This window comes from Lissotriton helveticus, chromosome 1_1, assembly GCF_964261635.1.
Source record: "Lissotriton helveticus chromosome 1_1, aLisHel1.1, whole genome shotgun sequence".
Taxonomy (NCBI): Eukaryota; Metazoa; Chordata; class Amphibia; order Caudata; family Salamandridae; genus Lissotriton; species Lissotriton helveticus.
Window position 1 is genome coordinate 2,133,367,413 of NC_136057.1, and position 72,089 is coordinate 2,133,439,501.

Here is a 72,089-nt window from a genome sequence, read left to right on the forward strand (position 1 = left end):
TTGCTCAGAAGCCTGCTGCCAGCACATCTTTATTCCATGTCATTCCTCTTTCATCTTCCACCAGACACTCCCTGCCCAATTATCTCACTCTTGCAGGGTCTTTTCCTTTCCTGCTTTCACCCATTATTACTGTTTTTCAGTTTTTCTCTTCCTCTTACCCCATTTGTGGTTTTCTCCCTTTTGCTTTAGGTGAAAGTCTGATGAGGAAACAGGAGTGCCGGCCACCAACAATGAATGCTGTTGGACCTCACCTGCAACCACCGGCTCAAATTAAGCACTGGGTGGAATTATGTTGTTGACTGTGCTCCTGAGCATGAAAGGCACGGTTTAACTCATTCTTCCTCATGAGAACTGAAGCAAATGCAATATCCAGCCGAGGTTCACTAGAAAAAAAGGCTAATGCATCATTTAGCAGTGTCTCTTTCTTATGCATTGCATTGTGTTTTGCACGATTCTCAAAGGAAAAATATTTCAGAACACACACTCAATAAACAAATTTCCAATTTAGGACGTCATGTCTCTGTTCACACAACACTTTGGCGCATTTCTCTTTCAATTCACCTGCATCACCAAGCCTGCCTCACAGGACTTGTAAGAGTAACAGGAGTATAACCCATGAACCAGGTCAGGACTGGGTAGGTAAGATGCAATTAGAACACAATGTCTTGAAAGGTACAATTTAGCTAGACAATTATAAATAGCATGCACATAGCATTACTAGGATGGACAAGAAGGAGAATACACATTTTTTTAGTACAAAAGATAGTCACTCATCTTTATATAGCTATAGTTGTTGCAAGGTCGGATATATACAGTTAAACACAGCACTGCATAATTTGTAATAATGACAACCACATAAGACTTGGTGCAAAAAATGTGTACAAGGTGAGCGTGGCGACGCAAGTGAAAGGTGTACAGCGTTGACGGCGCACTGTGCATAAAGTGCAAGCTATTTACAGTGAGTGGCTGAACGGCGCATGTGACATAGTGATATCACAGTGGGCGCGATTGATTAAGTTTAAACATTAGGGCCACAAGAAAGAGGTGCGCCTATAGATCAGGCTGCTGGGTCGACGGCGTTTCAATCCAGATTATTTAGGATCATCATCAGGACTGGTTGTCTGAATTAAGGAGTGCTGTGGAAAAGGAGAGGAAAATTAGGAGGGGGTCAAGTGTACGAGCAAAACGTGAGGAAAAAAGGGTTGTTTTTTTTCGAGTACCTTAAAGGATCCCGATTGGGTGGAATCCGTATAACCAGCAATGGGTGGTTTTTTTCTTTTCTTTATGTATCTTTTAGGCCATGACGTGAAATAGGTCTCAGCTGCGGGCAGGAACTGTGGAGAAAGAAGGGGGGCATAGCTAAGTGGACGGAGAGAGAGTGGAATCCGTCTTGTGTGGCATAGGGGAATAGGGCCAAGGCAGGTTGAGGGTATCGGGCACATACCTTAGTCACGTTGCGGGCAGGGACTTGATGCTCTCATAGGCTGTCGAAGTCGGCCGTGTTCCAGAGTACACTGGAAAGGGAGGGGAGGGTGACCATTAGTGTTCCGCTTGCCAAGGAGTGGTCGGGTAAGGGAAATGGTCAAACTCGCCGCTTACCTGAGTGAATCGGTGTGCTGCGGCATGGATAAGTCACGGCGTGGTTATGATTCGGGCCGCTGCAGGGTCGTTGTTAAACTTCCGTGTTTGGGCGGAGTCAAGCACTAAGGGGTGTGCCAGGGAGAAGTCGTCAGGCATGGACTGCTGACGTGGGACCACGGGGATTGGATGGTGGGTGTGTTGGGGCGGCGGGAATGGTGGTGGTTGCTAGGGAGACGCGTCCAGGGAGTGTAGCTGTACCGCGGCTGCGCAGTCCTATGTGGAGGAAAGCGTCATGATCAAGGTATCTTGATCAAGTAGAGAAGGGAACGGAGTGGAAGGGAGGAAGGGGGGAGATGGACCTCAGCGCAGCCTTCGACACGGTGAACCACCGTGTCCTACTCCATCGGCTGGCCGTGGCAGGGCTCGCAGGTTCGGCGCTCACATGGATAGAATCCTTCCTTTCAGGGCGCTCGTTCCAGGTATGGGATGGCAACTCCCACTCTGCCTCCCTCCCCCTTGCGAGCGGAGTCCCCCAGGGGTCATCCCTAAGCCCCACTTTATTCAACGCCTACATGGCCCCCCTCGAGGATGTCGTCGCCCCCTTCGGGATTAAGATAGTGAGCTATGCGGACGACACGCAATTGGTCGTCTCACTCTCACATCTGGACAATCACCCAGACAATCTGCCGAACTGCCTCCAACAAATTCACCACTGGATGTGCGAGTCATCGCTCAAGCTAAACGGATCAAAGACAGAAGTCATGCTTTTGGGCAAGCAATGGACCACCATCCCCTCTTCGGTCTGGCCAGACGTCTTCGGGGAAGTACCCACCCCGAAACAAGTAATTAAGACCCTAGGAGTCTGGCTGGAACCCGAGCTGTCTCTGAAAACCCAAGCAACCAAAACAGCAGGCACCTGTTTTGGTCTCATGCGCTCCATCCGCAGGATCCTCCCACTACTTCCGCCCCTATCTAGGAAACTCTTGGTCCAAGGCCTGATCCTTGCGCGGCTAGACTACAGTAACACGGTCTATCTAGCTCCTGAAGCCACTATGGCTAGACTTCAGCGTACGCAAAACGCAGCTGCCCGGCTCCTTATGAATCTCCCTTCCAGAGTCTCAGCCAGACCAGCGATCAAGGCCCTCCACTGGCTTCCAATACGACAAAGGGTAGAATTCAAGGCCCTGTGCACCGCACACAAACTTATCAACGGTCTCGGCCCTGCTATCCTGAGAGACCTGGTTACCCCCTACAAGGCCCCCAGATCCCTACGCTCGAACAATGAGCGTCTGGCCAACGTCCCCAGATACAGGAAGGCACGCACCGGCGGTAGACGCTTTTCTGTAAAAGCATCCTCAGGATGGAACTCACTTCCTCGCCCCCTGAGGCAGGAACCCAGCCATCTCCTTTTCCGGAAAAAATTGAAAACGCTGCTGTTCCCAAAATAAAGTCCCCTCTCCCCTCTGGCCTCCACAAATGCTACAGCGCGGGGATGCCTCCGGGTCACCAGGCGCTCTATAAATCGCTATAAATCGCTAAATAAATATTCAATCACCCATGGATGGAAACATTCAGCGCTCAGTGGACAATCAAGTGGCAATGCAGAACAGTAGTTCGTGAGAAGATCGTGGCAATTTGATCAATTTGGCGAACTTATAAATTGAAGCATTTCACAACATTTTCATAATCAGCATGTTTGTAGTAATTCATAACAGTAGACATAGTACCTTTTGGCTCTATTTCAGAGTACACCGCTGGGAAAGGGAGCTGGGGGAGAGGCCGGGGGGGGGGGGGGGTTAGGGGTGGGTTGACAGGGAATTAAAGGTACAGTTCAGCAGTCACTGGCTAGATAGTGCAGTTCAGCAGTAACTGGCTAGATAGTATCAAGTTCAATGGGACAAGGGTAGTATGAGAAATCAAGTATGGTCTGAAAACGATTAAGGGTGCAGGGTGACTGTGGTAAGTTCAAGTAGTGACAGTCCCATTCCATTCATCGATCGTGTTTAATCCCTTGTTGATGGAGTCACACATCGTCATCCATTTGCACTCAGCCTTGTTGATAAGAGTTCTGATATCCCCCCTCGAATAGGCAAAGTGGGTTTTTCTATCACTTGCCATTGGATGTCCGTGTCATGGTGGTCGTGCTGTAGGTAGTGTGTTACCAGGGGGGCTGTCGTCACTTTACAATTAATCCGGCTTTTATGTTGGATAATGCGTTGTTTGATCATTTGTGTTGTCTGTCCAATATAGATCAAGTCGCACGGGCATCTGATAGCATAGATTACATTTTGTGATCTACAGTTTGTGTGTTTTGTAAGTTTATGTGAGCGGCCATTGGCAACAAACTCTTTGGTATTGATGGTCAACTCGCAGACACTACAATTCTGGCATTTGTAGTGACCTACAATCGGGTCAAGAGCCCAGGCAGCTGTGATAGTATTTTTATCCCGTTTGGTTTGGGGCCATGGGATAGCATGTACTAGATGGTTGGCTAAGTTACTGCACGTTGATATGAGAACAGGGGTTCATCTTTGAATTGTTCATGAGAACGTAACAAGGGCCAATTTTTCCGGATGATTTTGTTTGTCTGGTTGCTGTGGGGGCTAAATTTTGAAACAAAAGGAATCCTGGACGTCGGTTTCTTGGGTTGGGTAGTAAGGAGGTGTTCTCTGTGGCTTTGCCCTGGTGACCAGTCGTCTGGGGTATCCACGATGCATGAGTTTTTTTGTAAGGATATCTGCTTCCCTGAAATAGTCTCTTCTCCATTTACAATTTCTGTGGATTCAGAGGAATTGTCCGTATGGTAGTCCATCACGTAATCCACGAGGATGGTAACTGGAGTACAGCAAAAGGGTATTCTTTTCAGTTGGTTTCCGATATAGTTTAGTACCCAGGAGACCTTCTTCCGCATGGATGGTCACATCCAGGAAGGGCAAATCATTCTGTTTGCAGTCATTGGTGAACTTGAGATGTTCCTGGCACTGGTTGAGCCAGTCAACGAAGGGCTGTAAGGTCTCAGCCGTGCCGGTCCACAGTAATAGAACGTCGTCTATATACCTGCGCCACAGGTTGATGTTTCCAAAGAATGGATTCATAGGGGTCAGAATCAGTGTCTTTTCCAGATAATGGACAAACAGAATCGCAAAGTTTGGGGTGAAACACGCGCCCATAGAGACTCCTTTTATTTGTAGGAAAAATGTGTCCTGGTAGAGAAAATAGTTGTTTTTTAATGCAATCCGAAGAAGATTCATTATGAACTCTGTGGGGATACGTGCAGGTTGTGGTCTTGCGATAAGTAAAGCCTGGATCACTTGTAGTCCTTCGTCATGTGGGATGTTGGTATAAAGGGATTCGATGTCTAATCCTGCCATGACTTGTGAGTTGGTATCAAAGGGTAGATCTTCAATAGTGTTGATGAGATCAGTCGTGTCTCGGATGTAGGTATCAGTTTCAGGGACAAACGCTTTGATAATGGAGTCTATATATTTGCCAAGTGGTTCCAGGATGGAACCGCACCCTGAAACAATGGGTCTGCCCGGAGGATTTTGACTGTCTTTATGTATCTTAGGCAGAACATAAAGTACTGGGGTACGGGGGCTCGTGCTATTAAGGAAATCAAACTCCTTTTTGGTGATGATGTCTTTGTCTTTGGCATCTGTAGTGACGGATAGTATTTTGCTTCGGATTTCTTCCAGAGGATCTTTTGGAAGGGGTCGATAGTGTTCCTGATTTGCAAGCTGTCTTTTGATCTCTTGGTCGTATTTAGTGGTGCTCATAATGACTATCCTTCCACCCTTGTCCGCCGGTTTTATGATGATCTCGTTGTTTTCCTTCAATGTCTTTAAGGCTTCTTTTTCTGCCAATGGAAGGTTATAAGGAATAAATTGTGAATGGTTTTTAAGGTCCATTATATCTTTAAGTACAAGTCGTTCAAATGCCAGGATTTCTGGTGGCATGGCATGTGAAGGAGGGTTGAAGGTGGAAGGCGGTCTGAAGGGTGATGGATTCAGAGGAGCAGATTCCATTTTGTCTGCAAAGTAATGTCTTAGTCTTATTCGTCTAAAGAACTTCAGGAGACTTGATTGAAGATCTAAGAAGTTAGTACGTTCAGTTGGTACAAATGTTAGTCCTCGAGATAGAAGATTGATCTCATCACTACTGAAGGAGTAATCCGAGAGATTGAAAATGGGTATTTGTAGATCAGTGGCATCTAAGCGATCTCCATCATCTATTGTGGCTGACCCCATTGGTAAAACCGGTTGCGGGTTTGTCATTCTCCCGGTAGTTGTGGTTGGTATTGGCGATTTCTGTTGGGGCGATTCTGAGGAGGTTGTCCGCGTCCGCGGGCTCTCCCTAAAAAACCGTCCGGGATTAATGGTGGAGGTCTGTTGGTGGATGTGGAGGTCCTGCCCGCAACGTGACTAAGGTATGTGCCCGATACCCTCAACCTGCCTTGGCCCTATTCCCCTATGCCACACAAGACGGATTCCACTCTCTCTCCGTCCACTTAGCTATGCCCCCCTTCTTTCTCCACAGTTCCTGCCCGCAGCTGAGACCTATTTCACGTTGTGGCCTAAAAGATACATAAAGAAAAGAAAAAACCCACCCATTGCTGGTTATACGGATTCCACCCAATCGGGATCCTTTAAGGTACTCGAAAAAAAAAAACTTTTTTCCTCACGCTTTGCTCGTACACTTGGCCCCCCTCCTAATTTTCCTCCCCTTTTCCACAGCACTCCTTCATTCAGACAACCAGTCCTGATGATGATCCTAAATAATCCGGATCGAAACGCCGTCGACCCAGCAGCCTGATCTATAGGCGCACCTCTTTCTTGTGGCCCTAATGTTTAAACTTAATCAATCGCGCCCACTGTGATATCACTATGTCACATGCGCCGTTCAGCCACTCACTGTAAATAGCTTGCACTTTATGCACAGTGCGCCGTCAACGCTGTACACCTTTCACTTGCGTCGCCACCCTCACCTTGTACACATTTTTTGCACCAAGTCTTATGTGGTTGTCATTATTACAAATTATGCAGTGCTGTGTTTAACTGTATATATCCGACCTTGCAACTACTATAGCTATATAAAGATGAGTAACTATCTTTTGTACTAAAAAAATGTGTATTCTCCTTCTTGTCCATCCTAGTAATGCTATGTGCATGCTATTTATAATTGTCTAGCTAAATTTTACCTTTCAGGACATTGTGTTCTAATTGCCTCACAGAACAGCACACAGATTCTCCTTGTTTGCCCACAGGCCAACGACCCTACCACGTAGGTTAGCCCCCCCCCTCCGCACAGCACCGCCTGTGTCTCCCTGCCCCAGCTGCCGCAGCTGAGGAAGTTCGAGGCCCTCCACCACCCGCATTCTACCACCTGCGCCTCATCCCTGGTGGCCAGTGGTAGGCCGTAGGTAGGTTTATTCATCCTCTGCTTTATTGCTTTTATTGTATTGCCTGTATTTTCATTGTTGTGTCTGTGACTGCTGTTGTCTGTCTTCCCCTCTGCCTGTACGTGGTCCGTGCCCCTTTTTCTTCCCTCTGTTCCCCTCGCTGTCCCCGTGCTCTCTTTACCTGGTCTTTCCTTCTGTACCCCTCGCTGCTCCCGTGTCCCTGCCCGGTTTTACCTTCTGTTCCCCTCGCTACCCATGTGCCTCTCTGCCCGTTCTGCCTTCTGCTCACAGCTGCCCCTGTATTTCTGTATTCTGTAATCTGCCTCTGTGCCACTAATTTTCCGGTATTTCTGTGCCCTTTTTGCCTTCTGTGCCACTCGTTTTTCCCTCGTTTTTGTGCCCCTTTTGCCTTCTGTTCCACTCATTTTTTGTGCCCATCTGCCTTCTGTGCCACTGGTTTTTCCCTCGTTTTTGTGCCTCTGTTGCCTTCTGTTCCACTCGTTTTTGTGCCCTTCTGCCCTCTGTTCCACTCGTTTTTGTGCCCTTCTGCCCTCTGTTCCACTCATTTTTTGTGCCCTTCTGCCCTCTGTGCCACTCGTTTTCCCCTCATTTTTTGTGCCCTTCTGTCTTCTGTTCCACTCGTTTTTTGTGTCCTTCTGCCCTCTGTTCCACTCCTTTTTTGTGCCCTTTTGCCCTCTGTGCCATTCGTTTCCCCTCCTTTTTTGTGCTCTTCCGCCTTCTGTTCCACTCGTTTTTGTGCCCTTCTGCCCTCTGTTCCACTTGTTTTTTGTGCCCTTCTGCCCTCTGTGCCACTCATTTTCCCCTCGTTTCTGTGTCCCTTTTTCCTTCTGCTACCTTTGTTTTCCCTCACCGCCCTCGCCGCTGCGTCCCCTGCGGCCCCGCCCCCCTGACTGCCCCCGCCTCCCGCCTCCCAGCTGCTCCTCATCCCACCTCCCCATATATGCCGGTCGCTGTGCGGCCACTGTGCAGCCGTGCTGAAGGAGCGCCTAAGGCAAGCCCGTCTGCGTCCGTCTGCACCTGGACCGCGCCCAGCGCCAGAACCCCTGGCCCCCGCACCCACCACGACGACCGCCGCCACTACGACGCCAGCACTCTGCACGCTCTCTACGCCGACGACACTCAGCTGATCCTCTCCCTCACCAAGGACCCCATCACCGCCAAAGCCAACCTCCACAAAGGAATGAAGGCCGTCGCCGACTGGATGAACACCAGCCTTCTGAATCTGAACTCAGACACGACGGAGGTCCTCATCCTCAGCTCCAACCCTTCAGCCTGGGATGACTCCTGGCGGCCGATGGCACTGGGGGCAGCCCCGACACCCTCCCACCACGCAGGCAACCTGGGAATCATCCTCGATTCAACTCTCTCAATGACCAAGCAAGTCAACGCTGTCTCCTCCTCCTGCTTCAACACCCTCCCCACGCTCCGCCAGATCTACAGATGGATCCCGACAGATACAAGAAAGACAGTCACCCAGGCCTTCGACAGCAGCAGACTCGACTACGGAAATGCCCTCACGCGGGAGCCCCGACCAAGCTCATCAAATGACAATAACTCATCCAAAATGCCTCGGCACGACTGATCCTCGACGTACCACGCCACAGCCACATCACCCCCCACCTGAGAAACCTGCACTGGCTCCCCGTCAACAAGAGGATATCCTTCAAGCTCCTCACCCACGCACACAAGGCACTCCACAAGACCGGCCCAGCCTACCTCAACAGATGGCCCTCCTTATACATCCCCAACCGCCATTTAAGCTCCGCCGACCTCTCACTCGCCACCATCCCACACATCTGAAAAACAAGCACCGGTGGAAGTACCTTCTCCCACCTTGCCGCTAAAGCATGGAACACCCTCCCACTGAGCCTACGACAGACCCAAGACCTGCTAACCTTCAGGAGGATACTCAAGACCTGGCTGATCGATCAGTAGCCCCCCCCCCTGCGCCTTGAGACCCTCGTGGGTATGTAGTGCGCTTTACAAATGATTGATTGATTGATTGAGACATAGACCAGCTTCTCTTCATGCAAAGCCCTTAACAGATATAATTTTATTTTGAGACACATTAACAGACTCTTCATGTTCTGATATTAATGGCCACATTATCAGCAAAGACTCAATGGCATTCTTTCTGATTATTGAAAACACATCACAACTCCACAACTTCCTCCTTGGCCACGAAATAAAACTTCCTAACAATTATTGCATATAAATTGCAATGAACCCTTATGGAGTCGAAGGTTCAGTACATATAGTAGGTGCCAGGGAGGACGGGGTCATCTGCTTGAGAGAGGTGGGTGTCGAGGGCAGATCTGAAGTCTTACTAGAGTTGCTGCCCCTGAAACAATGGAGGGGGCATTCCTGAGGAGTGAGCCAGGGAGTGAGAACTGCCATTGCTTCGGAAGCAGACGCTCTCTTCTTGCTCAGTGTAAGTTTTTGTTCCAGTGACTTCCCCCTTTGTTTGCTGAAATATGCCCAGTTTAACCTTAAATCCACCTTAAGAGATATTCGTATTTCTCTTCATAGACGTGTTCTATGGCATCCATGCCCACCCTCGGGCCAGTTCGTGTCTAACAGGTACACTAATGGCGACCCCTCCTTGAAACACAGCTTTCTAGCTGGCCTGGTTGGTGGCCCCCTAGTGCTTCTCTTCCACATGGTACATCAACTATCATTTATTTGGTGTGATTAAAGCCCCATTGATATTCTGCTGTAAATGTTGTCAGAGATACTTAAGCGCTTAAATGCTCACAAAGGCGGTTCGTCGTGTGTAATAAGAAACTCTAACAGGAGCGTACTGTCATTTTATTGGTGAAATGGCACATTGTGACACACCTGCAATAAATGCAAAGCTGTGTGTATGCATTTTATGAATGCCTGAAAGACATGAATACTTACACTGGCACCTCATATACCGACTATACTTTATGTACAAGCTTTAACACCAAACTTATGTTTGTGCCATTATTGACTGCCAAAAACCCATATGTAAGCATTGAGACTACAAATAATCGGTTGTATGACACACCCACGCATGCCTAAACCACGCGTTCCTTAACAACGCAGTCGGAACAATGAACACGTCTTAACTGCGCTTTCCTTTACCACGCAAGTCATTATAATGACAAAAGCCCTGGAATTTGGAACAGTATAATTTACTATTCCAACTCCATTCAGCACAACAGTAGGGACAGCGTTGGACTCTAAGTCCAATGCCGCTTTACCCAAGGCATGTCGTTGTAATGACATGCATGGTAAAGGAATGAATGGTTAAGACTCATTCATTGTTCCGACTACGTGGTTCAGCCGTCATTCTAACGGCTGTTTCCCCAAATAATGTACCACCACTTTCCCCATTATTTCCCCAATGTAAATTCCAAGTGGATCTTGCATTCAAAATGTTGCCTTGACAAAGTAACTTGCTGAGGATCATCATTCCCTTGTTGAGGTCCCCCTCTCTATGAGTAGACCATTTATAGGCTGGCAGTCAAGATGGAAGTGTCCCAGTGTGATGTTAAGTGTTTGCTTTGGTTACTGTTCCATATATACACGATCATGTGGACCACAGCTTTACTCCTCCAAATTTATTTGTGCGTTTATCCCAAAGCAATTTGGTTACACAGGCGGTGTTCATTCTTGTGTCAAAAGGAACAGTAACTTTGGGTTTCCCAAAAACTATCAGTGTTTGTGACCAGGTCCATAAAACCTTGCATTTACAAAGGGGTTCACTGTCAGCGAGTTTGGCACTTTAGTCAGATATGCTCAGTCACGTTGCCGGGTATTTCAATGACTGGTTTAAAATTACTAAACTGGGACATTAATCACCCATGGCTTGGAAACCTGTAGTACCGTTTTTGGTGATGGAAGCAGGAGCCCCTGCTATATCATGAAGATGTTCTTCTTGCCCAGATCTTGCAGGTGTGATGATATGGACTAGAGTCGCGATGCCGCTCAGGGGCAGATTCTTATGGCAGAACTGCTACGTTTGCATTTCCATACCACCTCCAGGATATGTGCCAGGAGTGACGAGGCAGCAGAGCTTTCAACAGTGCACATGTCTTTTAATCAGCTCAAGATGCAACAGGCCTTCGTACCTTATCCGCTTAAACAAAGGTCACACGTTCGACTCACTTGGGCCAATGACCAGTACAAGGAAGATTATATCACTTTTCATTCAAGTGCAGATGTTTCAATAGAGCGCAATTCTTTTTTTTGTGCAGCTTTATATAGCCCGAACTCGACCCGAAGGTATCTTAGCTGCTTTACATGAGCGCCAGTTACTTTACGTTACACAAGGACACATTCATTTTTGGTAGGCTCGGGGAGAATAATTGTGATTTGCTCAGAATCACAGAATGTTGAGCCGACGCCGAGGCTTGAACTCGGTTCCCAGCTCCCAAGTCGACAGCTCTGGACGTTAGGCCACACCCTGTGTAGGTGGGCGAGATTCTGGAAGCGGTGTTGACGCAGGCGGTTTTACTGCTCAATTATAGACACATGAACACGGTGTTGTTGCAGTGTCGTAATCTGAGCTCCTGGTTCTCTTTTAGTTGCTGTCATTGATCTTGCCAGATTTACTCCAAGGAGGCTCTCTGTCCATGTTTAGTTGGTCATTGAGTTGGTGCATGATGCATATATCAACAATGCCAATGGTTTAATCAATGAGTTCTGTGTGCAGCCCCTCAGAATTCCTACCACAACCCATGAAACTGGGCATGGAGAATGATGACAGCGCAGTTCAGGATGCAATTGACGATTCTGAGGCAGTATCTCAGGCACAGTCGACTTGAGCCATATGTCCATACAATGTTTCCAAAAGTGTCAGAATATCTGGTATCTTGTGCCACCTCCCTCAAAGGACTGAGCTGCATCGCTACACACAGCAATAATGGATACCTAGTAGCCACCGGCCCGAGTGACGTCTTAACGCATGGGCACGCTGAGCAAATGCCCCAGGGGCCCCTCGAGCAAAGGGGCCCCATGCAGACTAGAATTGAACACTAATTTTCCGTTAAACGTTTTTATTCCTCTTAGTGGTTGCGTAGGCAGGGCCCAGTGCTCTGCTTTGCTTGGGGGCCTATCATGCTGTTATGAAGGCCCTGACAGGCCCTAGTGATGCCTCAATAAAAAAAAATAGACACTGCTTATGCTGGCAAAATATTGCATGCACTTAAATGTTATTCTGAGACTGTATGATCATGTGGATAAAATCACAGTCTTGGCTTTTCTATCCATGAAAGCAAATCCTGGAATCAGGTTCTAAGGAATTTAGTGTACATGTTTCATTGCTCAGCAAAATGAACATTCACGTATATCCAGGATGGTGAAATCCTTCACTTCTTCTTACCTATCTTGGAATTTTATTTTGACTGGTACCCAGAATTCACTTTTTAGAATTTGTTACGACACATGAACACCATCCCTGGACCACCAATGTAACAAACCACAGTCCAACATTCACCATGAATTCATTGGGAGTAAGGACAGCAGCTTTAGGCTGTGGTATAGGGTAGTTTCAAAATACTGCAGGCTTCATTCCCAAAGGTAAACTTAAACTTTGTAGTAAGTTGACTACTGTATTAGTATTCACAAACTACGAGTGTAATTTTACTACTAGTAATTTTGCAACTGCGGAGACTCGCCCAGGAGTGGAGAGTCTCAGCAGTCGTAAAATTATTAGTAGTAAATTTACACTCGTAGTTTGAGAATACAAAATAGTAGTCAACGTACAACAAAGTGTAAGTTTACCTGTGGGAATCAGGCCCTGCATTACTGCATAGGGCAAAGCACACAATGGTGTCTTAGTATGTTCTACAATTGTTTGATAGAAATCAAAGTCCACTATCAATTGGAAAAGACGCAGGGAGGAATCTCAACTGGACAGATAATGGTGATGTAAAAATATTCTGGTTCCTGTTGGATTCCTGAACTGCCAGCCACAGGAATCTGTTCAATGGGACATAATCGTATTGTCTGCTGCATCATTTGCTCTTCTTACATCCCTTGATCTAGGAATTGCAAAATGGAATTTAGAGGTAATTTGATACTAAAGATCCGGCAGTGACTAGAGACTACAAAACCATGTTTTATCAGCGTGGGTCAGATTTGTTATTAGGCATCTCAGATAGGGCTAATTCATAGTGCAAGACCCAGCAACACACTTGGCTTCTTAATCATCTTTTCCAGATTATCTTGTTTCAAAGGGACTTAAAGGTACTGAAAAAGTAAAGTCATTGGAAAAATTCTTCTCTTCTATGCCATGGCCGTGCTGGAACCCCCAGGCCACCTCCTCCTTGCAGGTCCCTTCTGATGAGCCAGGACCTGTCTGGAAGTAAAATATGTATGCACATTTATGCCGCACAAATTTGTGTTGCATATTTTTGGAATTTGCCCTCTGGGTTCCAACCAGAGAAGAGCTCATCAATTAACCAGCGGTCTTCTTACCTAGTAGTTCCCAGAGTGTTCTTGTTTCTGTAAGGAACAGAACTGTATTCCAGCACGTTAACATGATGGATACTAGTGTTAATAGACTTAAATAAATAGGAATGTTGGGGGCTTCAATGAGTGACAGAGGGACAGCAGAGGCTGATGTAGCATGATGGATAGCAGTGTTCTAACATTCCAGAGTTTTTATTTAATTTAGAACATTCTACCCTCACTAGATAGAATATTTTAATAGCACTGTATCTCTTCTGCCACATATTTTACTAGCGATGGCCTATAACGTGGGCCACTGGAATTATGCATCGTGGAGCAACAAACTGTGTAGAATGGTCGACTAAATTATGTTGCAAGAAAAGAAAAATTATGCAGCATAATGTAGTACATTTCTTGACAGCATTACTTCATAATTTTGTAATTTTTTCACACGGTATTACTGTCTGGGCAAATATTTCACCTCATTAGTACCAGTTTAACAGCCAAATACAGAAATAAGCAACTGAAAGATGATCAGTTAACCTTTGCGAAGGGTCTTTCACATCACGCGAACACACGTTGCCAGGTTTTTAGTAACTTCAGATCTGTATAAATTAGAAACAACTTTTTTTTGTTAAACTCTGCAGATTATGCAGCAGATGATGGACTATGTGGCAAATGTGGCAAATCCATAATTGTGCGAAAAAGCTGTGGCTGCAGAATCACATATCTCCAGTTGCCCTGTCTATAACTTGGGTTGAGGGCCTTAAAGGCCTGTATAGTTCTTGGCAATAGGTTATAACAGAAAATGTTAACAGATGAGCAAAGGATAATACTATGTGTTGGGATATGACTATGTGTAGAAACGCAAATCACATATGGAGCCATCAGGTACCATTACATAAACTGAGCAAAGGAAGTACTAATTGAAGACAAGCCTCTTCCACTATTTTAAGGTGACCAGTGTCTAATGAGTTAAAGAGCTCAATCAGCTCTGTTTTACCCATCTCACACAGTCATAAATAATTGCTTGTCATCGGAAATTTGAAGGAATGTACTGCTTTCGGCAGGATATGTAGCAGCACCTGTTGACCTATCTAAAGCAAACAACAGGGCATAATACAATAACACACACAAACCCACACACCATCACAAATAAAACATAGCAGGACATAACACAACAAAATGGTCAAAACAGAATGCAACACAGGCACCCCAGTACCATACAGCAACATCACATAGGACTAATGCAGCCCAAAAATATAGCAGAGCAAAAAATAACAGATCACAACACCATCAAAAACTAAATGCAACACAACAAATATGCGCAAACATTCTTGTCATTACCACCTTCAGAAATTTGCTGTAATAGCACGGTGGTTAAAAAGTGTGTGCAGCGGGCACTGCCTTGCTCACTACCAAGGACATGAAATAGCAGCAGTCAATAATGTTTTGTGATCTGCCCCATAGGGACAGAGGTGTTTTAAAGCATTGGCAAAGTGGGCTTTGGCCCTGGGCCCCAGCCTTCCGGGTGACCCTGGTAGAGCCAGCACTGTTCTGCAGTGAGTCTTGGCCTGATGACCTCGAATAGTTCTTAAACAGATTGTTCCAAATGCCATTTCCCATTATTTTATTTTTTAATGTTGGTGATGTGTGAGAGTCTATTACAGACATTTTGCAGAGAAATGTGTTTATGTTTCATGCAACATCCTTAGTCTTAAATCAACTTTATTTCAACTCATTTGAACCATCAAAGTACACAGTGCAAAACAGTATGTACAATTAAAAACATTATAAATATTAGTCTCAGTTCATGGCAATAAATAAATAATAATACAGCATCAGTTGCCACGTGCACCATCCATATTTTTTTAAAATTTTAGATCAAAATAGGACCTGACATGAGAAATGGGAGGGTCACAGATATTATTTGCAGTAATATTAGTGAGCTGCTGCTGTGTTACAATATTCGAAACACATCACTATCCCTGAATATTAGATGTAATCAATATTAGAATTTAGACCAGTGTGCCTGTACATTGTCAGTGACCCGGCCAAAGAGGGCATGAAAGAGCTGATACTGGATCTTAAATCCAAAGCTGTGTTGAGCAGGGTCCCCCAAAATACGTTTGGCCCAAGGCCCCCGAAATCCAAAAGATGTCCCTGCATAGGGATGATGACAGACTGCGACGCTTCTTGGCTTTGCAGCCCTAATATGATAGTCCAGACGTGCACTTACAGTTCACGCTCTAGCGGTACACAGTGGATTTGGAAGACAGAAAGTGAAGCACCTTTGCAAATATTATTCAAAACTCTGAAGGGAAGCTGGAGACGATCTGTTTGAAAGCCTCCCTAGATTCTGCCCAGCTTTCGAATAGCCCTGGGGTAGCTAAAGAAAAGGTTAAAATCTTTACATATCTTTCACACAGTTTTCAATATTACTAAATAAACATATTTTAATCGCCTGGTTGCAAGCGAATAGAAACCATACTATATGGAGGCGATAGTATTGATTGTAAACCCAATCCTGGCGAGTCTGGTCATGTGTTCTGCATCATTCATGTTTCCTGTTCACATAACTCAATTTATAAAAGAATAGCCTCCCAGGGGGGCCAAGGGAGACTGATTCAGCAGGGATGTTTCCCTGGAAGCAGATGTGCTCACTGCCAGTTTCCTATAGAATGGGGGGAGGGCGGGAAAAACATGAAGTCAAGTTCACGGCAGAGGTGCTCCAAGTTGTTCCGTGCTTTAAGAGACTTAGCAATAATGCGATGAAAGCAGAACACCCAGCATTAAAGTTAAATATTTAAATAATATTAGGCAAAGAGACGGCTATTTCCTGATTGTTGAAATGCTCCTTGGTGCAAGACCTTCGCCGCAGATGGAACTGCCTGAGCACGAATGGACAGCAAATGGCAGACAATTACAGTCTGTTAACAAGTTGCATAAATAGAAGTTACCTTTCAATGTGACCTCCTATTATTGGCTAAATCGCCTGGTTACGCTAAATGTTGTAAGTGCACACATTCGCAGTCCTTAAGCTGCAATATTTGATCAACCTCTCATTTCCCCTTACATTCAGCTAGGTCTTAAAACTGATCGATTTCAAGTAAAACCTACTGCTGTACAGGATGTCTGAGTTCTCTAAATTTGCATATGACTACTTCTCGAAGGAAGAAATACAAGTGTGCCCTTCTATTGCTTAGCAGAAGTAGGTTCTCGTGTAAACCAAGCAGAGAATGTACACCAAAGGAAGGAATGTTGCAGCAGGTTCAGGCAATCTGTTTTGCCTTGATAGACACAGGGCCTGATTCACAAACAAAGTGTAGATTCATAAATAAAGGTCAGATTTTACATATAAACGCATAGATATTCTCATACCCTGGGCAAGGCATATAATAAGAATATGGAGTTTTAAATATCGTCCTCTAGAAATCTCGACCATCATATTATTGAGAGGTTTGCATATATATATTTTTATTTTTTCAAAGAAAAAATAAAGGTTTAACGTTTGTTATAGTTGGGAAAACGTTATTATTCTTTTTGTACAAGCCGAACTAAAACTACACAAACACTACACATTTTACACTTATAGTTATCTATTAAATTTCTTTATTGAGATAGAGATCACGAGCACATGATATATCATACAGCTTTTTCATCAAGCAATTGTGGCATTGCCAGAACAGCATACTACACCTTAAAGATACACATTATATATAAACATAGAACCAAGTCCAAACTTGTATATTGAACTGAGAACAAAAATTACTCCGCAATTGGGTCCATTATGTGTTACTAGAGAACATCATAGCGGTACTATGAAAGAATACCTATAGAAGAAAAACATGGTACATAGAAAATCAGGATTAATCAATCTTCTGCATCCATATATGTTCTAACCGGACCCCAGATTTGCTGCCCCAATGCCCTTTTCCGTCTTCCCTTCATTGCATACAGATTATATTCCATATTATATGTATATAGGAACCGGGTTCGCCACTCTTCAAATGTAGGAGGATCACTTTTTAACCAACATGAAGCTATACAAAGCCTTAATACCGCTGTAGCAACAAATATCAAATACTCAGTTTTGTCAGTAGAGACAACTCCAGGACCCCCATATCTGTACCGATCAAAATCTGCATTAACGAGAGCTGACAAGGAGATCCCACAATCTCTGATAGAAACTTATTTACATGCCGAAGGAATTCCCTCAGTTTTGAACAAGTTCCAAAAATACGCATTACATCTGCCTGTTGAGCATTACATCTGAAACATTTTCCGTCGGGATCTTCACCCACTTTGAAATTTTATCTGGAGTGCGATACAAATAAAAAAGAGTTTTATAGTGTTGTGTAACAAGGTTAGCAGATATAAGCACCCGTCCAGCCAGTTCAATTGACTTTTCCAGCGGAATTCCTTGACATCCTAACCTACTCTCCCATTTACTCGCTTGTGCTTCCAAATCATTAGGTTTTGCCTCTAACATTAAATTATAAAGTGCTCCAATCCGGACACCTTTCTTATTGGCCTCGATAAGAGGGTTGGTTAGCATGCTTATATTAGATTTAATCAAATACTCACGGATTTGCAGATACTTGAAAAAATATGTGGTAGGCAAATGATACTGCTCCTTTAACTGACTGAAAGATTTTAAACCCTCTCCTATATATAAATCCCCAACACTGATTAATCCTCTCGTTCGCCAATTCACCACTACACAATCCCAACAAATATTGGGATGAAGAGTCGGGGCAGTCAATGGAGTATATATGGAGATTTTTTCAATTTTATAAAGATTTCTTAATGCCTTCCAGACTTTATAAGCAGCGGCTACCACCTTAAATCTAGTACGTTTGTAGTAGTTCCAGTCGAAAATGAGAAATAGACGGTTCCTAGCTTCCACACCCAGAAGTAACCCATATATTGAGGGTTGTAATGCTGGCTCCAAATGGCCTACCCCTGTAAGCAGAATATTCATACGCTGAAGCATACAGGCGTAGTAATATAGGAGAAAGTCGGGGACCGACCACCCACCGACAGCCCTTGGCAACATCATATACTTTTTTGCGCGCCGCTCCTTTCCTTGAGACCATAGAAATTTCATACAAATAGTTTGCAATTGTGTAATATATGCAAGGGGGATCTCTAATGGTACACACCGATAAAAATATAAAATCTTAGGTAATACCATCATTTTTAGAGTGTTGCACCTACCTACTAACGTTAAATGGAGACATTCAACCTGACCCAGCTGTTTGCGGATCCCACTGAGTAACTTCTGCCAATTAGATTGTACCGTAATAATAGCAGAGGCACAAATCTGCACCCCTAAATATGTAACCTCTGATTGGATCCGGGTGTCTGTAAAAGATTTGATATTAACACATAATATCTGGGTCTTGGCAGTGTTTAATTTGTACCCGGATACAGAGCCATATACCGCTGCTAAATGTTCAATCTCAACCATTGCCAAAGCCGGTTTTGGGGAAAGCACAGCGACATCATCGGCATACGCTAGTACCCGATATTGTTGCTGTTGTATCCTAACTGGAGGAATCCGAGGGCTATTCTCCATCATCTTTAAAATATAACAACGGGGAGCACGGGCATCCTTGCCTTGTCCCCCTTCGTATTGGAACCGATGCTGATTGTAGCCCCATTACATAGATCCGCGCACTGGGTTGTTGGTACAATGTCTGTATCGATTTTAAATATTTCGCCATGATGCTCCTTCCGGAGCGACCGTCGCGCTCTATAAATACCACCACAAATACAAATACAAATACAAACCTTCGACAACGCATCACATCCCATAAAAAGGCCCACGAGACTTGGTCAAAAGCCTTCTCAGCATCTAATAAAATGAGGCTCAATGGGATTTCTAGACCGTTTGCATAATCTATTAAAGCAATCACCCGGTTGACATGATCAGTTGTGCCCCGTTTAGGGATAAACCCATGCTGGTGAATAGAGACCAGTGAAGATATCACACCTGAAAGCCTTGTCGCCAATATTTTCGAATAGATTTTCCCATCAGTGTTCAACAGTGAGATAGGCCGGTATGAAGTCGGTTAATCTGCAGGTTTTCCCTTTTTTCTGAAAAAACACTATACGGGCCTCATCCCACGTTTTAGGGTATGTTCCAGTCTGCGCCAATTTGAATGTGGCTAACATGTCGTGCTTTAATACTTGGAAAAAAGATTTATAAATTTCTAGTGGTAGCCTGTCAGGGCCCGCTGCCTTGCCTGCTGGGAGTGCATTGATTGCTGCTTCGAGTTCAGACATCGTTATTGGAGCCTCTAACTTGGCCATGGTTTCACTATCCAAGTTTTGCTCGCAAAATTGTCCTAATAAACAGGGCACAAGTCCTAAAAAAAGAAGTGGGGGGACTCTCCAAGTTAGGCGTGGTCACAGGAAGTGACATCACGACAGGAAGTGACATCACAACAGGAAGTGACATCACGACAGGAAGTGACATCACGACAGGAAGTGACATCACGACAGGAAGTGACATCATGACAGGTGTGAGCAGGACAAATGCAAGGCAGGGAGATCTGTTGAATAGGATGGCTCCCATCTCTCCCTCCGCCTGCACCATCTCTCCCTCCGCCTGCACCATCTCTCCCTCCGCCTGCACCATCTCTCCCTCTGCCTGCACCATCTCTCCCTCCGCCTGCACCATCTCCCCTCTGCCTGCACCATCTCCCCTCTGCCTGCACCATCTCCCCTCTGCCTGCAACATCTGCCCTCTGCCTACTCTGTCTCCCCTCTGCCTGCACCATCTCACCCCCTGCCTGCACCATCTCACCCCCTGCCTGCACCATCTCATCCCCTGCCTGCACCATCTCATCCCCTGCCTGCACCATCTCATCCCCTTGCACCATCTCTCCCTCTGGCTGCACCGTCTCCCTCTCAGCCTGCATCATCTCCTTCTCTGCTTGCACCATCCACCCCCTCCGCCTGCACCTCCCTCCCCTGCCTGCTGCTCTTTTAACCCTTTCCTCGTCGCCTTCTCCCCCCCCATGGTTTCTCCCACAGTTTTTGGCTCTTCTCAAAGTGACTGAAATAAACTCATGAAATGCGCTTTGAATTTGTGCACGCAAATTTGCGCCTACACCGCTCCTACCCCTCTTCGATGTGCTGAGTATCGGAGCCTTTTTTTAATACTTTTGTATGATTCAACTGAACATCCATTGTCTAGGGCAGGCGTGGCAAACAGGGTGAGGCCTTTTTTCGTTCCTCCTGCCATCCTGCACACTCTGTGACCTACCTGCGTTTGGCCCATCATAGCGCTGTCCAAAGAAATCAAATGGTCTTTTCAGTGCTTCTCATATTAACATCTGCAGTAATGCAGGACAAGCCTCGCAACATATATACACGGATGATTCAAAAGGTTCCAAAAATTAACTGCAAAAGTGACTTTTTACGAAACTCTGAAAGTTCTTACCATTAGAGATTGGGCCAATCTTGACTTTGTGTTCACTGAATGTGGTGTTCCCCAAACGCCCACATGCACTCGGAACATGAACACGACCAAGATCGCATCTCCGAGCAAAAAGAATAGCGAGCAGAAGGTCAAGGGCGGAGCTCATTTTATACTCAAGCCCCTCCTGACAAAGCCGCTGCGCTCGCAGAACTGGGAAAAGGAAGATTCTGGCATCCGTCCATTTCCCTGCACTATAAACAGCATGGGACAATACGGACGGTGTTACATGAACAGTAAATAAATAGCGAGGAGTTCATTTTGGTGTCAGCCCTCTGCTGGTGACACCCGGTGCGGCCCGCACCTCCCGCACCCCCCTTGTGACGCCACTGATCACAACCATCCCCAGAAGAGCTCTCTTGTCCAATGATCTAACCATTCATCCTTCCATCAAACCCCTGATATCCACCATTCCAAATGTACATTGTCATCTATTAATTCTTTTATCCATCATGCAGTCTTTCACCATTCATTCTGTCCTTCCAACTGTGTGCCCATCCATATCCAAACCTTTTCAACTATTTGAAAACCTATCCATCGTCTATCTTTCCATCCATCCTTTCAGTCATCCATCCCTTCATCCATCCATTCACTCACTCATCCATCCAACCGTGTACCATTTCACCCAAGCATCCTTTCACTCATCCATCCACTCTTCCACCCACCCATCCATTCACTCATCCATCCAACCATTTACCCTTTCACCCATCCAGCCTGTAAGACAATAAGAAATGTACATTTGTCAGGTGTCATACCTGATATGTATTGTTAGACAAATTAATTATCATAATGTTATCGATCTAGTGAAGATGGAAGGCTGATACAGCAGCATGAGATTAGGGTACCCAACACTTTTACACTTGTTCACTGAAAAACGATTGCATCATATTATGGTGAATATTGTGTTGAATATACCGAAGTGCACAAACATGTTTAAAAAAGCAGTCACAAAAGAAACATTTCCGGGGTGTCTGTGGATTCTTGTACAGTGGAGTGGTGCATGCTTCCTCACCTTTCCAGTAATTAAGTGGGTGGTTCTTGCCTTTTATGCACAGCCAGTTGCGGGGTGTTCGCCTCTGATTTGAGCAAGCAGGCTGGAGAGAAGGGACTAACATACCTCTTGGGAACTCGACTCACCGATTAACAGCCCTGCAAGAGCCTTCACTGCTCAGATTTTTTTTTTATTTTAGACAAAAATGTGTGAAAAAACAGTCTTAAAATAATCGAACTTTTATTTGAAACACATTACACCCTCCGTTCATTTTCAAATGTTGCACATCGTGTTAGCTTTCAACATATGCCAAAAGAAGAGAGAGAGAGACTCCTGACCCTGTGGCAAGCAGCATATTTCTGGTGAGATTTTTGGGAATGCCCTTGACCAGCTGTTAATGTTGCCGGCGGCGCTACCCGCAGGAAGCGGCTCACCACGTGCTGTAACACCCCAAACTGGCCCATTGACATTCTGTATGTGGCAATCAGCCCCATACAAAGTGACAATGGGCGGGGTGGGGCTGCTCTTGCGCTTCTAGCAGCCTGTGATTGCAGGAATGGGGGCGGGCAGGTGGAGAGAGGGCGCTCTGTGCCAATGTTTTGAAGCATGTGCGATGCAACAGAAGGTGGCATTTCTTTCAAGCTCCCACACATCCTGCTCGGCGCCGCGGCACCCCTGGCTTCTCATCACGGCGCACCGGGGTGCCGCGGCGCACACTTTGGGAACCACAGCATTAGGGGATGATGGGCTAATAAAGCTGGCAGTGAGGTGCAATATTGGGAGAGTCTGTTTTCGTACATATCCGGCTGAGGCGGGCAGGCAGCAGGCGAGGCCGGGGACGAAGGAAAGTCTGGATCGGGACGGCGTTTTGATTGAGCAGGGTGGACGGCGTCCACCCTGGAAAACCCTGGAAAATAAGTGGGGGGATGCCGTCCACCCGCGTGGTACCCCGACTCGTGCCCTGCTAATAAATCTATAGCTTTGCTACTATCGTACTCTTCTCTGGCATATAAAGAGGTATAAAATTGTCTGAAAACTTCCACAATTTGCGTCTCACTTTCTACCATTTGCCCAGCTACATCTCTAATACATTTAATTCGCTGTGCTACTTCACCCATCCTCATTTTCTGTGCCAGACACCTGCCACTTGCCTCCCCAAACTCATATAAGAGCTGACGCTTAGTGTTATACTTTTTTGCAGCCTCCTTACTCCAGTGGTAATTAACCTTTGCCTTACATCGGGCAACCTCTGCTGCTGAGTCCTAAATGTCTATGCTTGAGTGTATATCCTGCGTCAGCCGCTCTTCAGCCTGCCCTAAATCGCTATATAGCTCCTGTAGCTTAGCGCGTAGTTGTTTTTGCAAGTATAATCCGAAGCTAAGGACCTCCCCTCTAAAAGCAGCTTTGAACGTGTCCCACACGATTCCCATCTCAGTACTCCCTCTATTATTATTTAAAAACTCTGCAATCCATTCCATCATATACTCCTGAAATGTTACATCCAACAACAGCTTACGATCAATTGAAAATTTCCGGGGCGTAGTGAAACGGGATTTTATCTGAATAGAAAGAACAACGGGGCCATGATCAGACGTGGCACGTGGATATACTTGCATTTGTGCACCGAGGAGCAGGCTTTGTGGCGCTAAAAAATAATCCAACCGCACCAGTTTCTGGTGAGGGGCCGAAAAAAAGGTATAGCCAGGGTGACCTCCCCTAAGATGAGACCAGGCATCGACCAGACCATGTAAGGTAAGAAGTGCTTGTAATGATTTATAAACTTTGGGCTTCCTTCCTACATACACATATTCATCACTGCCTAGTGAATGTGGTTGGAGATTAATATTTAAATCCCCACACACTATTATTGGGGTAGGCCAGGTAGCTAATTCAGCATTGAGATATTCTATGACTGCAGCCTCATCAAAATTGGATCCATATATGGAACACAACGTAAATTTAAAAGTGCCGATGATACATTCTGTAATTGCCCATCTACCGGCACTGTCCTCCAAAATCCGCCCGGAACCGATAACATGCTTTTTAGTTAATATAGCAACCCCACGAATCGTAGAGGTTTGCTTAGTACATACTAGAACATTATACCCAAGCTCGGTCAAGAGCTTCCGTTTAGACCATGCAACATGCGTCTCTTGGAGGCAGATGATATCGCAGCTGAGCCAATGCAATTCCCTAGCCACCCGTTGCCTTTTGTTTATAGCATTAAGACCCCTGACGTTCAATGTACCAACTCTTAACATGCTAACTGCCATTCCATAATATCAAGAAAGCCAGAATGTCGTTCCGCCACTGCCCAGCGTACCACTCATTCGAATAAAACAAAAAAAATGTGCTCATGATCTCTTTTTGTATTTAACCCCCCCTCCCAGGCTGCCCCCAGCCTATCCCTCCCTCCCTTCCACCCTTCCTTCCCCACCCACCCACTGCAGGGCTTAAGGACAACGTCCTCAGTGATGCGGGTGTGCTAAATCCATCTCCACAGGAAACCCACCAGGCCGTCACCCTCTAATTACAATTCCTGCTATCTTACCGCAAAGCCATCTGTTAGCCCAGTTTATCTATAAATCTCAAGCAACTACAAACAGCTTTCTGCCATAAACCCTTTAATCATACTGCCAAAACCAGGTGAAATCTTATAGCATTCTGAATTTGTACTATTGCTGTAGGCAAAATTCACTGACATTATTTTTTCCCTTCCACCTCCTTTCCCCCCCCCCTAAAGTGACAAACTTTCACCCTGTAAAGCACATTACACATTCTTTTGCTTTCCTTGCTTAGCTTAGAGTTCTCAATTATTAATGTCCATAGTCTTCAGATATGCTTGCGCCTGAGGCTCTGATGTGAAATACCTAGATTGCCCCCTGTAAATCACCTTCAGTTTTGCTGGATTTAGGAGGAATACTTGTGCCCCCTTGTCTTGAAGTGGCGAAATCATTTGTCGAAATTGCCATCTTAGTTTCACGGTTGTAGGGCAGAAATCCGGGCGAACAAAGAATTCACATCCCTTGCCGGTGTGGCGCTTATCCGGGCGTGCAAGGTCATATAGTGCCTCTCTTAGAATAAAGTTGTTCAAGCAGATTAATATTGCTCGAGACTGTGATTTCGATCCCTCTGCTGAATTTGGAACTCCATGAGGTTTGCGCAGATTGAACGGGAATCGGTGTGCTCTGATGAACTCGTTCTCCCATTGCCAGTCACTTAGCTCAGGGAAAGCTTCTGTAAAAACGTCAATAATGAATTTACGCACATCTTTCCCTTCTCTCATTTCTGGTATACCTAAAACTCTTAGATTATTGCGCCTTGCGCGATTTTCTAGTCCGTTAATTTCCAATCAACATCTGCTCTTGTCGCCTGTAAAGTCTCTATAGCCGCCTGCTGTTTAATCAATGAATCCTCGGCACTAGAAATGTGTTCCTCAGTTTCAGTGAGTTCATTGAAGGATTTAACCATTCGTCGCATAGTGTTTTGAAGCTTCCGAACTGCACCCGGAGTACGATTACTTTCAGCTTTTGTCTCGGCCCGGTGAGCCATAATGCTCTTATAAATTATATCCAGAGTAGCCCCACTAGCTTCCTCCTCTGCTGGGTCCTGATTCTGGTCTTGCTCTTGCTCTTGTTCACCATCCCCGCCTTGCTTGTGACAGGCCATCCACCTCAAAATTCCGTCTGACAGTGTTTTGATAGTCGACCAACCCCTTAATCTGGATAGGCGACTGCTCTATATCATCCTCGTCATCCCCTGCTGATGCCTCCTCGTCTCCCCATTCACCTGGCAAGCTGTTACATTCATCATCAGAGACAACAGATAGGTATGGCATAGAGTAGAATTTGCCCTCTGAAATTGCAGATTCCGAGTCAGCCACATCTTCATTTACAACAACACGCTGAGCTTTGTTCACTTCATCCCCTACATTAGCAAGACCTTCAGGGAGAGCAACTCCGTTCATAGCGGGGCTGGCATTTGATATATTCGAAGTAGTGGATTTTGCACTAAGCGCAGTACTTTTCTTTAGAAAAATTGCATGCACAACAGGCGCTTTCATTTTATCGCCTTTCCCACTTCCATCCGCATTTGGCTCACCTTGAATTGTCTTAACAGACACCACGGCTCCTGTTGTCCCTCCAACAGCTTCACTTTGCACAGCTTGAGTTACTGGCACACTCTGTGCTGGCGCGACCGGGGTCACTCCTCCAGCTCCAATTCCAGCTCCGGATATAGCAGTCACAAGATTAATAGAGTTTGAGGCATGAGCTGTACTGTTAACATTGACAGCATTCACGGCATTGGCACCAAGTTTTTTCCCGCCTCTGCCTTTTGGAGCCATGATGTATCCGCCTCTGCTTCTGTACTTCTGTGCTTTCTGTGTAATATCGCTACAGCTAAAACATTAGCTGCTACAAAGTATCCAACATGCACTTTCACCGGACGTTAGCAGTCTCTCCGCGTCTCCCCGTCTCCCAATTCGGCCTGTCTCAGCTCAGCTGTTCCAGGATCCGCTAGTGCTGCCTCTCGTCTGCCTCACGTCACTCCACCGCGTAGCTGACTCGCACCGCAGCGGCCGCCGCGATGTGAAAGCTGGAAAGCTGGAAAGCCGGTCCCGGGACCCAAAGCTCCGCGCTACTGCAATTCTGCTGAGGCGGCAGGGATGAGGCGGTGATGCAAGACCACCACTGGGTCAAACAGCAACGACTTGAAAAAATTCTCCGTACCAGAGGATCTAAGTCTGCCACAGCTCCATCGCCACAACGCCCGAGCAAAGAGTAACTGTGTTAACGGCTCCCCTGGTGCGCTTCACTGTGGAGAGGAGAACGCACACTCACACGGCCATCTGCACGGCCGCCATCTTGCTATACTTTAATTTATAATGTAAGCCCGAAATGCATTGGACATTGTATAGTATGGTTCATTCCTGTATATGATTATTATTTGGTAGTAATTATTATTCTGGTACATGATTTTTGTGTTTGCTTCCCTAAAATCCTTATGTTACATCGTTTTGCCCATTCCGCGCTCACCCAGGACTATGAAAGGGCGGGATTTTCCTTCTAGAGTCTGCATCTCATTCTCTAGAATCCCGTCTCAGGTCGACTGGACCTTTTTACCTGTCATAGAATGAATTAGGCAATCTATCTACCAATAGTCAATCAATTTCAACGATTCCCACTGTTTCCCCCAAAGAACCACCGACTAAGGACTAAGTTTAAAGATTTATTACAAAGCCAAAAACAACTGGATGTATAAACACATCAGCAAAAGGTTTAGAAGATAAACAGGCACTAATACAAACATAATCCTACGGAAGAGTCTCAGACGGCTCAGGGATAATACAAGAATCAATTCAGAATCATCAAGCTAACAAGAATTGCTATAACCTGAGTTTTAGTATGCATTGATAAAAGGTATAAATTCAGATTAATCTGCCCCTACACTATACTAAGTGACATCCCTACTCAACAATAGCCCAATCTAATAAAGGTGTCAGCAGTGGGGACTTCCAAAGAAGTTCACTCACTTTCTTACGACTTAGTCTAAAGACTCCTCAGTCATAGCTAAGCTCTCTGCCTGATCAACCGCTCCCTCTCGCTCCTCGGCTCATCTACTCTACCTACTCCCTCGGGGTGCTGTCCCTTAAACAAAACCCCACAATGCGGATGACACGCCTTCAGGTACGCCCCTCTCGAAGGTGTTGGTTTTCAGATTTTTCCATTATGGCACCTTTCCATCCTTGTCCGTTAAAACGTCCTTGGGTCCCAGGCTCTCCTTCGCTTCAAGTTGGTTTCTTAAATTCCTCGGCTACTCCTCCACGTCTGAGCCTAGTATCCTAACACTCATACACAATGGGCCCTTCTACTCCACTATCTACTTGGTCCTACACCTGCAAAGGAATACATGTGAATCGGCTCACAATTTCTTAATGTTGCAATTGACTTTAGCTAAAGGCAGCTTTCTCCAAAAACATTTCTACGATTTAATGCTAAGCAAGGCATCTTCGATCAGGCCTACACGATTTCCATGAACTGGGCCTCTGCACGTTTATGTGCCCAACATCCTAGCATAAACAATATATTTCGTTCTTTAAGCCTCCATCTTTAAAGCAAAATACATTTCTACCTCAAGCAATTTTATCACGTTTTAAAGGTACAACTTATGAAATTTAATAAAGCAAATCTAGAGTCACAATGGTGATCTATTAAAACACATCTCTTATTAATGAAAGACTTCACATCAAACGACATCTCTATGTTAGAACGGCATTATTGATTTTCAAAACTCTTAACAATAGCTCTCCATGTATTTCTAATACCAAGTACATTAGTTCTCAGCCCTACATTGCATTTGAACACGATTAGTAAATCCTCTATATATGCGGGTGTTTACTACTTGTACATATGATACACCCCTACAAATTTTACTTCTGTTTGGCGCTCTCTCAGTTCCCCCCTTTGATGACCTGTGTCATCACCATCATCACACCATCCCTGAGGGCAAGAACCGAGTTAAACAGAGCCTGTCGCTACTTTCCCTCGCTTGAGCATCTCCATCGCTCTCAAGCTCCGATATTGATTGTTCTGCAGTCGCTCCATTCTTTGCTCTTGCACTCTCATCGATCTTTCCAATCCAATTGACCTATACCACTTGTACACTCTTACCAAACCCCACAATCCAATCACACATGCCACAACTATGATGAGGGGTTTCAGTACAAACCCAAGGAAACTCCTTCCCAGATTTGCAAACCAGTTTCCAACATTTCCAACATTTCCAACTCCTTTGCCAACCTTCTCCCACACGTTCTCTTGCGGTAAATCCTCAATTTCATAATGAATGTCAGTAATGTTACTTATATATTTCTCCAGATCCTTGGAATTGTCTGGAATATACGTGCAACATTCCTGTACCTTCAAAAGTTTACAGACTCCTCCTTCTTTTGCTAGAAGGACGTCTAAGGCAAGACGGTTCTGTAAAACCATTGTCCTTATCGACAACATCTCACCCTCAACCAACACTAATGACTTAGCTGTACTCATTTATTTGATTTATTTATTTATTTGATGCTATTTATAAAGCGCATACAATTACCCTTAGGCGTCTCGGCGCTGAAATTGCATTTAGGTTTCACCCTGGAGCGGTAATACGGAATAAAATCACTGATTGAACAACCAAGTCTTCAGTTTTTTTCTGAACTGAAGAAGAGTGGGACTTGTTCTTATGTGAATGGGCAGAGTGTTCCAGAGTCTAGGGGCCGCAGTTGAGAAGCGGCGATCTCCCCAGGAAGCTGTACGACTGCGTTGTATCACCAGTTGACCTAGAGAGGTAGATCTGAGCATTCTTGGGGGATTATACGGGATCAATTGCTCTCTAAGAAATCTGGGTCCTAGTTTCTGGAGCGATTTAAAGACAATACACAGCGCTTTAAATTTGACCCGATTGTGAATGGACAACCAATGGTATTGTTTAAGCGTGTCCGAGATGGGAGCAAATCTAGGTTTTTTTGATAGCACCCGGGCGGCGGCATTCTGCACTGTCTGTAGTTTTTTAATGACTCTGTTCTGGGCATTGAGCAGCAGACCATTACAGTAGTCCAATGAGGACAACACTAGTGAAGAAACCAGTGTTTTTGCTGCTGATTCTGGCAAGTAAGGAGTAATTTTTCTTACCATTCGCAACTTAAAATGAGCATTGGCAGCCACCTTATTCGCGTGGGCCATAAAGTTGAGCTGGTTGTCGAAAGTGACACCCAAGTTTCTAACTTTGGCCGTGGGGCATGGAGGAGTGCCCATGGCCGTTGGCCACCAGGTTGCCGACCAGGCTGGGGAGAGATTGCCGAAAATAACCACCTCTGTTTTATCAGAATTGAGTTTCAGGCAATTTCTTGCCATCCACTCACCAATGGCAATCATCCCGTCTTGAAATCTCTCTGCCATTTCCTGACCGTCTCCCTTTATGGCCAGAACCAACTGAGTGTCGTCTGCGTATGAGGTCAGGCCCATCCCGTATGCTTTGATGACACTAGCAAGGTCCGACACATATATATTAAATAGTGTCGGACTCAGGGATGAGCCTTGTGGGACCCCACACGGTAACGACAGCTTGGCCGACTGGAAGGAACCCATAGTGACCGCCTGAGTTCTGTTGGTCAGGAACGAAGCCAGCAGGTCTCTAGCAGTGGACTGAATGCCCATCCTCTCGACACGGTCGACCAAGATCTTGTGGTCGACCGTGTCGAAAGCAGCCGACAAATCAAGGAGGACTAATACGGCAGTACCTCCTTGGTCACGAATGATTCTTATGTCGTCAGCTGCTTTGATGAGGGCGGTTTCCGTGCCGTGGTATTTGCGGAAGCCGAACTGGGTATCATCCAGCAGATAGTTGTTCTCTATATAAGCTGATAGCTGCTGGTTCATAGCCTTTTCTATGACCTTTGCTAGAAAAGGGAGACTAGCAATGGGACGGTAGTTCTTCAGTTCACTTTTGTCTAGCCCAGGTTTTTTAAGCAGAGGTTTAATAAGTGTATTTTTCAGTGAGTCAGGGTAGGTACCGGATGCTAGAATAATGTTACAGAGGGTGGTTATGATAGGGACGACTGTGTCTGGTACTGTGTCTAGTACAGAAGAGGGGCAAGGATCCAAGGCTGATCCTGCTTTTATCGTGTTAAAAATGCTCGTGACTTGATCAGTGGTGAGGGCATTGAAAGAGGTCATAGTAGTACTAGTTAAATTGGTCAAAGAAATAATCAAAGGGGTGGAAGCAATACTGTGAACCTGATCCAGATTAAATGCTTGATAGATGTCATTGACTTTAGTGAAGAAGAAGTCTGACAAAGCATCACATAATGTTTGTGATGGGGGTGGGTTGAGGTCTGGAGCATTTCCCGCAAGGGTTTTTGCAACATTATAAAGCTGTTTGCTGGAGTTTTTAGCAGCTTCTATATGGTGAGTATAGTAATCCTTTTTCGCAGTTATAATCATTAATTTATAGGTGGCCAGGGCTTTCTTATAAATGTCCTTGCTTTCAGTATCGTAAGTTCTTCGCCATTGTCGTTCCTTGTTCCTGGTGAGTTGTTTTTGGTCTTTTAGTTCTTTCGTGTACCACTGAGCTTTGGGCGTATTTCGGTTTTTGGAAATTGATTTAATGGGTGCCAGCTGAGTAGAGGCTTCACCCAGCCATTTTTGGAATTGAGTGGTAGCAATCGCTGGATCAGTGGATAGTTCGGGGGTTGAGGTATTAAGAAGCGACATTAGATTGTTACGGTCAATGTCCTTCCAAACTCTAAAAGTGCCTTTTGTTACAGGGTTTACTGTTTTCTGCTGCGGGCCTTTGATAGTGAGTTTGCTAAAAATGACAGAATGATCTGTCCAGGTCATGGGGAGAACGGAGGTAATGGACAGTCCTTCCACATTTGTGAAGATGCCATCCAGCGTGTGGCCTGCCTGGTGGGTGGGGGTAGTGACCAGCTGTTTAAGTCCCATCAAGTCAAGGTCGGATATGAGGGTTGTAGTGTCCTTGTCACTATTAAGCTCTAGGTGAAAATTAAAATCACCTAGTATTGTGGTGGGTCCTTCTGTTGCTATAGATTCGGTAATATTGGTGAGATTTGCGAGAAACACGGATCTGGTGCCTGGGGGTCTGTATATCAAAGTTCCCTTAAAGTTGACAGTTCATCCACCACAGTTGCCAACCGCCGTATCTTCACGTCATTCAAAATCACTCCCAACATGGGTATCACTGCTCCAAACACGTCTCCAACTATTGCACCAGCACTTTCCCCTCGCTTTACCCTCGTCTGGTGTCCTCCCTCCAAGAGAGCAAAATCCTCAGTATGGTAAATCTTGGGAAAAATAATCGCTAGATAACACGTTCCATACCACTTCTCCGGTAATCTTACATACGCATTCCTTCCGCAGACAAAATAAACTGTAGGAATCACCTGCACCACGCTCTGCAAGAAATCCTTCGTGTAATACTCCAATGTGAAAGTGTGTTCATCACCCACATATACATTTTCATAATACGTCTGTGGTCTGTGAATGCACACCTTCACCTTCTGCACTTCATCTAGAGCTATTGGACCATAACTCCCTCTTGACCTGTGCTGCTTCTCTTCATCCGTCCAATCAACTTTACCTTGCCCTGAATCGCGCAACTGTTTTTGCTTTTTGTACCTGTCCTCTACTTGTTCTATGAACTTTTTCTCTGTCTCTGATAGCAAACATGTCAAATTGTGTCGTGAGCATATGAGGTGTCTAACTCTTGTGTTGGAATGAAGAAATATCCAAGTCTATCCTCTGACTTATAATAATCGAACTTATTCAGGTGTATATAGGCAGGGACTTCTGGAAGCACTACATCATAATTCGAAAAGAAATATTCAAAATGGTTTCGCCCATAAAATATGCTAAGCAGCAAACTACATGAAATTCCATATGTCAATGGAAGGTGATGGTATCTAATACCCTCATCTACTGAAGCCGGCAATTGCATACACACATAGCAGTCTTTCGCATCCATCACATCAATGTATTCATACAACAACTTTGCATAGGCATTCTGCTTAAAATTGCCCTTAGACAGATCTGCATGTAACCTACGACTCTCTTCTAATAGCAAAGCCTTCTCTGCTCCTAATTTGACCTCTTTCTTGCTAGGAGTGGTAGGTGTCGGTGTTCCCTCGACCTCCACTGCCTGCTCGTGTGGTACTAAATAGAATACTATAACTACTAAAAAAAATAAAGAATATCACTCCTCCTATAAGGGTGCCTACAATGCACTTAGTCCTACGAGTCGGGTTTCCAGCCTCCATGGTCTCGGAACAATGTAGTTCGTTCTCAGCAACAACCCAAAGTCTCTTTCTTGGTTATTTGAGTCTCTCGAACCACACCTCTGAAAGCAGAAATCCCCGTTTTAGTTCTTCACTTGCATCGGCTCTAGGTTAGTTCAACAGCTATTTACAAAAGTCTTTAGTAATCAATGATCACACTTGCTCCAACTGCACTTAGCACGTATTCCAGAAGTTCCATGCGAAGCACAATCAATTAGTGAGATGGTATTTCTGGACCAAATGTAGGAAAAATCAGTCTATACAGGATTAAATCACATATCTTGCTTAGGTAAGGGGGATTAGGAACGGTGAGCGTCAGTACGCCTTCGATCTCAAGTCCTGGTACCAACAGTACCCCATCCAACTTAACATTTGGATTCGTACTGGTCACTGTCACAGCCCTCACCCTCCCTGATCTCAGTACACCGGGCATCTGTCACAGGGTAGGTCCACTCAGGAGTGGCGTATCTTCGACAAAGTACTCTCACCCTCCTGGACCTTCTCGGACCTCCTTGCTCTATTTCTTGTTCTCCCTCTTCCTGGTCTGATTCTTCAGATACATGAGCAAGATCTCTTTCGGAAGCCAGTCTTACGTTCAATCGCCTCCGCCTCTCAGGCCAATGAGCCTCTGCGCTTCTCACTCTTCTGCTTCTCGTTTGCACACCCTGCTCATCACTACTTTCAGCTTGTTCTGCGCTCAAATCACCTTCACAGCAACTTCCCCATTCAGAGGTAGACTCAGTGTCACTGTCGTCGTGATTTCCTTCAGCTCGATCAGATGAGTTACCGGCCTCTTCAGACACCCCCACAGCTTGACTTGTCCCCTCCAGTGGATCTTCCTCCACGGCTGGATTTTCATCTATGAGAGGAGCTGTTTCTTCCAGGGGTGCTGGAACTCGTCGGGTGTGAGAAGCATGGACCCAGTTTGGCAATCCTCCACACTTCACAGCAGTGTTCGTCACCAAGATAACTTGAAACGGTCCTCTCCAGCTTACATCCAAGCAGCTTTTCCTTACGTGCTTCCGCACCAGGACCCAGTCACCCGGACACAGGTCACAGGTCATGACAAAGGTCTCTAGAAGCCGGAATTTCAGCAGTCTGCACCTGAAGGGACACAGAATGGATGACATCAGAAAGTCCTTTGCAATAATCAAGAATCAGATCATCTGTGATATTTAGCAAGGCTGTTGAAGGAACAGATGGCAGCCTCATAGCCCTCCCCATCAATACTTCGTGAGGTGAGAGACCTGTTCTCCTGTCTGGCGTACTACGCATGCTCATTAGCACCAATGGTAATGCATCTGGCCATTTCAGGGACGTAGATGAGCACACTTTCGCCATTCGGGCCTTGAGGGTTCCATTTATTTGCTCCACTATGCCAGAAGCCTCTGGTCGATAGCTACAATGCAGTCTCTGGTCAATGTTCAGTGCAGAGCAGAGCATTTTCACAATTTCGCTATTAAAATGTGTCCCTCTGTCCGATTCCAAAGAGGTCGGAACCCCGAAACGTGGCACAAGCTCCCTCAACAATAACTTTGCTACTGTGAGTGTATCGCACCTACGAGTTGGGTATGCCTCAACCCACCTGGAAAACACACACACGATCACCAAGACATACCTGAGGCGATTACACCTCGGCATCTCAATGAAATCCAGTTGCATCCTATTGAAAGGTCCGCCGGACCTCCCAATGTGACTCAATGTAACTGGTATTCTTTTCCCAACGTTCATTTGTTGACATGTAACACACCTCTGACATACTGCTTCTGCAGCTGTTCGGAATTTCGGATTGTACCAAGTTTGTCTGAACACACGCATCATCGCATCTCTTCCCAGGTGTACAGGACCATTATCTGTCGTAAACGGAGTGGTGGAGCATCTCTTGGAACATCCAGCAGATGCACCCACCCTGGCGGGCAGAAAAGTTCCAACTCTCCTGTTTGCGGACGACACCCTTCTGATATCCAAAACACCTGCGGGCATTCAGAAATTGCTCACAAGTTTTAAATCTTTTTGTGACTCTAGGGGATTGGCAATAAATATAGGCAAGACTAAATTCCTTGTCCTTAACCCTCCTAAGAAATCCGTTACCCCTCCTGCCTTAGACTCTATCCCCCTTGAAAGAGTCAGGGAATTTGATTACCTCGGAATACGGCTCTGTGATACCATGAGCTGGAAGGCACACCACCAAAAGGTATTCCTGACTCACAAAAGGGCCACAGGAGCCTTGCTTAAGGAACAGCGAGCCTCATCCTTAAAACCAATCGGGGCATTGATAGATATCTACAGAGCGCGGGTTGTGAGTGCCGCCCTGTATGGGGCTGAACTGTGGGGCTTACAGAAAGTTGATACCCTGGCCCACCTTGAAAATAATTTCCACAAGGATTTGATGAGGTTGCCCCATAGTACTCCTACAATCCCACTACTGTTAGATACAGGCACTCGCCCAATCTGTGAGCAAGCTAATTTACGACCTTTGCTTCTCTGGTCCCGGATCTGGAACGTCCCCGAATTGTGTAGCTACGCTGACGCCCTAAAAGACCTTCTGTCGCTTCCAGGTTGCAGTAAGATACCCTGGTTTAGGGAAGTCAAACGCCTGCTTTATGAGCTGGATTTGGGTGACGCCTGGGTCAACAAAACCGCACCCCCCAAGCAGTTCCTGAAGAGGGTGTATTGGCTATGGGTACACAATAAGAGAATACACAATTCCAACCATTGCAAATCTGTCGCCAAGTTCTTGTTGGTCAAAGAGATCCCCTATAGGGAACCCTATCTGGACCTGATTCATAATTCTGGAGACAGATCACTGTATTTTAAATTTAGAGTGGGTGTGCTCCCCCTAGGCTCGTTTACCTCTACCTGGAAACCTCCACTTCAAACGCTTCCACATTGCCCGTTCTGTGCTTCAAGGGTTGAGTCCATCGCCCACTTACTGTTTGAGTGTAAGGCTTATGCAGCACCTAGATCGAAATGGCTAAAACCATTGTGTAGGAGCCTAGGAACAAGATCACACTCAGAAGCCCTACGCATACTATGCTCAGATGCCCGCCCATTTTTTGCATGTTGTATGGCAAAATTTTTAGGTTGGGCCTGGCGTATAAGAACCTCAAGGAAGCTGCTGCTTCAGTAAAGTGCCCCTTGATGAACTATATTCCGTATGGGTGTTCAAATGTTAATGCTACCCTTATTTGCGCATCTCGCTCTTATTGCTTTTATTGCTTTTATTATCAAACCTGAAGGTATTTTATATTATGTAAATTGTATTGTTTTATTTGATGCTTTGTATTGCTTTTAGGATATGTACTGTATCGAAATAAAGCTTACTTACATTATCTGTCGTGCCATCGGACTCACCAGTTCATTCGGCAACACCGCTCTCCCATCAGCCGAAACCCACAAATCCAACTCTCCTTTGACACAACCAGCTGTCCCACACACCTTTTTCTCATAGTCTGACGCCTGCTCCTGCATGCTCTTCAACTCTTCCCAGGTGTCAGCCACCTCGAGCATCATGTTTAACTCAGTCCTTCCCTGCGCCCCTTCGACAGTTTGTTCAGTAAACGAGTATCCCTGCTCGGCACAGTAACGTGCAACTTCATCAGCATAACGATTACCCAGGGACACAAAGTCGGTACCCTTGCTATGTGCAGTGCATTTCACAACGGCTATCTCTGCTGGACCCTGCAAAGCCTTCAGCAGTAATCTGACAAATTCTCAATTCCTGATAGGGGAACCCGATGATGTCATGTAACCCCTTTGATCCACAACTGACTGAAGTCATGAACCACGCCAAACCCATATTGGCTGTCAGTATATATGGTGATCCGAATCTTGTTGGCTGCCAAACAGGCACGCGTCAACGCAATTATCTCAGCCACCTGAGCGGAGTGTACTCCTTCCAGGCAGGCCGCTTCGATTATTCCAGAAATAGTACAAACAGCAAAAGCTGCTCTCAACTGACCAGTATTGTCCCTTACACATGAGCCATCGACAAAGAAAATTTCATCAGGGTCTATCAGTGGCTCATCAACAATATCCGGTCTAGGTTTGGTGCACAGTTCAGTCACATCAAGGCAATCATGGTCTTCACAATCATCGTCTAAGGCATTTGGCAATGGCATCAAAGTAGCAGGATTCAAGACCGAGAGCCTCCTAAGGGTCACATTCTCCGCAGCAAGTATAACCTGCTTGTAGCGTGTGAGCCTATTATTTGTCAAGTGCTGCGTCTTGGTCCTCAACAATTCCACTGAGTGGGGAACATATACAGTCAGTGAATGACCCATCACAATGCTTTCACACCTTTCAATGCTGACACCTGTTGCGGCAACGGATTTAAGACATCCGGGCAACGCTGCGGCTACTGGGTCTAAGGTAGCCGAAAAGTAAGCAACTGGTCTACGGACTCCTCCATGATCTTGTGCTAAGACTGCCAAAGCACACCCCTCCCGCTCACAACAGAAAAGTGAAAATGATTTGGTGTAATCGGGCATTCCCAGAGCCGGAGCGCGACACAAGTCCTCTCGCAGCCCAAGGAAAGCCATCATACAGTCTTTGTCCCATGGTACCGGATTGCTCGCATCCTTGTGCGTCAGGTTCTGCAATGGTTTCGCCTTCAGGGAAAAATTGGCAATCCACTGGCGACGGTAGCCAACCATACCCAGGAACATCCTAACCTCTCTCTGGGTCGAAGGCACCATCATTTTCATGATCGCCTCAATCCTGTCAGGCGACACTTTCCTCTTTTCCTTCTCTATCCTGTGACCCAGATACTGTACTTCAGACAAACAGTACTGTAACTTGCTGGGGGATACCTTGTGTCCATTCTCTGCCAAATGGTTCAACAAGACAATGGTGTCAACTCTACAAGCGTCTTCTGTCTCTGACGCAACAAGGAGGTCGTCTATGTACTGTACGAGAACGGAGTTCTGCGGCAGTACCAGACTCTCAAAATTCCTTTTCAGCAACTGATTAAAAATCGATGAGCTCTCCGTGTACCCTTGAGGGATACGACACCACGTTAAAACACAATGCTCCAGCTTGAACGCAGAAAGAAATTGGCTCTCCTCATGCAAGGGAATCGAGAAGAAAGCCTGACACAGATCAATCACAGTAAACCATTCAGCTTGGAACGGTATCTGAAACAGTATCACTGATGGATTTGGTACCACTGGACAGCATGGAACAACTATGTTGTTCACCTTTCGCAAATCCTGCACAATCCTGAACTTCCCGCTAGGCTTCTGCAAACCCATGATCGGGGTGTTGCATGGACTGCCCATGACTTCCTTCAGAATTCCCTGTCTAATCATGGATTCGATCACAGGTTTTATTGCTGCAATAGTTTCCGGAGTCAACTTGTATTGGGGTGTTCTTGGGAACTCAGCATTCGGTCTTACTTGAATCTTAACTGGCTCTACTCCTCTAATCAAACCGATCTCCTCTCCTGTAAAGTCCCATACCTCCTGTGAGACTGTATCCCTCAAATCCCAAGGGAGTTCTTCCACCGTTAAAGCAGGATACAATTCTATGCACACACGCGTATTTGCAACCTTAAAGGCAGCATCATCATCATTTGTCTGCAACTCTACTCCCTTGGGGGTACAGTAGATGGTACAATTGAGTTTACACAGGAGATCTCTTCCTAACAGACACACAGGACTGGAATCACACACTACAAATTGATGTTTGTCCCTGAAACTTCCGATCTTCACTGGGACCGGCTCAGTCAGTGGGTTCGTCATTCTTCTGTTTGCAACACCTACAACTTGGATAGTCTGTCCTGAAAGGGGTAAGTTGGGGACTACCGCAGACTGCACAGTAGAACGGGTAGCACCAGTATCAACCAAAAAGGTGGTGGGATGTCCATCTACATCAGCCTCTACGAATGGTCCCCTCTGGTCTACCTCCAGAACTGCCCCAAGGGTACAGTCCTCCTCCCCCTCAGGTACCGTCCTGTCACTGGGTCAAAGTAATAGTACTCGTCCCCTTCTACTATGAAAGGCATCTGCTTGTAAACCTTGTTCCCTGTCGAAATCTTCGGTGGTTGGGGAACCGGAGCCCTAGGGGCTGAAGTCTCCCCTTTAGCCGTCTTAAACTGAGTTACTGTTACTTTCTGTACCGGAGGGGTTTGTACCTCCTCCTCCTCTTCCTGTCCTTGATTTTCTGGGTTATGGGGGCACTCGCGTCTCCAATGTCCGACCTCATGACACTGATGACACTTGGTCGTCTTTTTCAGAGTCGCCAGATCTATCCTGGGTCTTGGGCCGTCCTCGTTGTCCCTTTTTTGTCCCCCCGATTTACTCCCTAATGTTCCACTTCCTGACTGACCTTGTCCTCCCGATTGCATCTGGACTAACATCAGTTTATACTTAAGCTTCTTTGTCTTAGAATCTATCTCGTCACTGCAATACCTCGCGTACCTCAAGATCTCGTCCAGAGGCTTGTTCTGCCAACAAATTAAATGTTGTTGTATCATGAGACAGATATCAGGTCTCAGTCCCAGAACAAACTTAGACACAAACTGTCCCATGTCCTTTGGATCCATCACATCCAATCCACTGTACTGCTTAAAAATCTGCAATAATCGCTCATAATACTCGTGAACTGGCTCCTTCGGTTCCTGCCTAGTCCGATCTATCTTCACCCAGTCAATGTCCTGTGGTGGTACCTTTGTCTTCAACCACTTGATCGCCTGCTCATACTTTACCACCACCCTGGGTGAGGGTCCATTCGTGGCAGCATCTCGGTCTGGCTCCACTGTGGGCCATTCAACACTGACCTTGCATGCTATCCACAGGTCTCCTGGAACCACAATGTCAAACAGTGTGTTTAGATCAATCCACAGTACCTTTGAGATCTTAACAAACCTCTCTACCTGTTTGTACCATTCCACTGGACTCTCACACAACTTTGGAAACGAGTTCGTAAAGGCAGCCAAATCTCCCCTACTCCAGGGTACATGTACATATCCCCCGTGAGCCACCTCCCGCAAGGGGTACGCCTCCACATGCATCAACCCTCCTCCCGGAGATGTCTCAATGGCGCTTCGCCTAACACTCTTTTTCTTTGACCACCTTTCCTCCCATTTGTCCAATTGGACCCAGGTTCGGAGTCCCACAACCAATTCCTTGATGTGGGTTTTTAATCCGATCACCCTCTTCTCTTCTAGGTCTTGGTCCGAGTACTGCAACCTATGGCCACCCTGTAATGCTTTCGTCCTTGTCAAATCCACAGCATACTTATTCGCTAATTCAGACAATTTCTCATGAGCTGTCCTAGCCCTTCGAGTAACATCTTTCGCCACAAACAACAGTTCATCTGGTTCATAGAGTTCGATTCTCTCTAGTGGCAATGTGCCTTCCACTATTTCCTCCACTTCTGATTTAAGTCTCATCACATCGATCCTTCTTGCCTTTATCGCCGCCCTCAATGTACTTTGGCTAGAAGTTCCATTAGAGTCCCTCCCGCCACAGTCCTGACTCACTCGTCTGTCTTCTTCAGGTGTGTTATGGGGAACCCTTCGGTTTTCCCAACTTTCGCGGTCCCACTCCTGTCTATTATCGCTAGGCGCGTGGTGGGACGCCCCCCTACTTTCCACACTTCCGCGATCCCATTCCTGCCTGCTTCCGCTAGACGCGCAGTGAGACACCCCCCTATTTTCATGGTCAATATCCTCCCTCGACCTGTTGCTCTGGGTATCCGCAATCGTTTCCCAAGTTCTCAAATCAGGCCTTAATTCCCTAAGTGACCTTGGCCGTGGTCCTCTCAAGTCCATCGGTCCTCTCAAACCCCCCTGCTCTCCAGATGAGTCTGCTGATGCTGCCAAAGGGGTGCTCCTTTCTACAGGCCTTGGCAATTGGCTCCATCCGTCCGCCACATTTCTCCTTCCTTCACTGACACTTCTCTCTCTCTCTGTTTGTGGCGGACCCTCTCTTTGTATCTGTTCTGGATTGTACACTGATACTATGGGGCCTTTGGCAACAGGTACCGTAAGAGCGTCTGGCAGTCTCTGAGAATCGACACCCTCTTCGTTTTGTACATTTTGTACCGTAAATCTTCCCACTACTCTCGTCCTTGGAGAAAGTTGAGGTGCCCTTTCTCCCTCCACCGAGCCGAACCTGTCCCCTAAGGGGCCCAAGCCGCTCTCCATTGGGACGCCACCGTCCACGACAGAGGCTTCCTTGTCCATTGCTGGTGCTGGCCTTTCCTCCATCTCCGGATTATATGGAGGTGGTCTCTCTGACAACAGTCTCTCTATCAGGCTGTCGTCTGTCTCACTGTCCTCATCCTCTGTACCCCTTCTCTGCGCATCCCCTGTATTGACCAACAACGGGTACAACCTGTCCCCTTCGATGGTCTGCACTCTCCACCTCTTGGCTAGTGCATCCCATCTCGCATCTTGAACCGCCCTAACTGATCTTTTCACTCTTTCTTGTCTCCTACCTCTGTTTTTTTCATAGGCTGCCCTGATCCATGCATTTAGTGCTTCAAACTGTGTTGGTCTGGGCAAAGGCCGCAAAGAAGCCATAGTCACTTTTAACTGATACAGCACCTCCAATCTAAATGTTCCGTATTTAGGAAAAGTCAATTCCTCGCTTCCGTCAGTCATTTTGCACCAATTCTCAAGCCACAATATGGTATGCAACCCGACATTCGTAGCCATATAATGGGCTGGAGTATCCTCGGGTGGAGCCTCTTACCCCCCCCCCCGAGGTTCTAACTTCTTTTCACCTTTGAAACAATTTTGCAACCCTTTTAACCATTTCATGATGAAAACCACAACGTTTCCTTGTTTACAGCGCTCTTTTACTTCCCGATGACAATCCACCAATCCCAGCGCGGCTCCACACTAACCGCCCTATCCCAGCGCGGCTCCTTCTGATGTCACTCGCCTCCGTTTCGCAGCAGTTCCCCTCCTCTCTCAGCTCGTCTCCCGGTCACTCATGCGTCTCAATCATACACTGGAAATGATCACTTCCGACCAAGCAACCACCTCCTTGACTGTACGTCCACAGTCTGACTGTAATTGTCACCGAACTGGCAAATGTCTGTCCACGAAACGACCGGACAATCGCCTCAACTGATAGGTTACAAACACACGGCAACTTCTGACCAGCGTCCGTTACCCACGCACTCACACATTCGTTCCCCCTATCTCGGTCCAGCGGGCGATCAATGGTACCTCATGACCCCCTTAACAATGGTCGACAATTACTATGGGTGTTCGATACACCCGAACCACTTAAACTCCCCTTGAGTCTAAGATTTTCACTTGTTGCGCGCGCTCACAACCTGATCTTCTTTCACACTACAGGCACTCAACTCCGCAAGACAATACAACACAACAATACAACGTAACACCGCAATCTAACAGCGCATGACCCTTTTCATACTCATTCTCTTCTGACCTGCTGCTTTCTGCCGCACCGTCACTCTCCGTCAGTTTCCAAGGAACGCCATCCTCCGTCCGCGACTCTCTGGATGCTCGTCATTGGATCTCTATGGGCCTCGGGGAAATCTCAACCTACTCTAGATTGCCCTCACTCCAGAAGATAAACCATCCTACTCTGCTACCAACTGAAAGGGTGGGATTTTCCTTCTAGAGTCTGCATCTCATTCTCTAGAATCCCGTCTCAGGTCGACTGGACCTTTTTACGTGTCATAGAATGAATTAGGCAATCTATCTACCAATAGTCAATCAATTTCAACGATTCCCACTGTTTCCCCCAAAGAACCACCGGCTAAGGACTAAGTTTAAAGATTTATTACAAAGCCAAAAACAACTGGATGTATAAACACCTCAGCAAAAGGTTTAGAAGATAAACAGGCACTAATACAAACATAATCCTACGGAAGAGTCTCAGACGGCTCAGGAATAATACAAGAATCAATTCAAGAATCATCAAGCTAACAAGAATTGCTATAACCTGAGTTTTAGTATGCATTGATAAAAGGTATAAATTCAGATTAATCTGTCCCTACACTATACTAAGTGACATCCCTACTCAACAATAGCCCAATCTAATAAAGGTGTCAGCAGTGGGGACTTCCAAAGAAGTTCACTCACTTTCTTACGACTTAGTCTAAAGACTCCTCAGTCATAGCTAAGCTCTCTGCCTGGTCAACCGCTCCCTCTCGCTCCTCGGCTGATCTACTCTACCTACTCCCTCGGGTGCTGTCCCTAATACAAAACCCCACAATGCGGACGACACGCCTTCAGGTACGCCCCTCTCGAAGGTGTTGTTTTTCAGATTTTTCCATTACGGCACCTTTCCATCCTTGTCCGTTAAAACGTCCTTGGGTCCCAGGCTCTCCTTCGCTTCAAGTTGGTTTCTTAAATTCCTCGGCTACTCCTCCACGTCTGAGCCTAGTATCCTAACACTCATACACAATGGGCCCTTCTACTCCACTATCTACTTGGTCCTGCACCTGCAAAGGAATACATGTGAATCGGCTCACAATTTCTTAATGTTGCAATTGACTTTAGCTAAAGGCAGCTTTCTCCAAAAACATTTCTATGATTTAATGCTAAGCAAGGCATCTTCGATCAGGCCTACACGATTTCCATGAACTGGGCCTCTGCACGTTTATGTGCACAACATCCTAGCATAAGCAATATCTTTCGTTCTTTAAGCCTCCATCTTTAAAGCAAAATACATTTCTACCTCAAGCAATTTTATCACGTTTAAAAGGTACAAATTATGAAATTTAATAAAGCAAATCTAGAGTCACAATGGTGATCTATTAAAACACATCTCTTATTAATGAAAGACTTCACATCAAACGACATCTCTATGTTAGAACAGCATTATTGATTTTCAAAACTCTTAACATTAGCTCTCCATGTATTTCTAATACCAAGTACATTAGTTCTCAGCCCTACATTGCATTTGAACACGATTAGTAAATCCTCTATATATGCAGGTGTTAACTACTTGTACATATGATACACCCCTACAAATTTTACTTCTGTTTGGCACTCTCTCAACTATAAATGATCTATTAGATGCTCACTATTTGATTCAATGCTTAGTAGAAGCCCCATATCATTCATGTTTAGATTTTATTATGGTATTGACTATTATTACTCTATATGATTATTTACTCACTTCCCTTATATCACTACGCTACATCATATAGCCCACTACTTGTCCACTCTGGACTTATAATTGAATTGTTATGTGTGAACTATTTGATCTTATGATTATTATACTACCCATGTTCGATTGATGATCTGATTGTTACCTTTCCCTATAACTGTAAAGCGCTCTGATATCCTTCGGGATCTAGTCCGCGCTATATAAAACTTCATAAATAAAAAAAAATAAAAAAATAACATTATTTATTCTTTATCTACAAACCAAACTTAAACTGCACAAAAAAATCTAAATTCTAAACTTTTACCTTTAATATATAATTTACGCAACACTTTCAGATTATTATAACTCACACACCATCATACACAGTGTATTCAACTTGATAGCCACACTACATTAACTATGCTTGTGTAGTGGGGGCGTGGCCAAGCAACATGGCCGACAGGACGTAGTCTCCGCCGGCTCCCGGCAGACTGCCACAAAAATCCTGTTGAAAGCATCCTTTCAGGACTCATGGTCAGTGAAAAAGGGCGTCCACGAGCCCGGACTATCGAGGGGCCACATCCTAACCCACTTTGGGGCTGTTAGCGGTCCGGGAAGCGGAGGCGACGGCCCGGACGGTGCCGCGATAAATCGAGGCCAGGGTCTGCGGCCTACCTCTGCGAGTCGGGGGCGACCTGACGTCAGAGGACCCACTGCCATCGGGACCCTCCGAGGCGTGGGGAGAGAGTCGGCGACGATCCGGGGCCCACTGCCAGCTGGGGCCCCTGCTTGGAGAGTGACCCCTGATGCCGGCTGGTCAACGCTGCAGAATCCGGGGATAGTGCCTGCACCGACCTGCACGGAGCCGGGGAGACCTGAGTGCGCGCTCAGAGCCCCGCGGGCCTGCTCCTGGAGGGGTATCCCAGCTTAGGAGGCGCCCCCTGCCATCGGGGACCTCCCATTTGATTCGGTGATCTGCTGGCTACTGGAGGCCTGGTGATGGGCCAGAGGGCCGCGGCTGGTGAGCCCGGCGAATTGGCGGTGGGAGCGCTCTCTGGCCCTCCTGCACTGCAGCGAGGGAGCAGCGATCGGATGCAGGGGAGACAAAGGAGGTCTCCACGAGCCCAGACTGTCGAGGGCCACATCCTGACCCACTTTGAGGCTATAAGCAGACCAGGATACGGAGGTGACGGCCCGGGCAGGGCAGAGGCGGGCCTAACTAAATCAAGGCAGTGGTCTGCGGCCTACCTCCGCAAAGCAGCGACGACCTGACGCCGGAGGGCCACTGTTATCGGGACCCCCCGAAGCGGGGGGAGCATCGGCGACAGTGCGGGGCCCGCTGCCAGCTGGGGCCCCTGCGTGGAGAGTGTCACCTGCTGCCGGCTGGCCAACGCTGAGAGATCCGGTGATGGTACTTGCGCCGGCCTGCATGGAGCCGGAGTATCCCGCCTTGGGAGGCGCCCACTGCCATCGGGGGCCTCCCATCTGCTTTGGAGATCTGCAGGCTGCAAGAGACCTGGCGACGGGCCCGAGTGCCGCGGCAGGTGAGCCCGGTGAACTGGCGGTGGGGGTGCCCTCTGGCCCTCCTGCGCTGCGGGGGAAGAGCAGCGATCGGGTGGAGAGGACTCACTGTGGCATCGGGAGCCCCGGGGGCCTGTAATCCTGCGTGTCGGGCTGCGGCCTACAGCGTGTCGGCACTCTGGGCGGCCCGGGCTGAGACTGCTACTCGTGATGTAAAGGCGAGGGGGGCCCCAGGAGCCAGGTAAAAAGGGAGGCCAGTCTGGGAGACCTGCGAGACGGTGAAAAGGCCCCTGCGACATCTGAGGTCCACCGGGGGGTCCGCGGGGCCCTGGCCGGCTGACGTGTTTTCGCTGTGGAACTATCCTGCAAGGGGACATCGGGATTGGGGCTACAGGTTCGGGACCCGAGGGATTGACGCTGGCCTACAACGATTGACTCTTGAAGGGCCCCGTTGGAGGTGTGAGTGTCGGCCCTCATGGCCTGAATTGTAGGGACTCAGTCGGTCGCGCGCCCGCCGGGTTGAGCTGCGGAGGAGAGACGGTGGCCCTGATATCAGTTGACGGCTCTGACGTGCCCATCCTGACCGGTGAACGCAGCCCCTACTCAACTGTGTGACTTCCCTAAATACGCTGGAACTGGCCCCGGTCGCGGCATTGGTATCGGGCTCCGGCACAGATGGCACCCCGAGAAGGGCCCATGCAACATGAGAGGAACACTGTGTTGAGTCACTGTGGACAGAGTGTGAGTCAGCGACTGGAGAATAGACCATACATCACCTCATCCACACGGGCCTTGGCGTGGGTCTGTTAGGAGTTTGCCATCTAGGGGCCGTGGGGTGAATTCATTTGATATCTGCAATGCGTAAAGATAAAACGCCCCGGGCCTCGCAGCCAAACACCATAACGCAATATACTACCCAGAGGCTCCCCTCACTTAGAATCACATGCCAGTCGGGGCAGGACGAGGGGGTTGCGACTCCCGAAGAGCCTTCCCGGGCAGAATTGTTAAAGGCGATTCAGGGCTCCCATTCTGCCCTGGAGCGTCAAATTAAAACAGTATCCATTGATGTGAACTTATTACGGACAGACCTGCGGAAAGTGGCCGACAAGGTTTCTGACGCGGAGGGGAATATCGTCCAGTTGCAAGGAGAGGTGGCGTCCCTCAAAAAAACAGTCTCGCAACTCACTGCCACAACGGGGGCGCTGGAGCGGAGAGCGGAGGATGCGGAAGGGAGAGCACATCGCAGTAACATCAGGGTTCTTGGTATTCCAGAACGGGAGGAGGCAGGCAACGCAGAACGCTTCCTGGAGCACTGGATTCGTGCTACGCTGTGCCCTGCGGGTCTGTCGGAAGTCTTTGTGATTGAACGGGCCCATAGAGCTTTGGTTCGGCTGCCCAGACCCGGAGCTCCACCACGGGCCCTCATTGCTAAGATCCTCAACTATCGAGACAGGGACTTCATCCTTAGAGCGGCGAGGGAGACTGCAGATTTAATGTTTGACAATGCAAGGGTCTCCATCTATCCGGATTACACCCAACTGGTCCAAGAATAGCGGTAGTCCTTCCTGACAGTTAAACAGAAGCTCCGGGACTTAAATCTACAGTATATGCTGCTCTACCCGGCTAAGCTTAAGGTTATTTCCCAGGGGAAGGCGCACTTCTTCGAAGCCCCGGAGGAAGTCTGGGAGTGGCTTGAGATCAGGGGGGATGCCCTTCCTCCAGGAGAGCGGGGAGGAAACTGAAGCACAAAGGGGACAAGACCGCGGAGAAGACGCACTAGCAGGCGACAATGTCGATCAAACACGGCTGAGCAGGAGGCGGGATGGCGAGTCACGGTGGGCGAGGATGGTGCCCTCCGCCTGGATCTGACGGAGTCTGACCTCTTGCCGACGACATCAAAGACTCCTCCGCCGGGAGAAGTACTGGTTTCAGATACACTGCAGCCTACCACAGATATTATTTCACCTGCCAGTGCTACAATTCCAGAGACAGCAGGGGCTCAGGGGCCGACATCGGAGGCCCTATCATGAGGAGCGGTTGTGATCCTGTATGGTTTGTTGGATTTCGGGCCTGGTGGCCGGCTGCACTGGGGCTGCTCCCAAAAGGGAGACTATACTCACTGTATTGCTTGAAGGGATGTTGCTGCTCGTTAAAGAGCAAAGGGCTGGACGAATTGTGGGATCCTTAACTGTAATGGCCTGAGCCCTGTATTATTGATGTGATAACGGGCCTTGCTGGGAGCTGGGTGAGGGTTGGGGAGTTTCCCTTTATCTGTTGGGAGGTTTAGCCCTGTTGGGCGAATGGGGTGGCTGTGCACGTCCTGGAACCAGCATGGGAAGGGCATATCGGCAAGTTGTGTTGTTGCAAGTATATTGCTCGGGGTGGGGGAGAGTCTGGAAGGGGTTGTTGAAGGGGAATGTTTTAGGCATCGCATGTATTACACTTCGGGCACAGGATTGGAGAGACACGGGGGTAGCGTTCTGTGGGGAGGCGGGCTACATCATCAGACATGGGGTATAAGTTTATGATTTGGAATGTGAGAGGGCTAGGCACATGTACTAAAAGGTATAGAGTCCTTTCTTTTCTTCGAAGGCACGGGGTCTCATTTGCATGTCTCCAAGAGACCCATCTAACGGATGAGGGAGCACAGAAATTGGGAAAGAAATGGCGGGGTCAGGTATTCCACTCCTCCTTTTCTACGTATGCTAGAGGGGTATTGGTTTGGGTGGCACCTGGGGTCCTGTTCGCAGTCCAATATGTAGAAGCAGACATACATGGCAGATACCTGCTTCTCAGGGCAAAATTAGATGGTAGGAACATTATCATATTGAATACATATGCACCTAACGTGGATGACCCGGTGTTCTTTCGGGTCCTCCAGGACGTCCTGATTCATGATCTGGGGGCCCAGTCCTTTGAGTGGGGGATTTTAATTGTGTTCTTGACCCGGTCCTAGATAGGTCCCCGCCCCGGGAGGGTACAAAGCCCCGTATGACTGCGCAGCTTAGACAGGTTATGGAGAATATAGGTGCGGAGGATATTTGGCGTCAGACCAATCCGACGCAGAAAGTTTATACCTGTTTTTCCCTCACTCATAACTCATACAGTCGCCTTGATAGGGTCTTAGTTGCAAATGCCGAGCTTAATATGTCCATGGAGGTTACCCACCAGGCTCGCTTTTTATCCGATCACTCCCCGGTAGCATGCATGGTACGCTGGGAACTCCGGTTTCCCCCCTCGGACTTGGAGACTCGCGGTGGATATCCTCCATGACCAGGTAGGGAGGGCCCATGTAGAAACGGCTCTCGGGGACTCGGTGGACCTTAATTGGGAGGAGGGGGACCTCTCGCTGGTCACCAGATGGGAGGCCCTAAAGGAGGTGGTGAGGGGAGCCTGCATGGGACTCACTTATGGAGTCCGGAAGCAGCTTCTACAGGATGTCCAGACGGTGGAGGATACTCTTTTAAATGTCCAGGCCGCGGTGTCTCCTAAAGACCTGCAGAGGGAGGAGGAGCAGTCTGCCCGAGTTCGGGTGCATGATATTCTTGACCGGCTCGACAAGTATACACTGGGCCAATATAGGCAGCACCTCCATAGCAAGGGAGACAAGTCGGGGCAGCTTTTGGCTTGGATCCTTCGGAAAGCGCAGACCTCAGAACGTATTGTAGCTTTGCGAGACTCAAAGGGGGACATAGTTCATTCGGAACGTGCCATCCTTGAAGTGCTCAGTTCCCACCTCCAGCAAGTATACACTGCAGGCCCAGACATATCCGAAGCTTCGTATCTCCCTTATCTACAGGGACTGACCCTGCCGTCCTTCTCTGAGGCGGACCGGGAGGACCTAGATGTGGCACTAACGTTGGGTGAGGTGCAGGCAGCTCTGGCTCGCCTGCCGCGCGCAAATTTGCAGGGAAGTGATGGGTTCCCTCCATAATTTTATCAAGTGTTCGGCGGAACACTGTCTTGTCTCCTCTTACAGGTATTTGTCGAGGCATTTGAGAGCGTGTCTCTCCCACAGAGCATGACAAGGGGGAAATTTGCATGATCCTTAAACCAGGGGGGGACAAACTTGACCCTTCTTCATATCGCCCAATCACCATGATCAATACAGATGTGAACATTTTGACCAAGCTATTGGCCACCCGTCTGGCACCGCATATGGCGCACTTGGTCCATCCATACCAATGCGGCTTTATTCCTAGGCGTAACACCGCCATGAACCTACGGCACATGAATCATGTCACACACGAGGCCCAGGGGACGGAAGAACAGACTGTACTGGTATCCTCGCCAAGGCGTTTGATATGGTTGATTGGGGATATTTGCAAGAGGTCCTCCGAGCGATGGGTTTGGGCCCCAATGTTTGCCGCTGGATCCGTATCCTATATAAATCCCCTTGGGCTAGGGTACGACTTGGAACGGCGCGTTCGGAGGAGTGGCAATTGGGACGGGGTACACGACAGGGGTGTCCCCTCTCGCCACTACTCTTTGCCCTAGCTATAGAGCCTCTTGCGATTCGGGTCCGCTCTGAGATGTCGCAGTGGGGCATACGGGTGGTGGATACTTGTAATATTATTTCACTATATGCAGATGATGCCTTGTTTTATCTGAGAGCCCCAAGGGAGGCGCTTCCCCTATTGCTATATCAAGTAGATAGGTTTGGTGCAGCGTCGTGACTGAGACTTAATAGACACAAGTTCCTGATCTTCCCGTTGTCGGGTCTTGAGTTGGCGCCCCAGGAGGACTTGCTGGAGCTCGGGCTGCGATGGGAATGGGAGAGCTTTCGTTATTTGGGTATCCAAGTGGCCACAACGGAAGCACAATTACTGGCCCACATTATTGATCGGGTGATAAAGTCCCTGCAGCAATCAGTGTCCTTCGGGAACACCCTGCGGCTATCTCTCATGGGTCGGCTGGCCGTCGCCAAGATGGTAATGCTGCCTAGGACACTTTACGTCCTCCAGAATACGCTGTGTCCTCTTCCCCCTTGGGTCTTTCGGACCCTGAACATGCTACTTACGTCCCTACTCTGGGCAGGCCGGAGCAGTAGAGTAGCTCTTCATACGGTGGTGCGCTCCTATGAGGAGGGAGGCCTAGAGGCCCCGCGCTTTGATTTATATTATTACGCTGCGCAGCTGCAACCGGCTGCCAGATGGTTCGCGGATGCAGACGTTTGGGAGACGCAACTATTGGCGGGTAGAGTAACGGTACAGGAGTTACGGGTGGCTTTGATGCGGGGCAGGGGGGCAAGCGAGACTTTGCCCTACGTCGTGAGGCACACGGCTAGCATTTGACACCGATTCATAGAGAGAGTCCTGCGAACAGCACCCTTCCACAGGGACCTGCCGATCTGGATCCTGGCACCCATGGTGACAATGGAACAACATATGTCCTTCTGTGCCTTATGAACAAGCGGAAGAGAGCTTCGACCTTGAGAGAGGGCAGTATCTACACTATCACTATCAGGGTCTGCGCGATGTAGTGCGGTCAATTTGGGCTCAGTATTCGGAGGCGCCCCCAATGACTCACACGTTGAATATTCTTCTGACCTGTGGCAGAGGACGCAGGCTTATTTCCCTACTATATGCAGCTATGCGACGGGACTCGGCCCGCCGGTGCCACCGGCCTGGGCAGCCTAGGAAGCGGATTTGGGTACGCCACTGGACCAGGAGCAGCGTAAGCGCATAGGGGCTCTAACACAGAAGGTCTCTTGTAATGCACGTTTTAAATGAATACATTTTAACTTCCTACACCGCACCTACCTTACTCCGACCTTACTGAAGCGTTATTCCACAGACAGAGGGGATAGTTGTCCCAGATGCAGCGCAGAGGGGGCGGGTTTCCTGCACTTGGCTTGGAACTGCCCGTTAATCAAGTGCTTTTGGGCGAGCGTTGTGGATCACATATCTGCCACTACGGGCCTTCGCATCACACTGACACCTTTGCACTGCCTGCTGGCGTTGGTCCCAAGGCCAAAGAAATGAAAGCTGTCCTATAGATTATTGCAATTGATGTTGGTGCTGGCTAGGCGCAGGGTGGCTATCACTTGGATGGGACAGAGGGCCCCAGAGATACCCACATGGCTCAGAGACGTGAGAGAATGGTCCCTAGCCGAAGAAACACATATGCAGCACAGCAGGAGAGATGAGAAATTACAAGAGGACCTACTTGTCTGGTGAGCCATGTATATTACAGGATTGGGAGTAAGGGGGCAAACTTCCCAAAGCGATTCAGAAGGGACGAGTGACGAGTTATTTTCGCGGCAGGGATCGGGGACGGACGAGGAGGCTAGGGAAGTCTCCTGAGCTATAGCTAGTCTGATGCATAGTGCAGGGCCTGGTCATTTACTCACAATGATACCTTTATGTATGTTATTCTGCTATGCCTCATGGGTTTACGTGTATCTCGGCGAAGCCTATATCCAAACAAAAGTGCCTTAATGAGACAGTCGATGTGTATATGTGTGGTTCTGATGCCAATCGGGGGGGGTCTTTGTAACTGTATTAATAAATCTGAAAAATAAAGTTTAAAAAAAAACTATGCTTGTGTAGTTTAAGTTTTGTTTGTATAGAAAGATTTTTTTTTTAAATCCTAACTATAACAAAGATTTAACCATTGGTTTATTCATTGATTTTCAATGTTTTATTTTAAATAAAAATGTTTGAAATCATCAAGTTTACTTTTGTTTAGTGGAGTGTCATTGTGGAGTGTGGTTAACACTTAACAAAAGCAAATTTCTCTTCTGTGTCGAATTCCCTATCTTTCAATAGTTTGCACTGAACCAGAAAACTGCACTCAACTATTAGGTAACATAACAAGACTATTACAAATGAGCATACTTTATCTCACATAATGCAAAAAAGACCTGCTTTAAATTGCAATGCTTTTAAAATACATAAAAAATTGTTATACAATCATCCTAGTGATATTGCCACGTGAAAATCTTTGTAATCACATTTTTCTAAAGCTTTTATAAATATACAGTGAACACATCTATACAGTGATGATGTTTTCAAAGAAACAATAGGTATGATAATCACATTTCTTATAAGCTCATTTCCTGGTATGTACTATCCACATATACATAATACACAAAGTCACCAATAAACAATGTGTTCATCCATTATTGTGTTGACGCGTTTCGGTGTTCCTTTATTTTTCTTAACACCTTCTTCAGGACTTATATAACATTCAAAATCAAAACCGTCTCATCATTTCCTTAAAAGTAGAACATATATCTAAAACCAATAAAATACAATTAAATTCAATACTTTCCTTGTGTGAACATAGCCTATTATTTTGGTTCAGTGCATCCTACATTAAATTGTAAGCTTTTCAGATTATAGTTGTATTGTTATTTCTGACTTGATTAATCAATTATTTCAGAGTCTTGATCCTTCTATTTAATTTTGTCTCCAAATTGTAAGGAGAGCCTTCCCACCACGGTTGTGTATTAATTACCACAACCCATGAGCACAGCATTTGTTTCCATTTCCTTTTAAAACTATTATGCAAAGAAGACTATCTCACCCAAATTTATTTTCACAGGGATATGTTACTTATGCAGCTGTTTTTTTAAATTGTGTTGCACCTTTCCGCTAGTATCCCTTCTTCCTTGGTTGTTTAGAGAGGCCCCTATAAATAACGAACCTATTAGTCACATGTCCCTTTTATTAATTTAAATGACAATACCAAACCCTACTACCCATCACTTACTTGGGAGAAGGTCGGGTGATTGACTTAACACCGTCGATGCCTATGACGAGCTGAGCTCGTCATGAGCCACGGAGCCACGGTGCTTGTGTGCTCATGACGAGCTGAGCTCGTCATGACCGTTGGAACGCTCGCATGCTGGGCTAATTCCCCTGCTGTGCGAGCGTTCTAAAGAAACGGGTGTGGTCATGACGAGCTCAGCTCGTCATGAGCACACGACCACCGTGGCTCATAAAGAGCTGAGCTCGTCATGAGCACCGAGGCGCTGCGTGCGCCCAATTCCCCCCAGCACAGCTGGGGAATATGCCCCGCAGGGAAGGGATTAATCCAAACAATTCAAATTTCTTCTAGAAATATCTTTACCTATTGGATAACATTAATGATATTATTATCACAGTTTATTATTTGTTGTCTCATAAAATCTCCTAAATATCCTCCTATGTTTATTTCACAAACTTACCCTTGAGTCTTTTTTCCTTTTTATAACACCCATTGATTTTTCATGTTTCACGTGTTGACTGGAGTGGCATAGAGTGGAATGGCAAAGACTACAATACTGTACAGTGGAGTGGCATACAGTGGAATGGTGTAGAGTGTAGTGGCATAGAGTGTACTGGCGTACAGTGGAGTAGCATACAGTGGAATAGCATAGCGTGGAGCATGAAACAACTTGGTGTACATTGCTATGGGGAAGAGTGGAATGGTGTCGAAAATTGTAGAGTGGAGTGACAGAGAGTGGAGTGGCGAAGAGTGCAATAGCGCTTAGTGGAGTGACATGCAACAGAGTGGCATAGAGTGTAATGGCATAGAGTGGAGTGTAGTAATTCAGAGTTGCATACAGGGGAATAGCATTGAATGGAGTGACGTAGACTGGAGTGGTTTCGAGTGGAGTAGGGTCGATTATAATGGTGTTGGTTGGAGTGATGTAGAGTGGAATGGCGTATAGTGGAATATCGTATAGTGGACTGCTGTACGGTGAAGTGGCATAGGGTGTAATAGCGGAGACTGGAGTGGCGTACAGTGGAGTTGCTTACAGTGGAATACCATAGACTGGCGTGATGTATAGTGTAGTGGCCTACAATGAAGTGACATGCAGTGAAGTGGCATACAATGAAATGGTGTACAGTGAAACAAAGTACAGTGGACAGGTGTAGAGGACAGTGGCATAGAGTGGAGTGTGGTAAGGTGGAGTGGTGCACAGTGGAATAGCATATGGGAAGTGGCATAGAGTGGAGTAACATACAGTGGAATGGCTTACAGTAGAGTGGTGTTGATTAAAATATCATATAATTGAGTTGTTGTAGAGTCGAGTGGGGTACAGTGGAGTAGTGTACTGTAGAATAGCATACAGTGGAGCATTGTAGAGTAGAGTGGCGTACAGTTAAATAGCCTACAGTGGAGTGGCGAAGAGTGGAATGGCATAGAGTGGAGTGGGGTAGCTTGTAATAGCATACAGCGGAGTAGTGTAGATTAGAGTGACGTAGAGTGCAGTGCCATAGAGTGGATTGAGGTAGTGGCATACACTGGAATAGTGTAGATTAAAGTGGCGTACGGTGGAGTGGCAAACAGTGAAGTAGCGAAGAGTGGAATAGCATACAGTAGAATAGCGCATAGTTGATCGACGTACAATAGAGTGGCATAGAGTGTTGTGGCGTATAGTGGAATATCTTAGAGTGGAGTGGCATAGAGTGGAGCTGTGTATAGAGGAATAGCGTAGAGTGTAGTGACGCACACTGGAGTGACATAGAGTTGAGTTGGATAGAGTACAGTGGCATAGAGTGCAGTGTCGTACAGTGGAATTGCATATAGTAGAGTGCTGTACAGTGGAGTGGTGTAGAGGAGAGTGTCATAGAGCGCAATAGCATAGAATGGAGTGCCACACAGTGGAGGTGCTTACAATGGAATAGCATAGACTGGAGTGGTGTATACTGTAGTGACATACAATGGAGTGGTGTAGAGAGGAGTATGGTAAGATGCAGTGGCGTACATTGAAATAGAGTACAGTGGAATTGTGTAGAGTGCAGTGGCGTAGAGTGAAGTGTAGTAAGGTGGAGTGGCGTACAATGGAATAGCATACAGGGGAGTGGCATAGAGTGAACTAGCGAACAGTGGAATAGCGTACGATAGGATGTCATATCATAGAGTGGCATAGAGTGGAGTTATGTAAAGTAGAATAGCTTATAGTGGACTGGCTTAGAGAGGAGTGGGGTAAAGTGCAGAACCGTAGAGTGGCGTACAGTTGAGTGGTGAGGTGTAGAGTAGAAAAGCATCCAGTGGAGTATGGTATAGTGGAGTGGCATAGAGGTGAGGAGGGTAATGTGGAATGTGGAATAGCGTACAGTGGAGTGGCGATGAGTGTAGTGGTGTTGGGTAGAGCAGGATAGAGTGTAATAACATGCAGTGGAGTAGCATAGATTACAGTGACATAGAATGGAGTGGAGTACAGTGGAGTAAGGTAGACTGTAGTGGCATACACTGGCATAGCGAACAGTGCAGTGACATACAGTGGATTGCCTACAGTGAAGTGGCGTAGAGTGGAATGGTGATATTGAAATAGCATACAGTGGAGTGGTGCAGAATTGAGTGGCGTTGAGTGGAGTGTAAAGTGAAGCAGCATAGAGTGGAAGGAGGTAGATTGTAGTGGCATACAGTTGAATAGCGTATAGTGGAGTGGAATAGAGTGGAGTGGCGCAGAGTGGAACGGCACGCAGTGAAGTGGCATATAGTGGAGTAGTGTGCAGTGGAATAGCATACAGTGCAATGGGGAAGAGTGGAGTACCGTAGAGTTGAATACCTTAGAGCTGAGTGGCTTAAAGTCTAGTTGTGTACGGTAGGATCGCGTATAGTTGAGTGTCATAGAGTGGAGTAGGGTACAGTGGAGAGACATACAGTGGAGTGGCATAGAGTGGTGTGGTGTACAGTGGAACAGCCTACAGTGTAGTGTTCTACAGTGGAGTGGTATTGGGTGGGGTGGCGTACAGTGGAATAAGATACAGTAGAGTGCCAAAGAGTGGAGTAGTGTAGACTGAAGTCTGGTAGACTGTAATATCGTAGAGTGTAATAATGAACAGTAGAGTAAAGTAGTGTAGAATCAAGTGGCGTAGAGTCTAGTTGTGTTCAGTGGAATAACATAGAGTGGAGTGTCCTAGAGTACAGTGGGGTACAGGGGAGTGGCATCCAGTGGAGTGGTGTTCAGTGGATTGGTGTACAATGGAATAGCCTACAGTGTAGTGTTCTAAAGTAGAGTGGTGTAGAATGCAGTGGCATACAGTGGAATAGCATAGAGTAAAGTGGCATAGACTGGAGTGGTACATACTGGAATGCATAGATTGGCGACTGTAGTGTGATACAGTGTAGTGTTGTACAGTGGACTAGCGTACCCTGGAGTGGCATAGAGTGGAGTGGCTTAGTGTGGAGAGATGTACAGTAGAGTGGTGTTCAGTGGAGAGGTGTAGACTAGAGTGGTGTACAGTGGAGTGGTACAGAATCAAATAGCGTATAGTGTAGTGTTGTATAGTGGACTTGCATAGAGTGGAATAACGTACAGTGGAAGAGTGTGCAGTGGAGAAGCATACATTGGAGTGATTTCCACTAAATGGTCATAAAATGGAGCAGTGTAGTGTGGAGTGAAGTAGACTGTTGTGGCATACAGTGACAGCGTACAGTGGAGGGGTGTGGAGTGGAGTGGAGTGGCGTACAGTGGAATGGCATACAGTGGAATAGCATAGACTGTAGTGGGGTAGGGTGAGTGTAGTGGCATAGATTGGAATAGCATAGAGTGGAGTGCCGCACAGTGGAGTGGAGTACTGTGGAGTGGCGTAGACTGGAGTGAAGTACAGTGTAGTGGCTACAGGTTTGGAAAGTTTTGTGGAGATTTGTAAAACTGAGGCAAAGTTATTAGCGTTGAACATTCTGAGGAAGATAGATAGATAGATAGATAGATAGATAGATAGATAGATAGATAGATAGATAGATAGATAGATAGATAGATAGATAGATAGATAGATAGATAGATAGATAGATAGATAGATTATAGAAATTATCACATAATTGTACCATAAAAATATATATTTCTTCCAAGGTGCTTAGATGTAGAGTTAGGAATAACAAAGCTATTTAGACTTACTGTGACAATATTATGATAGGCTTTTTAGGACGATATTTTTATACTTGAGATACAGACATAGAATCCACCCACCATGGAAAGCATTTTACTTCAGCCCATGAGAGGGCTCCATTTCTGACATTTCCAGGGTGGGAAAAGGCTAGCAAGGGATATGGGAATGCTTGCAAAGTGAAGTATTTGCAGGAGTTCTAAAACTCACATGACTAACCACGCCATGTAGCACCCACTACCCACCTTTTGTGCGGGAGTTGCTGCTGCGTAATTACTTTTGCTGTGGCATGCGATTACACAGAAGTACATGGATTTATGACCGCTAGGTATCCCTTTGTGAACAGCTAGCTCCTCTGACAACCTTAAACGTAGCCTTAACTGAAAAGGGCTCTGTGAATTGGGCCACTGAGTTTAGTGACTGAACATCTGGCTAGTAGGCGTTGAGGAAATCTTTCCTGAACATGACTACATTTCCCACTGAGAAATAAATGAGGCCTGGTTGCTATACAGTCTGCACTCCCCTCCCCCCTCTCTGTATGACGCACTATTTTAACCGTAAACTACAACATGTGCTGCATAATCCTTTTGATTTAAACATAAACACGCATTATTTATGGAAGGCGGAGGTCTGTCTGGTATGGGTAAAGAGAAAGGATTAGAATAAACTACCCTTGGAGAAGAGAGAAGTAAACAGGGTCCTTTGCAGACGGGTTTATGTTCATATGTTTGTAGACGCGTATGACGTAGGGTACATCTGCAATAAAGAATATTATTGACAAACTATACATCGATATAACTGTTGTTGATAGTCCTTGTGTCTCTTGCCAGCAGAGATGGCGCTGATGCTTTAGAATGTTTGCGGAAGCATGCACTCGTGCTTAAGTAGTGCGCTTCTGGGTGCTAAGGTCGAGGCTGGTGCAATAGGAAATGAGAGACTGTGATGTAAATCTTGCATTTAAAAGCTACAGAAGAAAGAAGACGCCACGGCACAGATGAGGCCCCAAACTCATGCAGGTGATAGACTCCATGGCAGGAGTGCAAAACTGCCACCATCTCTAAGTTGTTGGTCAGCTTGTTCAAACGCAGAGACAGCACATGTCCCATTCTAAAGCTCTGTACTGCGTAAATTATGTATATTATTATGGGGGCAATGGAAGCGCAGGCAAAGCCGTTTGCCGTACAATCCCTTAGAGCACAGAGAACACAGGGTTCCTCTTAAGACTGCTCCCCTCCGTGGTGCCCCATCATATATTAGTTAAGCCCTCCTGTCACGCCCAGTCCTGCTTGCTTCCAATAGTTCATTATTTCTGAACTTCCACCTTGCAAATTCTCCTCAGAGACCTTGTATAAATCCAAGAACTCATCGCATGCAAGGTCTTTTCCCTCAAAACTACACGTTTGGCTTAGTCCAAAGCCAAAAAGCCTATGCCCCCGTTAGTGTACACGGTCTGGCCTTTAGCCACAGTGTTGGTATAAGCAACTGTGCAGATCCTTCCCTTGTGGAAGATTGGGCTTAGGTCACAGGCTTTGGCGAAACATTGATTGCGGTATCCTCTGTTTCCTGTTTCTAGATATAGCACTTAGACAGGGCCTGTCACAGTGCCAGATATGATCATAGGGGCTATGGTTGTCTGTTTCATGTTGATATTTATTATGATCTTCGTTAGCTATAAAGACGTTACTGAGGGTGTCACATTTTTTTCTTTGGATGCTGGGGTTAGGAGGGTGTGGCAGGGGGTTAATGCAGTGCTTAAATGAGCACTTTATTGCTGTTTCTTTCCTCACTAAGTCATGTGGAAGGCGACATTCGTTTGGTGATGGTTCATCGTCCTGTTTTTCTTGTCTTCAGTGGAGTGTTTGTTCTCCGAGATCTATTGTCAGCAGCATTGTGCTGACAGCATGGGCTCGGAGTATTGTGTTTTGAGTGCTGACCTAGTACCATCATGGTTTTTTATAAGCCAATATGCACTTTGAGAAGTGCGTTGTCATCTGATGTAAGTCACAGTGTGTGGGAGACTCAGATGTGTTCATCTTGGAGAGAGTCAATGGGGATGTTTTTGAAGGAGCTATACGTTTGTTTTTCTTTTACAGTTAACCTGGGAGCATTGGTGTGGTGTAAAGGATGAAGAGGTCGGTGAGATGAGTCCTGTCCAGGGGTATTATGTACTTGCATTGGATTGAAGGTAAGGTAGTTATGATTAAGTTGAGGGTGCTGCCTTGGGAATGTGTAGGCTCCTTGATGTTTTTGTTGATGTTTAGGATTTTGAGGCGTGTCTAAGGTGATCGTTTCATGATCTCGGTCATTGACTGTGGGAGTTTGACGTCTCCAAGTAATGTGCGCTGGGTGTGCTCCAAGGAGGCAGATGTGATGAAGTTAGTGATTGCTACAGGGAAGTGCTTGTTGGGTTCAAGGGATCTGTAGCTCAGTAGTCTAGGATGTTGACAATGGGATGTGGCCAGTGAGGAGCTCAAACACTGGTTTGCTAAGGGTGCAGGGCCTGATGAACTTGGGGATGACTGCAATTCTTCCTCATGTCGTTTGTGTGCTGTTGGCACATTGGATGCTTTACTCTGCATGGATGATAACGTCTAAGATGTATGTGGATGTTGACATGAGCCCTGTTCCTCAAATGAAGAGTGCATTTTGTTGATGTTGTGTGACGATGGTGCAATGTTAGGTGCATGAAGAACTACAAAATATCTATTGATGATCATGAGGTCAATGGTGTTTTTATTTTCATGGTGTGGGTATGCTGTGAGATGTGGATGAGGTTCTGGGTGTTTTCCATGTAAGTCGACTGGAATCTGAGTTTTAGGATGGGTAGTGGTTTATGGCGTGCGAGGTACATGAGGTAGGTGGATTACCTGGAGGGTCCACGGACCTTCCTTGACGTTATGGGCCCAAACACTAATCACCCTTGTCTGCTCGTATTTAGGGAAGCTTTGTTCCATTTTGAGGGTTGCAATTCTTTTTTAATTTGTGGTTATAAAATAATGCCATATGAAATGCGAAGGTTATTGTTTGCATTCAATGTGTCTGCAATCTATAGTTTTCTCTGTAATGGGCACGTGGTGTGAAAACTGTCTTTATCTTTCTGTAAAACATAGGGTAATATTTACAAGGAAATGTTGGACCACAGAGTTGCGTCAAATTTGGCATTTGGCATTTCCAAAACGCAGGGATTCACAGTATTTACAACAATAAGGCACACCCCTGTGGTTTTCCTAGGGCTGGTGCTAAAATTAGCTGCCTAGCTCCAACGCAGGCACCCGTGCACCATAGTGCAAGGGTGCCAGTGATGCAAGGAATTATTGCTTACATGCAGGAAGGGACACCTTCCTGCCTCTAAACAATCATTGATGGAATTTTGCTCTTTCTAAGTGTGCAGCAAAATGAAGCACACATAGAAAAAACAAAAATAAAAGTATTTCTTCTCGTTGCGCCATTCTAACGCCTGCTATTGCATGGCGTTAGTTTTTGGCACTGCCTCAGATGTACACCTCCATGTCAATCTGGTGCAGCCTCAAAATGCAATGGTGTTGGGGTAGAACATCCACAACAACACCCATTGCATGCCCCTTTCACACAAATTGATGCATATAAAGGGGCCATAATTACAAGGCAGCATTAACCCATTCAACATAGCTTAGCACCACTTTGTAAATATATTTGCATTGCAGTTCAAAGAGTGAGGTTAGTCTAGTCTTCTGACAAATTGCTGCTTATGAAAACTGATCTTTTCTGCCTCTTACTGAAAAGTGTGAGGATTTTGTAAAGTGAACTATGTGACAAAGGAAAGACTGTAGGATGTCTTTTTTTCTGACACAAAAAATTTAAATACCTATAAATGAACTGTACAGATATTTCAATATAGAAAAACAGTTAGGAAAGCACAAATGAAGTGCTTTTTGCCTAATTCTAAAGTGAAGTGGAAAGAAAGATTTTAATAGGATGAAAACAAATCAAGAAAGACACTATACTTGGTGGTGCGCAGCAGACAAATATTCTCTGAAACCTGATTTCCACATATTATTATTTATGTGTGATATAGTTTTATCAGTAAAACTTTATTTCTGTGCAAAAGTAGTGGTCAAATTAATGGAAAATGTGCTATCTGTAAATGACAGTGTGCTACCACGCCATGCTTTAGTAAAATATTTGTGACAGTGTGCTCTTAAATGCAACACCACCTACGTACTACAGCCTTACCACAACCTGCTGAATTAGTGAGGCTCACTTGCGACACTTGTTCTTTGTGTGGTGCTTGGAATTTTAAGAACCCCTATGAGTACAGCGATGTAGCATTGATTGCAGCACCCCCACTCTGGAAATTGTTCCAGTACCAATGCCTACTTAGGCTATATGAGCTCTTTCAGCTCTGGGAGCTTGGATTCCCTCATTTGCAGGTGTCAGACTCCAAACAGCACAATCCACTGAAGCACCTGTAGTGGCACTGGGAAGGCATCATTGCAATCACACTGAATTGCTAAGCAGTAAGTGTGCATGCTAACTTTTGGAAATGCAGAATGTACTTTTCGCGATGGCTGCCTGCCATCCAGCAGAGGTCAAAGAAGAAGTTAAGCTATGCTGCTGCAAGACTTCTGAAGACAACATAGTCGCAATAATCACTGCATTTAGCCTCTCGGATGGAGAGCAGACAATAGCGGCTGGTAAAAGAACATAGACTTACTTAGGACAAGGTGCTGGAACTGGGAAAATGAATTATTTGCAGGTTGTTTTCTGCACTTTATGATAAAATAAATGCACAGGTAACTTTACAACAACTTCTTGAAGTCGCTAATGCACAATTCTTACTAAATCATAGCAGAAGTAGAACTAGTTCTCCATCTGTAACCCGAGGTGGAAAGTGGCCAAAATCTTGGAAACCAAGATGTTGCCGAGCGTGATACTGGAAAACGAGCAATAAATATTATGCAAAAATATGATGTGTCTTCAAAAATCAAAAAGTGTATTTCTTTAATAAGTGTTTCACCTAAGTACATATTATTGTATCACTGGATTGTATTAAAAGTGATAGTTTCTGTAATTGAACTTAGAAACATTCATGCCCCCATTCACCATCCTGACAACAATACCATTAGTGAACTGGTGGCCAGATGTACGTAGGGGTTGTATGTTGGACCAGCAAGTTTCTCAACAACGACTACCTAAATAACAACTCCCACCCCTTAAAAAAAAACTTCCCACCAAATCCAAACCCCTCTCACCCCCTAAAAACGAACACGAACTCCCACACCTAAATGCTAACACGAACCCCCACCCCCTAAAATCTAACCCAAACCCCTCCCACCACCTAAAAACTAACATGAACCCCCTCCACCCCTTAAAAACTACCCAAACCCCTCCCACCCCCAACACGCACATGCGTGGTTAAGGCTAAGTCGATGTTCGGGCAAGTCGTTTTTTCGGGTTGCATGACTCCGGAATTCGTAGTTCCGGAGTTGCTGTTCAGGATGTTTCATGTAAGTAGTTTATAGTTTGCGACTATCAAATACCGAATGTTTGCGATTCATTATTTGATAATCGGAAACACCCATTTACGTATGTGTGATTAACACAGTTTGCAATTCCCAGTTGGTGGCAAATGAACCTACCTCATTAATATTCATGAGGTAGGTCTTGGTTTGATACCCGTTGGGAATTGCAAAAATCACAGAGATGGTGGCCTGCTGGGATCAGCAGACCTCCATGTCTGTGATTGCTTTTCAATAACCCAATGTTTTTTTTAGAATGCAGCCCGTTTTCCTTAAAGGAAAGCAGAAGGCATTTCAAAAAGAAAAATTCAAAGTTTTCTTTTCATTTTTTAGGAGTAGGCAGTGGTCCTATAGGGGAAATGGTCCCTTTGTGACCCTTCCCATTTGCGAATGGGTTACTACCTACTTGTAGTAGGTGGTGAAATGCAAATGTTTTGCAACACCATTTCGGTCACAAAACATTCACACACACCATTGCGATTCGGTAGTAGGAAGAGACACCCTAAACACGCACCTTCCTAATACCGAATTGCAAACCCAATTTGTGATTCCTGTGTTTCATGCTGCTTTGACCGCGCTCCACGCAGGGTGCGCTGTGCCTCTGGAGGGGAAGTGCTTTGCTTCGTTTCTCTGCCCTGCCGGATTACTGCTTGCGGAACCCGCTGCGCGGGTCCCGCTTCGCTGAGGCCACTGCCCTTCTGCCTCATTGAAGGATTTTTCACTGCCAACTGCGGGGACCTGCAGGGCTGCGAGCGTGTTGTGGGCGCAGGACTCCAAGTCCCAGGAGCGCCCACAACTCCCAATCAACAACAGCTGGGACGCTCTCCCTGCAGGCTCCTCCCTTTCCTTTTCAACCTCGGACAGTACATTTAGATCTTCAGCTTCCCGCGTCGCGGGAGCGCGTGGGAGGGCGCCGGGAGAAGCCCGGGACAAGGGCGGGACCGTCTGTGGCTGTCCGGGGACGCCCGAGGACGGGACGGGCTACCCCACTAACATTTCTGGACCCAGACTGTAAGGTAGGCCTTTATCCATGGCGGCTAACTCCGAGAACTCCAGCATAGTGGGGTCCAGCAAAAGGACACTTGATAACTATTTTACTAGGGCTGCCGTGGATCTGGATAAGGATGACTCACTATCCGAACGCAGGATTGAACGACGTCGTTCTATCGAGTCCTTGAAAAATAGACCATTAATTGATCTGGCATCCCCACCCATTATGTCGGACACTATTACTGACACACCCCTTGACGATCCATTGTCACTGGATGAATTCCCACTACTTCTTAGAAGTACTCCACCGCCTACGGGCTCCTTATTAATTGTTCCCTCACCTAATGTTTTGCTTCCATGTGTTCCTAGTCCCTCTCCAAATGTGGCCAATGTACCTTGTCCTCTACCTAAGGAGCAGCCGAAAAGGCTAGGTAGACCACCTACCACCTCTAAAACCCTTGTCCCTCCGCCTACTAAAAAGAGGAGGGGGTTAGGAGCTCCCCAAAGGGGCAAGCTCAGTCACACTGAGTTTGGCAAGACATCTAAACTTAAGACCTCTGGCGTAATCCCACTCAAAACTTCGGTACTGACTGATACAGTGCCCACAGCGGTACCAACCCCAGACCCTAACAACATACAACCTGGTAATACCCGAGGGAGGCAAGACGAGGCTGTTTCTATCCCAAGTTTAGTGACTATTCCCCCTATTGATACTGAGCGGAATACAGTTGAGCAGTTGCTTAGGTCCTTTATGCTCCCGATTTTGGATATCTTAAAAAGGGTGGAGCACCGACTAGGCAACTTGGAGGCTCTGTACAATGGCAAAACAAGTGCTCCTACGACCTCTTTAATGTCTACCCCTGTGTCGACAATTTTACCACAGATTCCAACAGTTTCTGCTCCTACTACGCTGGCCCCAAACGACTCCAATAGTGGTAATAATAGAGTCGCTAAACCCCTTGCCAGTAATAAGCATGGCACTGTAGACCCCCCAATGATGTCTGCTAAGACAACTACTGTAAACAGTAAGTCTTCAAATAACAACCAGCAGAAAAACTTGGTCTCTCAACAGGCCCAGGCTCCTGCCCAAACAGCAACAAAAACCATGGCTCAGGCTCCAAGAGAAGCCCAGACGGGCGACGCTAATTCTAGTACTAAGACCAAGTATTTGAGTAGGGGGAGGTTTGTAAAGCCCACTAATGGTATCCTACACGGACCCAATGTAGAATTACCCCCAGAGTCGCTACCTTTTGTAGTTGTACTCACAGGTGTCCCCCCATTAGAAGCAGGCAGAAAGGAGGGCCATCCCCAACTTAAGAATAAGATTCTACATTGGTTAGGTCAAAATAGACCACTTCCATATTACATCGATGGGGAGATAGTCCACGTTAGACGCCTGCCCTGGCTAGGTACCAGGGAAAAAAACATTGAGGGTGATATAGTTGTTATTAACTTTAGGAACCCAGAAGCTGTTGGGGCTATACTAACAGGGCCCCCTAGGAATTTGAATACCGCTATAGTCCCATACGACCTAACTTATTTTTACCCAAGGTCGTATGTGACTCCTGCTCTTTTCTCTGGGGGGGTTCCAGACCCCAATGGCATTAGGAACACTCATTTGCCTCCAACTAACAGCTATATGTGTCACTTTCAAAGGCCTCCCCCTGCTAGGAATAATTCAGTGTGGAATATAGTCCCTGCTAGTGGCCGCAGCCAGCCCCCTGTGGGGCCAGAGTTTTTCCAGGGGAATAGAAACATGGAGCACCTGATTCCTTTTACTCCACTGGAAACCTCGAACAGATATGGAGCCATTTCCGGCCTTGACGGCTGTGATTGACTCCCAGCTATGGCCGCCCCCCCTGCTAAAGATTTTAGTGTTGGTGGTGGGGGGCTAGTAGAGGAGGACATTCAGAGTGGGACAAGGTACTCAATTACATCCCCCCAATGTGGTAGCTCCCCCTCTAGCATAGATGATGACAACTGCACCGTAATTAACCATGAGATCTCTAAAGAACAGACGAGTCCCGAAGTGGGTGATGCTATTGTGGAAATTGTTATACCCCCAAGCCAGCCAGTTGATCAACAGTGTTCCAATAATAAAAATCTATTGTTGTTATCATGGAATGTGGCGGGTTTGGTTGTAAAGCTAGATAACATGGAGTGGTGTGACTATGTGGATAACCATGGTATCTGTATATTTCAAGAGACTTGGGCTAGGACTATTCAGCATAGATTGGGTTTTGTAACTTATGCCGAGCCTGCAACTAAAGGTCCTAGAGGCAGACCATCTGGTGGACTGACCATATGGGTGGGTGTCCATCTTGGGTTCTCGGTTAAAAGAATCAACACCAATTCTTGTGATATCTTATGTATTCTCCTAACCCGCAGAAACACACCCAAAATAGCGATTATTAACATCTACCTACGTCCGGTTTTGGGGGGTACGGTTTCTTATACTTTAGAGTCCTTAACTGCCCTATTAAACAGCTTCTCAACTGATACCAAGGTGATAATGGGGGGGGACTTCAATTGCCATTATGAACCACTTGGGGGAGTCTCACAGTTAACAACAGATGAGGATGACGCCTGCCGGATCCCACCCCCAAATGTTTACCAAGTTAAAATCTGGACTCCCATGGCCATGCAGCTCACCTCATTGACATATACATTCTCACTTAGAGCTTGCAATGGCCGCTTCCCGGGGGACAGCCCAGGAAGGAGTACTTACAATGGAATGGGCCATTCGTCAACAATAGATTATCTTTTGGTTAGTATGTCCCTATGGCACCTGATTCGATGTTTCCACGTACTCGATCGCGTGGAAAGTGACCACAACCCCTTGGTAGCAGAACTGGATGTGCCAAACCACGACGGGGAGTACCAAGAAGTTGATTTGGTCTCCAGTGCCATTAGGATCACACAGGGTGGTAAAAAAATTAGATGGTCTACTATTAAGTCGTCGCCAGACAATCTGGCATCACTGTATAAAAGTGTTATTCCCCAGTTTGAGCGCCTAAATATATTGCATGAAAACGCCTACAATCCTGATAAAGACGCTACATTTTTAACTATACATAAAGAATTAATGCTGACCCTAGCGGTTAGTTTTTCTAAACCGGCAAAACAGACTAACCGACAGGCATGTGTCACAAATCCCTGGTACAACCAGTCCTGTAGGAAGGCGAAGACCACTCTAATTTCTGCCATCAAATCAGGCCACAGAGCAACCATTATGGCTGCAAGGAATGCCTATAAGAACCTCCTTTCTCATGCAAAATCTGAATGGGAAACAGAGAAATGGAAGGCCATCAAACAGGCATTAATAGCGAAAGATGCCCGAACCTTTTGGAACTTGGTCCACACTGGGAAGCCAGAAGGCAAGGTAAAGATCGATCCCAACATTGTCGAGGAAGCCTGGTGTGCATACTTTGGTGATCTTTACTCTAGCACTGCTTCCCCCTATAATGCGTTACTTACAACGTCTTTGAGATCGGGCCTAGAATGCCCTTCCCTCCCCTTTACTATGTCGGAAGTTATACTTGCAGTCCAAGGGTTAAAATGTAATAAGGCCCCTGGGCTGGACAAGATCCCTGGTGATCTTTTCAGAGATGAGCCGAAGATTTGGGTCCCCTACTTGACCGTCATATTTAATGCTATTCTTGACGGCCAAGAGCCTCCAAGCACTTGGCTGGGGGCCGAAATTATTCCGATTTATAAAAAGGGATCTCCGTTGGCTCCGTCAAATTATAGACCAATCAGTCTTATTGACGTCACCCAAAAAATCTATGCCAAACTGCTTTTGCAACGCTTGCAAGATTGGATTAGCGAGAACAACATCCTCTCCCACCTGCAAGCTGGGTTCCGTGCTAAAACATCGACCATTGACCAATTACTACGGCTCCAGGTCCTTTACTGGAAGCATGTGGTGTTGGAAGGGGGGAGCCTCTACCTGACATTTGTGGACCTCAAATCCGCATTTGACATGGTGGACAGAAACCAACTTTGGAGCATATTAACAACAATGGGGATTCCACCCTATTTATGCCTCCAATTTAAAAGACTCCACGAAGGAACCTATGCAAAGGTTCGTTATGGCAAAAACGGCCAGCTAACAAGAGATTTTCCCATTGAGAAGGGAGTTAGGCAGGGATGCGTACTGGCCCCTACGCTATTTTCCCTTTTTTTAAATGGCCTTGTTGATGACCTAATTGGTGTACAAAATAGTGACGCCCCTAACTTAGCTGGTGGTAAATTTCCTGCACTCATGTTTGCGGATGACACCCTGCTGCTCTCAAAAACATCTATGGGGATGCAGCGGGTGTTAGACCAATTTACCAAATTCTGTAGGGACAGGAATCTGGTAATTAACATAGACAAAACAAAGTACATGGTGTTTAATGGCACTGCAACTAATTGCCCCCGCCCGACAATGGATGGACGAGCCCTGGAAAGGGTAAATAATTTCACTTATCTAGGCCTGACCTTAAACGACAAAATGAGTTGGGAAACCCAAATGACCAAGGCTAATTTAACCCTTTCTCAGTCTATGGGGGGTATCCTTAAAGTGCAGAAATCTTGTGTCCATAAGCTAGTCAGCGTACCGCTGGAAATATATAAGGTTCAAACCAGATCATCCACCCTTTACGGGGCGGAACTCTGGGGCCATTGTCCAGCGAACGAGATCAGCATAACAGAGAATAAATTTATTAGACAGCTGCTCTCCTTACCAACTAACACCCCTCTAGTTCCACTAAGGTTGGATATAAATCTGAGGCCTATTGCAGAAGTAATTGCCTCACGCCCGCTTCTCTATTGGCGTAGATTGTGGAGTGTCCCGGAGCTTGAGTGCTATAGAGAAGAATTAAAGATTGTGATGGCACGCCCGGGTGCAGGGAGGATAAAGTGGTTATCTTTTATAAGGGGGCAGGCGTCTAGGATCGGCATGGAGAATCTCTGGTCCAACCCGGAGGACACATGCAAATCCATCTCAAAGAGAACCCTGGCTGAGTCTATAAAATATTATAACTTAGAAGAGGTCCTTCGATCAGCCAGGCCTTCTAGTCTCACTGACAGCTTTTTGGATTCCAAGAATGTCTACAGTTTTGAGAAATAATTAGACACTATAGAACCTGTCTTAGCAAAAAAACTGTTTTTACAGTTCAGATATGGTACACTACCCCTTCATTCCTACACTGATAAATGGAAATTGGGTTTAGCTCGTCCTTGTCCAGGTTGCAATGATCCAAATGAATCCTTAATCCATGTGATCTTGTTTTGTCCTGCTTATTCTGTTAGCAGAAAAAAATGGATCATACAGCTATGTGTGAATCTAGGAGTCAGGAACTACATAGACTATTTTAGAATTTTAAAAACTGATACCAATGCACTGATAGTTACTGCTATTGCTAAATTTTTGTTTTCGATGTGGTTAATTAGACGAAGACTGATTCGTTTGTAGTAACCTACTTATTGTAGGTAGACTGCTCTGTCTCAGTAACAACTAGTTCTTTATTGTGTTTTAAATTTTTCTATCCCCTGTATTTTACTGTTTTAGTGTTTTTATCGTCACATTATAAACCGCACGCTAACTGACTTATCGCAAATATCCAAAATGAGATGTAACTGTGTATTGGTTGAGTTGTAAATGTACTTTTTCTATTTTCGATGTACTTTTATGGTTCATTAACAAACCGAAATAAAGTTAAAATGATGATGATGATGAATAGGTTACAGAATTGCAAATTGGACCTTTGGATATTCAAAAAGGCTTTTTTGTACATTGAAAAAACTTTGTACATCTGGTCCAAGAGGCTAGTCATGTGCATCCTATATGTGGGCTATTTTCTTATTTCATGTAGAGCAACATTTTATAGTCCAGTAAGTCCAAAACAAGAGACATTTTTGGACAACACCCATCCTCACATATATCATGGGATTCTCATATGCAATAATGAAAAAAATAGGAGGCATGATAAAATAAAATAATTGCCTTGGATCACACAGTTTGGTTGAGTGGGCAAGCAGGGATTGATCCCAGGTTTTCTGGTTTCTCAGTGTGTAATTCAACCACTAGATTGCTATCCCCTTCTTGCTCCTGTTTGACATAAAATTTTAATGCTTAGTCTTTCCTTCTTGGTGCATGAGGTTAGAGCGTGGTAGCAAGCAGAAGCCACATGAAAGCTCAGCTCATTTGGGCTTGAGGCCTCGAGAGGACCTTGGTGTGAATCAGAAAACCTGGCATCTGGCTTGAGCCTTCAGTGGCTCAACCACCTCTTTACTTTACTCTGGGTATTTTGTGCCTAAATTAGGTTCAATGCTGGTGCCAATGTGATACCTGTTTCCTACGTGAGGATATATTAGCTTGCACTGCTGCTAACCATCTTGTACCTGTACTGTGTGTGAGGGGAACCTACACTTCTGCAAAATGCTGCAGATTGTGTGTGTGTTTATAAACATGCTTGGACTGCTGCTGTAAATGCTGTCCATGTTCTGTGCATGCAAGGAAAGATTGCATTGTTTCTGGCCTGATCAATATGTGTTCTATGGGTGTGAGGGAAGCGTGTATGTCTGCCCGGTGATGTACCTATTTTGTATATGGAAATCTTGCCATGTGTGTGAGTAAAGTTTGCATTCATACACGCCAGTGCTGTTCCTTACACTTGTAGCAAATCTGACATGCTGCTTATTCGTTGTATCTAAGGGAGGCATTTAAGGGTGCTGCCCAGTGTCACACTTGTTCCATGTCTTTGGAGGAAGCTTGCTGTGACCCTGAAGTAACACACTTGTTCCATGTCTTTGAAGCAAGCTTGCACTGGGCCAGCAGTACCGGACTTGTCCCAAGTCTTTGAATGAAGCTTGCACTGGCCCTGTAGTGTCACATTTTGTTCCAGGTTGTTATACGGTTCCTACAAATATAGCTGGACTGTGTATTAGACCAACATGAACTTCACACTATAGGACTAATATCCTATGGGATTTATATTCCGGTGGACAGGATATCTGTCACCATTGTGATGGAGTAACCTGTCCACCGAAAACTAAATCATGCCCTTGGTCCACATATACCATCAGTAAGTGTTAGTGGGTTTCGGCTAGCTCACATAACAACATCCAACCCCTAAACCAACCAGGGTAACAGATGTTACTGGCATACTCGAACATGACACTCTGATTCCCAAAGAATCAGAGAAAATGGATCTAACCCTTTCATCTGGTCATTTTTGCATGCCCAAGCTAAACACAAGAAAGATGCAACAATATATTTTCAAAAATGTATTGAAATGATTGTATGGTTGCACAGAAAACATGAGGTGCGATAATTAGAAAGATGAGACCTATCACTATAATCAGCATTATGATAATGGAAAAAAATATGAACAATTCAACCATGTTAATTGTTGCCAATGTTTGCTCACTCGTATCTGTATCTAATACTGTGCTAAAGAGAGCATAGTGGGAGTACCCCCAGCGAGATCATTTGGGATAGCCTAAAACCCATACCTTGGTCTTAAGTGTCGGTAAGCCTGCCGCAGTGTACCAGTTATCTTCCCTAGCAAGATGGAGGTTGGAGCCAGCAGGGCGGCATCTCAGTCACAGTTAGCAGCGGATCCATGCTAATTTCAGCATGGAAATGCTCCTTTTAAAGAGCTCTAGCACAGAAGCTGTTTATATAATAAAGTACTGTTCTTATCGAACTGTGGCGAGGCGCACTGCAGCTCATTTGGTTTTGTCTAGCCAAATTGAAGTGTCTCCTAACGAGCGCAGAAAGAAAGGGAAGCAATGGCATTGATTTCCTCATATACGACCCTGGAACTAACAGTACAGACTACAGGGCGTCAGTGCCTATCGGAGATGCACAGACATCACATTCACCAGGTAGCAGAAAAGTGTGGCAAAAGGCACAACGAAAAAGAGATTTCAACCCCAGGAGTTGATTCTAAAATGTTGAATCTAAAATGGAGCCTACACGTCCACCCTGCAACAAGGTCTTTGAAGAAAGCTTGCACTGGCTGGCACTGTAGCACCACACATGTTCCAATTGTTTCAGGGCGATTGTGATGCTCTTGGCCAATGCTGTACGTCTTATGTGTTTGAGCCAGGAACCCACTGTGCTCTTGTGCTCTATCTATTTATGTTGGTTTTTGGTCTGCACAAAACACAGTTTTAGCTGTCTTACCAGCCTCATGTGTTCTCAAAAATGATGCATAATCTTGTTTAGACAAAATGGGCTTTGGGTAAAACCCCTTCAGTTATTCATCGGACCGAGTGTCATTCACATATTGATTCAGCCCTTCTCAACAGCATACATACAATTGGGCAGTGGATCAACCCTCTTCAGCCATTGACTTTGTTGCCAATGTTTGGCTCTGCCTAGAAGTCATCTGCTGGTCTTAAGGCTATCAGGTAGTCTGGGCAACAATATTTTTCCTGCTTA